At 39.8% G+C, this 72,089-nt stretch overlaps 2 protein-coding genes across 10 annotated transcripts in view; one reads left to right on the forward strand and one right to left on the reverse strand.

Annotated features, from left to right (window-relative positions):
- L3MBTL3 (L3MBTL histone methyl-lysine binding protein 3) overlaps window positions 1-6,669 on the forward strand; it is a 121,318-nt gene extending 114,649 nt beyond the window's left edge. For all 7 annotated transcript variants that reach the window (XM_025865368.2, XM_025865385.2, XM_025865390.2 and 4 more), the window contains one exon: window positions 4,846-6,669. In XM_025865368.2, the coding sequence (XP_025721153.1) occupies window positions 4,846-4,989 (144 nt within the window). In that variant the 3' untranslated portion in view covers window positions 4,990-6,669. The remainder of the gene's footprint in view (window positions 1-4,845) is intronic.
- A 2,148-nt stretch (window positions 6,670-8,817) lies between these two features.
- On the reverse strand, window positions 8,818-59,137 carry SAMD3 (sterile alpha motif domain containing 3). 3 transcript variants are annotated; one of them, XM_025865417.2, is made up of 11 exons: window positions 59,029-59,137; window positions 58,671-58,770; window positions 57,800-57,989; window positions 54,782-54,889; window positions 39,116-39,301; window positions 38,773-38,857; window positions 32,366-32,533; window positions 17,267-17,464; window positions 10,128-10,299; window positions 9,541-9,623; window positions 8,818-9,304 (listed from the first exon to the last, which is right to left on the reverse strand). In XM_025865417.2, the coding sequence occupies exons 2-11, from the start codon at window positions 58,747-58,749 to the stop codon at window positions 9,020-9,022; spliced, it is 1,554 nt and encodes a 517-aa protein (XP_025721202.1). In that variant the 5' UTR covers window positions 58,750-58,770; window positions 59,029-59,137; the 3' UTR covers window positions 8,818-9,019. The 3 variants fall into 3 exon arrangements, with proteins under 3 accessions (XP_025721202.1, XP_025721203.1, XP_025721208.1); XM_025865418.2 differs by lacking the exon at window positions 54,782-54,889; XM_025865423.2 differs by lacking the exon at window positions 17,267-17,464.
- Window positions 59,138-72,089: the final 12,952 nt, after the last annotated feature.

Raw genomic sequence — 72,089 nt, forward strand, 5'->3', positions numbered from 1 at the left:
GTGTGCCTGGGTGTCTCAGGGTTGAGTTGGTTGAGTATTCAACTCTTGATCTTAGCTCAGGTCTTGATTTCAGCTCAGGTCTTGATCTGGGGGTCATGGGTTCAGGCCCACCATGGAGCCTACTTAAACACACACACCACACATACCACACACACATACACACACACAGAAAACTTAATAGCATACATTTGTATAATTTATAGCACAGAGAGAAATAAGCAACATTTTATTTTTAATAATATGAAATGAGTTCCCTTTATTTTCAAATGTCATTTTAACAAGACTGAAATTAAATTCATTTAATGTTATAATAAATATTACTGTTATTGCTAAAATAACCCCTTAGATCTTATACCTATCTCAGTAGTGTTTGTAACAACTGATATTCATTACAGTCTGCAGTTGAGAGATTATTACGTTAGTTGTTTTCATCTGCCTGCCCAAAACTTCAATATAAGAGATGATTAATGTTATGACCCATATTGAGCATTAGAACAAAAAAGAAATTGGGTTTAACTACATAGAAGTAATGCTATTTGAGTACAGCAGGAGACTCTTCTCACTAGAGACCTTTCAAAATAAGCCCCTTGCCAGTCAGCTCCTCCACGTAGAGCAGTCAATTATCAGTTTTATCTTGGCTACCGGAAGGTAGAAAGAAGACCAAGTAATCTCAGAAGGCTTTCTCCACATCTGCTGTCTACGGTTATAAGTATATATGCCTTGTTTGCCTCTGTGTTTAACCTCAGCAGCTAAGAATAGCACACTTTCAATTAAGAGCCTTGCAAGAGTATCAGGACAGCTAAGAACCCAAGCACTGGGCATCAGTGTAGTTACACTAAGAGATATCATTATGCTTTGGATGGATGCCCATTAAGACATACAGGGATCTGATTTTCAACATCCTTTTTTTTCTGATTTATGGTCTTATTTCAAGAATGCTTTTTTCTTTTTTTTTAGTTGATCTTTTTTTTTGATTTGGTGGTTTTTAGTTGATCTTTAATTGACAGTTATTCAGATTTTGAGTTTCTTTCCTTAACGCCTAAATTCTAAGTGTCTTCGTGGACCACTGTCCATTACTTTTCAGTCCCTGAACAGATTTAGACACCTGCAGGGAGCTGTTGTTCTTCCTTTGAAAAAACAGGTAGTTACTACCTGTGAAAATGATAAAACATTTTTTAAAATAAATTTATAGTACATCCATTTTGTAAATCCTATTTTTGGTTCTGTTGATATCCAGACAACCTGTGTGGATTTGCTCTGTTACTTAAAGATTCAAGTTCAAATTCAAATATGATATTTCTTTGAATACATTTTCTCTTCATGGCATATTATCTCTGGAGACGTTCCTCAGGCACCAGTATCCTCAGTGTCCTTCTTGTGAGGAATGAGACACTGAGTGTTCACTGTCCACATGTATCATTCCCATATTCATTCATTCCTTTAGTCGTTCATCCTGTAATTTCTTGTGAAATTCATGTCTCACAAGGTTAGCAGGTGTTGGTTTTAAGGCCTAGAAGTAAACCCTAAATCTGACTAAAGTCTAGTAAGTGATCTCTAGGAGGCACAGTACAGGTGTTAGGATGGGCCGTTATTTGAACCATCCTTGACTTCACTTTATCTTATACACGCCACATCTAATCTGTTGAAAATCCTACTGGGTGTATTTTAAAAAACATGTAGGGATCCTGGCTGTTTCTCTACCTTCACCACCTCCACTCTGGTCTGAGCCACCATCATCTCCCACCCGGAGTGATGCTGTCACCTCCTAAGCAGTCTCCCTCCTTCTGCTTTTGCTCCTCTACAATCTGTTCCCAGCCTAGCCGGGGGGATTCTGCCAAAAATAAGTGCGATCATGTCACTCTTCCATTCCTAGACTTCCTGTAGTAAATCAGAGTAAAAGCAAAAATCCTCACAAGGGCCTGCAGTCTGATACCCATGACCTTGAGAGAGGTGAGAACCTCCTGAGCTCTGTCTCCTCCATCCCTGGCTTACACTGTTCCACATGCTGGCCTCCTTGCCATTCTCTGAATCATCCAGGCACATCCTGGCTCTTCCCTACGTGGAGTGTTCTTCCTCCAGACGTTCACACGGCGCGCTCCCTCTGCTCTGATGCTACCCTTCTCAATCATCCATCCCCCTCCCTGCTGCCCAGTCATCTCCCCACCCAGCTGTCTTCTTCGTAGCATGAATCATCTTTTAGAATGTGTTACTGTCACTTCATTACTAATTAATTTGCTTATCTCTTACATTTTTTGCTCACAGTCTATCTTCGACTACTAGAGTGTAAACTCAACAAGGAGTTTTGGTTTCTTTCCTTGCTTGTTTTTGCCTACATCTGTTTTATTCTCTGCTGGATGCCCAGCCCCAGGAAGAGTGTCTGGAATATAATAGATGTTTAAAAAGTTTTTGTTGAGTGAACATGCTCATACCTTTACCCTCTGAGGAAGACAGCCAAGCAGCATGTCACTGTGATTTGCAGAGTTAAAACACTGGGTAAAGAACCAGGGGTGCAAAGTAATAGTAATGAAATGGAAGGCCAGAACCCTGAGCTCCAAATCCTTCTTCAGAGTTTTGGGCCTTTGGCAAGATACTTCATCTCTGGAGTTAGACCAGTTTATATACATTACAAAAGCAAACAGAAAACAAGCCCAGTATTACATTGCAGTGATCACTGTTCTTAGAAAGTATTTTCTCAAATTAAGTTTACTTCCTTCCAGTCGAGGCGTGTAGATATAGTCACGCTTTGAAGTAGCCAGTGTGAAATATACTGGCCAGCACTGGCCTCGGGATGACTTTTTCTTTCCGGGGTAACCTTCAGAACATTCTACCAAAACTTCACATTCTCACCCCACTCCCAGCTTTCAGATTCCAGCCTTGCCGTTCTCGGACTGTTTCTTCTCATCAGTCATCTGTCATGTTAAATTCTTATGTAATCTCAGAAGGAGCCTCAGTAGGGCCCAAGGTCACAATAAACAGTTCTGTCTTTGTAATGAGCTCTTTGGGAACCAGTATGTTAGTTGATATTTTCATTAATGACTTAGAAGACTTCTGTCAGACCATTTATTCTACTAAGGTCTGCCTTGGTTGAGTGAAGTGTTAATAGATCTGCCTCTCTGCTTGGCCTTGCTTGATCAGAGGACTGTCATAGCACAAACAAGTGAGACCAGAGCAAATGTTCCCCGAAAAACAAGAACATTTCTCCTATCTGACACTGAACTTGTCTTCACTTGGAAATTTACACTGGAGTGTCTTTTCCTTCCTAGTTTATGACAGTGGGATGTTTCCTTACTGAAACTTAGGAAACTTTTGCAAATAATTATTACTCAAAGTTGTATAAGATGGCCCTAGTTCTTACAGATTAAAAGGGTTTTCAGGCTTGTTGTATTTTTAGAGAAAAGAGGGAAATCTTAAACAGCTATTAAACTATATCAGCCTTTATTTAGTAAACTGTTTATAGAATTTGGAGTGGTATTGATTTGCTAGGGCTGCCATGACAAAGAACCATAAACCAGTAGCTTAAACAGCAGATACGTATTGTCCTCCTAGTTCTGGAGTCTGGAAATCTAAAGAAGGCAAGAAGTCAAGGTGTTGGCAGGGTAGCTTCCTTCTGAGGATGGAGGAAAAGGATCTGTTCCAGACCTGCCCCCTTGGCTTATAGATGGTGTTCTATCTTTGTCTTCACATCATCTTCCCTCTATATGTGTCTGTCTCTGTGTCCACATTTCCTCTTGTTATCAGGACATCAGTCATCATGGATCACCCTACTCCAGTATGATCTCATCCTAACCAATTACTGCAGTAACCGTTTCCAAATAAGTCACATGCTGAGGTTATTGGGGGTTAGGACTTCAGTGTATGAATTTGGGACAGACACAATCAACTCAAAACAGTACATTGCTGTCAAAGTTTCTGATGTGCTCTGAGGCAGAGAGCAAACGTGTGTTTTACTGTTTTTTTTTTCTTTTTGTGTAAAATGGAAAAACTGAAAGAGAAACGAATTAATTTTTTTGAGGTGGTGGGATACCCCCAAACCTGAAAATTTTACAAAAAGACTATTCCTTTGTTCTGTCCACTAAACCAGACATCCATCTTCTTCAGAGCTGTATCTTTAAACCTCAAAGTTTTCTATTCTGTGGAAGCACAGAATTTTAATCTCAGAAGAGACCCAGAGAGAGGAAGGATGTTGCTCACAGTTACCCACCTAGTAGTAGTAGAACCAGCCTAGTCTGCCATTCTTCACACCATGTTTGCCACCTTCATCTAATGTGTTCCCATCTACACTGTTGATTGCCCTTGTTAGTTACTACTCTTTTTCTGTATATGAAGAGTAATTGTGGCCACTCTAAAAATGAATGCTATTTATTCACTAATAAAGTGAATGTTATTTATTCTTTTCATTGTGGAAAGCTAATTAAAAAAAATGTTAGAGTGCAGCTGACACGTCTGCCTGAATTCCTTTGTTTATATCCACAAACAGCTGTGTGCATATTCTCTCTCATTCGAAAACCTGCCATAATGGGAACTGTATCTAAGGCACCCCTGAGTTTTCCAAATTCTTCTTGACTCATTGCCTAAGTCAGAGTCATCATGGGGAGATATGGGCGTCTTCCATTTTCCTGCAGGCCGATTTTTCAGATGACTGAGTTTTTAGTTTGCTTCCAGTCCACATTTGGTTATTGTCGGTAAGAAAGGTTCATTAGTCGGGAATGTTCACACACATGAGCTCCATCTGTGCCATTCTCGTGGTGTTGTGCAGAAGACAGCTGATAACTCAGCTTCGGCTATTTGCCACACCACTACATCTGATTGATTCATAATCTTCTTTGTCTTTTCTTCCCATTTTAGCAAATTGATGGAGAAGCCTTTCTGCTTATGACCCAAACAGACATTGTTAAAATTATGAGCATTAAGTTGGGCCCTGCTCTCAAAATTTTCAATTCTATCCTGATGTTCAAAGCTGCAGAGAAGAACTCTCACAATGAACTTTGAAGGTGGTGAATTTTGAATACCATCAGCTTTCTGCTTTAAAGCTCATGTTTTATTCAAAGCACAAGGACAGTTATAACTCCTACGTGAGAAGTCTCCAAAACTCAAAAGAGCGATGCTATCAGATTATTTATATTCCTCAAGAGACAATATATACGAATCCTTATGAAAGTCCTTCGGCTTTTAACCAAGTACTGTCTAACAGCGGTCATCCTTTGGTTCTGTTCACTGAGCTAAATTTATCTTTGTACATCTTTTTGAGGCTGGGGGGTGGGGGGGGAAGGGGACTTCGTTAATTATTTATGGTAAAAGGGGGGGTCAGAGTAAGAACTTTTGGCATTTTGTAAACATTGTTGAATTCTCTTTCATGCACACAATTTCTTTTTCAGTACTTTCAGAAACCTTTTTATATAATCCAACTTCAACTGAAACCAAATTAGTCAAAACCTGGCTCAGATTTGCCAGTGGGACTGTTACCTGTATTGTTCATTCTGTGCCATATTTTGAATTGCAACATTATGCTAAGTATAACTTTGCAAGTCATGATATTGCCTAACTGCTTGTCATAATTTGTTGGGGCTGAACGGTGGTAAGAATTACCTTTCTTTCAATCAGTGTTTTTACTTTTGCACGCATTATGAAATGTTAAACAAATTACTTTTCACCAGCATCTTTACTATAATTACCAAAAACATGTATATAAATAATGGAATTGAAAAATAAAATATATAAATAAATTAGGTGATGTATTTGAATGGCATCAATCTTATACATTGTGGTGCCGTATGTATTTACAGGAGTCCAGTGGTATCAAAGGAATATGCAGTTCTGTTGGGGGGGGGATGTTTGTAAGGATCTTGAACTATTTATGAGATGATCTTGAGCTTCTCTCTAATTGCCAATGAAGTCACTGTGATGCTTTTCAGAGCTGAAGGGGTCGTTCTGTTGATGGAAACACTAATCCATAAAGAGCTCTGTCCCAGATCTTCTTCCTCCAGACCCAAAGATTTTCTTCGGGTCGGCTGAAGAGAGAGTATATGGATTTTACTGAAAAGGTAGGGTGTGAGGGGGCAATAGCAGTCAACACAAAGATTCTAAATGCTCACAGATCAAGGGGGCAGCTTCCCAAAGCAATTATTCAAGAACCTCCATTTTGGAAAGATTCCTTTCTCTGTAGAACGGTTCACCTAAGTTTTATAAATGTACAGATGCACTTTAAATGAAAGCCCTTGATTACCTAGAAACTGCTAGCACTAGTGTTTCTTTTCCAAGAATGCCTTTCCAACACAAAAGGTAATTATTTTATCAGCCTTTGGATGTAATGTCTACTTCTAGGATGGACCATTTGTTCGAGGGCTATTATAAGAGTAGGAAATAAGTTTGTAGCATGCTGTCTGAATTCTGGGGCAAGTTCCACCTCTCTCCTTAGTTGCCCTTATTTTTTCTGATGTAGGACTTCCTTTGATGTCCCCCATTGGGAGTCTGTTAGCAGACCTTTGCATTTGTCATAATTCAAAAGGGCCGTAGCATCTGCAATGTCCCTTTCATTTCTTGCATGAATCTGCTTAAATAAGTTTTTCGTTGTTGGGGTTTTTTTTTCTTTTATGTTCTGTTCAGAATTTGTACATTCAAGTTGCACTTGTTATATCTGACATGAATGAAATAAAATCTTAATTGCAGATACTTTTTTTACATATGTATGATTTTTTTTTTTAGAAAGCTTGTCAAACAGGCAAATGAGAGCAGGAACAATGTCAAAGGTTTGGGCATTACCTCGCTATGTAATGAATCTGCAGAATTCAAAATTGTCCAACTGTGTCCCAGGTGATGCGAAGAACAACAATAAATAAGTAAGTAAATAAGTAGAGACATTTTAAAAAAATTACATTGTGTAAGCCAAATGGGACCTGTCTGCAGGTTGGAATATAACCACAGGCTGCCATTTTGCAACTTCTAGATTCAGTAGACGCAGACTCCAAAGTAAATAGAGTTATGTTAGTCGACAGGAGTATTTACCAAGTGGCAGGGCCATGCTGGGCACTGGGGACAGATGCACCGTGGAAGAGATAATAAAGCTTAAGTGAATTTGCCCTCATGGTCACGTCTGCCATGTTTAGAGCCAAACCTCACTGCAAGGTTCCTGCAGCTCCACCCCAATCTCTTCCCCAGCCTATGGGAACAAAGAGAGGCTTTCATTGACCTTTAGCCACAGAGGCTGTGGACTTCCTAAGGAAAGGAATCTGTAAGAATTTGGTAAATTCATTTGGGAGAGGAAGAATAAGACAAATTGTGGAACTAAAAAAAATTGGGGTGGGGAAGTGAAAGTTTGTAAGGAACTAAAGGCACATTCTAGTGAAAGGGAAGAAACAGAAACCATGGAATTAGGGACTAGTTTAGCTGACATTGACATGTACTGAATTGGTACTCTGCCTGTCCATTCTCACCAAAACAGTTAGTATTGAATAGTCATTGTAGAGGTGGGCAGCTGATCGAAATTTCATTTTCTAGCTCACTAACTTAAGCATTTTAAAGAATAGTACTTATAGAGAAAAAGGCATTAGAATAAGTATTTCTAGAGATGTATGTCATACAAATATTTTTCAGTAATTCATAGGAACCACTTTCTTCTTAAACTTCAAAAAAATTAATATGATGAAGTTACCCCCAAAATCCTCCTGGCACTGTGATGGAAGTATTAGCACACTTAAGTCTCTTCAGTCTCTAAACCAATCTGTTCTGTCAAAACTGATAGGTTCTGTTGAAACTGTGATGATGATTATCAAGGAGTACCTCAAAACTAATGTTGTCAGGTATCCTTATTAAATACTTGAAAAGAGTGCACTGAGTCTTGTCAGACCCAAGAAGTCCTTATGTACCATCTTTAGGAACAGAACAAATGGAATTACAACATGGGACTCTGAGCTGGGTGGATGAGGAACCAGAACCTGGACTTCAGAGATAGGCAGGAGAACAAGTCTAGGAAGGGGCCAAGCCAAAAACTAGAAACTGGTGCCCAAAAAGCTCTGGGAGGAAAAAGCCAGGTCCACATTACAGACCGAACAAACCTGAGCAGCAGCTAGGGCACATGCCAACACCAGATGTCAAAGCCAGGGAAAAGTAGAAAATGGTGTGAGGAGACGAGAATGGGGCCATTACTGTATGCCAAGGGAGGGAAGCAGTGAAAGACTCCACAGGTCACAGATGACCAGAACCTGTACGAGCAAGATCAGCCAGCAGTGAGGAGACCTCAGGAATGAAGCAGCCTTTGTTCTCAACAAATAAGGTTGAAGGAAACCAAAATGCCTGGGACCAGGCAGATCAGCTGGGGGAAAGAGAACTGGGGAGTATGTGCATCTTCTTAAAATGTTCAAGACCAAAATGTTTCTAAGCCATATTCAGACCAACGAGGCAGCCCACAGTCCACAAATGTACAGCTCCTGGGCATTAAGTCTTACGAGGGTGGGTATATTGGGCCAAGTGTAAGGTGTGATACCCTAATCAAAGGATTTGAGTGTATCTGAAGTGTAAGGTCTTTCAAAAACTAAAGCACCCTTGAAATTGAAGCTTGGGGGGCGCCTGGGTGACACAGTCAGTTAAGCGCCCAACTCTTGGTTTCAGCTCAAGTCAGGATCGCAGGATGATGAGATCAAGTCCTGCACTGGGCTCCACGTTCAGCGCAGGGTCTGCTTGAGATTCTCTTTCCTTCTACCTCTGCCCCTCCCACGTGTGTACATGCTCTCTCTCTTCTCTCTCTCTCTCAAAATAAATGAATCTTTAAAAAAAAAAAGTGTAGCTTAGACCATTGAATTTCTTAGAACTCAAACAGCTCTTTAACATAGTATTTTATTACAGAATTTCACAATTTTCAGTATCTAAGCATAAAGATAGAAGGTACTGAAATTGATTTGCATCTTTGAGACAAGATGATTTTCTAATACCTACCTCTACTACAATGCTAAGTCAAAACAATTTTTTTAATAAAATTTTAGCTGTCCCAGAGATCATCAATTCTGATGCAATATTTGGCATGCTACTAAGTAACTGGGTGTTGAAATCCTACTTCCTTTAACTTTTCTTTCATAGAAGGAAAATAGGGACTGTGCATATCAAAAATCAGCGTCTCTAGGAAGTTGAGGGTTTGGGACAGTCTTCTTGGACACTCAACTCCAAATACATGGAAGGCAGCTATGAGAGCAGCCAAGGCCGTAACACAGTCGTCTACCCTTGTGAGCTTCTCTTTTTCTAAATACAAAGAAAATTCGCAGACATCAACGTTGAAAGGATTCTTGACTTCTAACACGGGTGTGGAAACTTGCACCTGAAACAATAGATAATAGAGTCACCACTCTGTGATGTGGATAATAGCCAAATAATATAAGCTGCCTCAATTTAATCGTGATATTACAGTAAATGAGCTTGGTGTAGTGCAGCATATTTGTAAATATGACAAAACCATTCTTCAAAAGAGACCACCACCCTGTTTTCAAATAAATTCTATGAAGATGTAATGTCAAACTCAATGTCAAAGCCAGTGGTCACTGACATACTGCATACCTTCTCATTCACAATGACAAAAAGGCTGGGATCATCCCCAAAAACATCTGGTAGGAGCAAACATGTGGCTGTCATCTTCATATCTGCCAAAACAAACATGCTTAAAGTCCAAGGAAAAATAAGATTTTGCCAACTATTAGCAAAAGCCAGTCTTAAAATGTGGGTTTTTTTTTTTTAAAACATTTGCATCTATAAAGAATAAACCAGTCTTCTTGTATCAGTGTTTCACAACCGTTTAACCAAACATTTGCCTTCTAATAAACATCCAGATCTCATGTTCTGCCCTCCAGGTCATGGCCAGGAGAAGATCAGAGTCCTGTACTCTCTGTCCATCAGCCAGGAAGATTTTAGCATGCTTTACCTTGTGATTTGTATTATGACATTAACAGGTAACTAGTTCCCTAAATATAATTTTACAGTATCAAGTGTACTTTTAATTCTATACCTCAGCTCGTCCTATTTGAGAACATTTTTTCATCCTGCATGTTGTTTCACTGAATTACTTATTTCCAATACAGAGCTTTTCTAATTATCCCGACTTACACAGATAACTAAGACCAGATTGCCCCACCCCCAGGTTTACTAACGTTTCAACATGTCTTCATTTGTGTGCTGTTTCATTTTTTCTTGCAATGCAATATTGATTGGATTATCCACCACTGAAAAAGAAGTCAGTATATTTTCTGAATAGGATTCCAGAATGTGCTTTGTTTTCTTATAAATATCTGTTCTCGTAAGAAGTTGGAATTCTCTGAACATCTAGGAAAAAGAAGAAAAAGACCGCAAGAAAAGCTAATGTATAAAATGTAAGGGAGTAAATAACTCTTTAGGATTATATTAAGCTTTGAATGCTAGATTGTTTGTTTATTTATTTATTCTGGTTTTTTTCCTATTTTTATCTATTTTTTATTATGTTAGTCACCATACAGTAGTACATCATTAGTTTTTGATGTAATACTCCATGATTCATTGTTTGTGTGTAACACCCAGTGTTCCATGCAGTACGTGCCCTCTTTAATACCCATCACCAGGCTAACCCATCCCCCAACCCCCTCCCTTCTGAAACCCTGTTTGTTTCCCAGAGTCCATAGTCCCTCATGGTTCATATCCCCCTCTGATTTTCCCCCCTTCATTTTTCCCTTCCTTCTCCTAATGTCCTCCATGCTGTTCCTTATGTTCCACAAATAAGTGAAACCATATGATAATTGACTTTCTCTGCTTGACTTATTTCACTTAGCATAATCCCCTCCAGTTCCATCCATGTCAATGCAAATGGTGGGTATTCATCGTTTCTGATGGCTGAGTAATAGTCCACTGTATATATGGACCACATCTTCTTTATCCACTCATCTGTTGAAGGGCATCTCGGCTCCTTCCACAGTTTGGCTATTGTGGACATTGCTACTATGAACATTGGGGTTCATGTGGCCCTTCTTTCCACTACGTCTGTATCTTTGGGGTAAATACCCAGGAGTGCAATTGCTGGGTCATAGGGTAGCTCTATTTTTAACTTTTTGAGGAACCTCCACACTGTTTTCCAAAGTGGCTGTACCAACTTGCATTCCCACCAGTAGTGTAAGAGTGTTCCCCTTTCTCCACATCCTCTTCAACATTTGTTGTTTCTTGCCTTGTCAATTTTTGCCATTCTAACTGGTGTAAGGTGGTATCTCAATGTGGTTTTGATTTAAATTTCTCTGAGGGCTAATCATGTTGAACATTTTTTCATGTGTTTGTTAGCCATTCATGGATCTTCTTTGGACAAGTGTCTGTTCATGTCTTCTGCCCATTTTTTGACTTGATTATTTGTTTTTTTGGGTGTTGAGTTTGAGAAGTTCTTTATAGATCTTGGATACCAGCCCTTTATCTGTAGTGTCATTTGGAAATACCTTCTCCCATTCCGTGGCTTGCCTCTTCATTTTGTTGACTGTTTCCTTTGCTGTGCCAAAGCTTTTTATCTTGACGAAGTCCCAAAAGTTCATTTTTGCTTTTGTTGACCTTGCCTTTGGAGACATGTCTTGAAAGAAGTTGCTGTGGCCAGTGTCAAAGAGGTTACTGCCTATGTTGTCCTCTAAGATTTTTGATGGATTCCTGTCTCACGTTGAGGTCTTTCATCCACTTAGAGTTTATCTTTGTGTATGGTGTAAGAGAATGGTTAAGTGTCATTCTTCTGTATATAGCTGTCCAATTTTCCCACCACCATTTATTGAAAAGACTGTCTTTTTTCCATTGCATATTTTTTCCTGCTTTGTTGAAGATTAGTTGACCAGAGAGTTGAGGGTCCATATATGGGCTCTCTATTCTGTTCCATTGATCTATGTGTCTGTTTTTGTGCCAGTAGCATGCTGTCTTGGTGATCACAGCTTTGTAATTAGCTTGAAATCAAGCAACGTGATGCCCCCAGCTTTGTTTTTCTTTTTCAACATTTCCTTGGTGATTCAGGGTCTTTTCTGGTTCCATACAAATTTTAGGATTGTTTGTTGCAGCACTTTGAAAAATGCCATTGGTATTTTGATCGAGATGGCGTTGAAAGTATAGATTGTTCTGGGCAGCATAGACATTTTAACAATGTTTATTCTTCTGATCCATGACCATGGAATGTTTTTCCATCTTTGTGTGTCTTCTTCAATTTCTTTCATAAGTGTTCTGTAGTTTCTAGAGTGTAGATCCGTTACCTCTTTGGTTAGGTTTATTCCAAGATATCTTATGATTTTTGGTGCAATTGTAAATGGAATTGATTCCTTAATTCCTCTTTCTACAGTTACATTGTTAGTGTATAGGAAAGCAACTGATTTCTGTGCACCGACTTTGTATCCTGCCACATTACTGAATAGCCGTATGACTTCTAGTAATTTGGGGGTGGAGTCTTCTGGGTTTTCCACATAAAGTATCATGAATGCTAGTTTAAAATATGTATGAGTAGCTTTAGTGGAGAAGTAAAGACTTAAAGACAGAGGAGGAAAAAAGAATGAAAGCCTGAAATGAATAGGATAAATAAGATAAATAATGGACATAGCAAACTTATATACCCATATAAATAAAACTTTGCATGCAGACTCAACTAAATGAGGGTTCCTATATATATATATATGCATGCATATTTTGGCTATTTGGTTACCAGCCAAGATTCTAGGACCTCGTATTTCTTTAGGCAATGTGCAACAAGGGGCAAAATAAGAAAACAGATTTTAGGAAGCAAACCTTTAAAAATACCTAACCATAGCATTCTAAAGGGAAAGAGGAGAGCTTTAGAGACAAAACTAAGTGGTGAGAAACAAAGGTAGGAGATCTGACTACAAAGTAAAAGCAAAACCAGTTTACGTGTATGGGAACCCCTTTACTCAAAACCACCTTTTCCTGCCACTGCCCAAGTTCTCCCCCTCTGTGAATTCCATCACCACTGCAGCCTCCCCACTTTTTTTTTAATTAAACATTTTTAAAATTTAAATTCAATTAATTAACACATAATGTATTACTGGTTTCAGGGGTACAGGTCTGTGATTCACAGTCTTATACCCAGTGCTCATTACATTACATGCCCTCCTTAATGTCCATCACCCAGTTACTCCATCCCCCCACCCTCCTCCCCTCCAGCAACCCTCAGTTTCCTATAATTAAGAGTCTCTTATGGTTTGTCTCCCTCTCTGTTTTCATCTTGTTTTATTTTTTCCTCTCTTCCCCAATGATCCTGTTTTGTTTCTTAAATTCCAAATATCAGTAAGATCATATAATTGTCTTTCACTGATTGACTTATTTTGCTTAGCATAATACCCTCTAGTTCCATCCATGTTGTTGCAAGTGGCAAGATTTCATTTTTTAATGGCTGCGTAATATTCCATTGTATGTATGTACCACATCTTCTTTATCCATTCATCCATCAGTGGACATCTGGGCTCTTTCCATAGTTTGGCTATTGTGGACATTACTGCTATAAACATTAGGGTGCAGGTGCCCCTTTCGATCACTACATTTGTATCTTTGGGGTAAATACCCAGTAGTACAGTTGCTGGATCATAGGCTAACTCTATTTTTAACTTTTTGAGGAACCTCCATACTGTTTTCCCAGAGTGGCTGCACTAGTTTGCATCCCCACCAACAGTGTAGGAGGGTTCCTCTTCCTCTACATCCTCGCCAACATCTGTTATTTCCTGACTTCTTCATTTTAGCCATTCTGACTAGTGTGAGGTGGTATTTCATTGTGGTTTTGATTTGTATTTCCCTGATGTCGAGTGATGTTGAACATTTTTTCATGTGTCTATTGGCCATTTGGATGACTTCTTTGGAAAAAGGTCTGTTCATGTCTTCTGCCCCTTTCTTGATTGGATTATTTGTTTTTTGGGTATTGAGTTTGATAAATTCTTTACAGATTTTGGATATTAGCCCTTTATCTGATATGTCATTTGAAAGATCTTTTCCCATTCTTTCGGTTGTCTTTTGGTTTTGTTGACTATTTCCTTTGCTGTGCAAAAGGAAGTTCCAATAGTTCATTTTTGCCTTTGTTTCCCTTGCCTTTCTCCCCACTTTTTTTTGACAGAGTGGCATTATAAGACAATTTATTATCACTCATACTGGTAGGAATCAAAGTAATCATCACTTTCCCTAAAACTCTGTAAAGAACAGTTGCATACTACCCACTGGGTCTCATCGTTTCTTGAACATTTTGGTAGATCATCAGTTGCCCAAAGATTAGGTCCAAAAGTAGTTATCAGAAAACTGGAACGCACATTCTCATAAAGGCATGGCAGCTTTCTTACTAGGCAACCTTCAGTGGACCACTAATCTAGGATCATGGGGAACATGGTAAGACCAGTGAATTCCATGTATCATCACTGTGGGGCATCTCAACAAAGAAATGGGATGGATATATATATGTGTGTGTATATCTGTATACACACACACCAAATTGAAATTCAATTTGAAAGTAACATTTACTGAAATGAAAACATCACTGAATAGGGAATTGCATATGGGAAATACAAAGAAAAATTTCATGAACTTGAAGATAGAGCAATAGAAGTTAATCTGAATAACAACAACAACAAAAAAAGACAATTAAGATTAGTAACCTGTGGGACAAAACCTGGAGTGTGGAGAGAGGAGCTTTTCTGTGGCTGATCATTCAGAATGGCTAGGAGTTTGGCTGTATGGGGTTTGGGGAAGGTGGCACAAATAAGTAAATACATTGAGGATAATGGGTGCCAGGTTTCTTGCTGGTAAAGAGAGTTGGAATGTATGGAAATGGGGTCAGTTAGAATAAGCCCTCTGGTTTGGGTTGGAATTGAAGGTATAAATGTGACCTCATGGTTTTTAATACTTATGCATGGATATATGAACAGATACAGATTGTGTGTGTGTATGTGTGTGTGTGTGCGCACACGCACACCTATACAAAGATATATCCTGGCTTTATTCTGTGAGAAATTGTAGAGTAATAACACCTCTGTAGCAATGAGCATACCTAGGGCTAAAATCTTAGTCTCTAAATATCGTTCTCATTTTCTGTTTAAAGAATGTGTTTTGAGGGGAGGAGGGTGATGAGTACAGGTGGTGATGAAGGATCCATGTAGACTCTTTGGTACAGTGTCCCAAACTGGCTCCTTCTTTTCTTCCACACCTGTGCCCACAAGCTCCCTAGGCTCATAGGGCTTCACAATGGTAGTAGCAATAAGTGGTGGGAGTAGTTTCGAGTAGGGGCAGCTGTCCTGCTATAGGGATTGGTTGTTAGCTGGGTGTTTGTAAGTAAGGTCGAGCTTGCTTTTATTTTGGGAAGCACAACAAGGGTTTTATAAATTGTAAATCCCAGCTGGCTGTACCAGGCTTAGTTACAGAGGTACTTCCTGAAGAAAGCTAAAACGTTCAATTCTTTTGTTTAAAATAGATAGACTACTTTAGTCAGTAAGTAGCACCGTCATTACAAAAACCATATCCCAATCCGTATTTTGGATATAAAGGGTGAAATGCCTTGGGGAATTGGACAAAAAGAGACTTAAGACAAAGCATGAGAGACACACTGTTAGGTCTAAAATCTGCTCTCCACCCCCCACTCAGACTTATTCTCATCTATGGTTCTTTGAAAGGCTGCTGAACCATAGCTTATCTATTTTAATCACTAAACCTGTGCAGGCTACACTCCCATGAAGACCCCTAAGGCTGCAACATCAGTGTCCAGACAGCCTTACCAACTGCTATGGACTGAATGTTTATGTCCCCCCAAAATTCATATGTTAAACCTAATGCTCAATGTGATGGTATTACAAAAGAGACCCCAAACAGCTACATTGCCCCTTCAGCCATGTGAAGTGACAGCTAGAGAGCACCATTCATGAACCAAAAAGCAGACTGTCATACCAAATCTGCCAGTGTCTTGATCTTGGACTTCCCCACCCCCAGAACCGTTGAGGAATAAATTTCTGTTGTTTATAAGCCACACAGTCTATGGTATTTTTGTTATAGCAGTCCAGACAAAGACACCAACCATTCACCAACTCATTCAGCATTCAAAAAAATCAACATTCCGTTTGTATTGCATGCACAATATTCTGCAAGGCCCTTGGAGAACTACTAACATGTTTAAAATATGCTCCTTACACTTACGGAGTTTATAGGCTATCAGTTTGACAAGGTTTTGCTTTAAAACAATATATTGTAGGTGTGTCAATTTGGCATACTCTTCTTCTAATAGCCAAAGCCTCCTGGCTATAGCTGTTCCTAGCAACCCAAATATGAAGAGAAAGCAACGAACAACTAAGGTAGTGTTGCTGAGAGATGAGTATATAAAATAATCCACGTGAAGCACTCAAAATATGCTTCCTACATAGTAAGCAGATGTTTGTTATAGACATGATTTTGAAAATGAAATATACAGGCAAGTTCTTTTTTCATTTGTTGGAGGAAGAATAACATGGAAAACTTTAAATTTTTAAAAATTTTTTTAAAGATTTTATTCATTTGAGACAGAGAGATACAGAAAGAGCATGAGCAGGAAGAGATGCAAAGGGAGTGGGAGAAGCAGGCTCCCTGCTGAGCCAGGAGCCCAATGTGGGGCTTGATCCCAGGACCATGGGATCATGACCTGAGTTGAAAGCAGATGTTTAACCACCTAAGCCACCCAGGCGCCCAACATGTAAAACTTTTTATTTTCAAAATAGTTGATTGCAAACACAGAATTCTTCCATGAAATGTGTTCTCAGGTAAAAACTTTGATGAATCTTTCATTATGTGCTACAACTAACATTACACTAAAATTGTAATAGGAACCCTTTAATGGCCACCTTAAGTAAACTAAATTGAAGGGTATTTGATTTACCTATTAAACTTCATATATTCCAAGACCACTTTATGAAGTAATTTGGGATCATAAAGGAAATAGATTTTGAGTAATGCCGCATACTAAGAGTTCCTTAGTAAACTATCTTGATTGTCTAAATGCATGCAAAGGGAAAATGTTTCATACTGTCAAAATACCCCTAAGTAGTGGTCCCCCCCAGCCTCCCCAATATGTTCAATGACAGGGAAATCTTTAAATCTGAAGGCAGGCAGTGCATGTTATTAGAATATGCTTCCAGAAATTCTTACCAAATGGTCCTAGTTGTAGCCTGTGGAGCCTCACACATCCTACTGAGATTCACACCCACCATTTGCTACCTAGTGCTGTTACACTCCAAAGGAAAAGAAAAAAAAATCAATTTGGACATTAAAATCAGAGAATATTATAAGCAAATAAAGATACCTGATAAGGGCACTTCAAGAAAGGAAACATTTTAAGAATGTCCTTCAGAGGTGTTCTGCCAATCAACTTTCTTCTTATTTCCAAAGTCTGACTCATCCTCTTATCAATTTCTTTCCAGTCCTTTTCTGTTTTCATATATTCTTGCTGGAACCAGATAATGTGTTCATCTGCCTCAGAATCTAAACAAACAGTTTCTTCCTGCAAAATATTTTTGAAATATCAATATGTTTCATTTTTCAAGTTGCAGTTTAATACTTCGTGAGAACTTGAATCACAGGCTGTTATTGCAGACTCTTAATGCACTCCTAAGGTGAGTGTTACCACGTGTGATTACACCTGGCCTTGACTGTGGTTAACAAATGGACAGTCTTTAACAAATCAGATAGTTCATTACTTACTATCATTACTTATAATCTGTTCTCTTGACAGATGCAAGAGTTACTTCAAATTCTACATACTCTGTTGGTGGAAACCTAGATTATCTAGAAGGTTCACACTTAACAGGAATGTTTTTTATTTCTACTCATTTAAATATTAAAAGAGATAAAGAGGGCGCCTGGGTGGTTCAGGTGGTTGGGCGTCTGCCTTCGGCTCGGGTTGTGGTCCCAGGGTCCTGGGATCGAGTCCCGCATCAGGCTCCCTGCTCCTTGGGAGCCTGCTTCTCCCTCTGCTTCTCTCTCTCTCTCTCTCTCATGAATAAATAAATAAAATCTTTAAAAAAAAGATTTAAAAGAGATAAAGAGGTTTTAAATTAAGGTTTTGTCATTTCTACTCTTTATATTTTTCCTTTTTAAATGCCTTTGTGTAGCTGCACTACTATGCCATAAAATCCAAATGCAAAATAATAACAGTGGGTATTTTGTGATACTAAATCATCAAACTGTCAATTATATTTACTATAAATTTGAGTACATTGGGTGGGGTTGGATGGCTAGGAAATATCTCACATACCCTTTCTAAAAAACCAAGACACTCAGTTTGAGGAGCAAAAAAAAAAGTTTCTAGAAAAATTTGTTGAGGGGCAGTCAGACAACAAAAAGAAATAAAAGGCATCCAAATCGGCAAAGAAGTCAAACTTTCACTACTGCAGATGACATGATACTCTATGCAGAAAATCTGAAAGACTCCACCAGAAATTTGCTAGAACTAATATATGAGTTCAGCAAAGTCACAGGATATAAAATCAACATAGAGAAATCTGTTGCATTTCTATATACCAATAATGAAGCAGCAGAAAAAGAAATCAGGGAATCAGTCCCATTTGCAGTTGCACCAAGAACAATAAGATACTAGGAATAAACATAATCAAAGAGGTAAAAGATCTGTACTCTGAAACCTTAGAACACTTATGAAGGAAATTGAAGAGCATACAAAGAAATGGAAAAACAGTCCACGATCATAGATTGGAAGAACAAACATTGTTAAACTGCCTATACTACCCAAAGCAATCTATACATTTAATGCAATCCTTATCAAAATACCACCAGCATTTTTCACAGAACTAGAACAAACAATCCTAAAATTTGTAAGAACAAACAATCCTGAAAAAGAAAACCAAAGCTGGAGGCATCATGATTCTGGATTTCAAGCTATATTACAAGGCTGTAGTCATCAAGACAGTATGGTATTGACACAAAAACAGACAAATAGATAAATGGGGCAGAATAGAAAACCCAGAAATGGACCCACAACTATATGGTCAACTAATTTTTAACAATGTGGGAAAGAATATCCAATGGAAAAAAGATGGTCCTTCAACAAATGGTATTGGGAAAACTGGACAGCAACATGCAGAAGAATGAAACTGGACCACTTTCTTACACCATACACAAAAGTAAATTCAAAATGGATGAAAGATCTAAATGTGAGAGAGGAAACTATCAAAATCCAAGAGGACAACATAGGCAGCAACCTCTTTGACCTATGCCATAGCAACTTCTTACTAGACACGTTGCCGGAGTCAAGGGAAACACAAGCAAAAATGAACTATTGGGACTTCATCAAGATTAAAAAAAATTTCTGTACAGTGAAGGAAACAATCAACAAAACTAAAAGGCAGCTTACACAATGGGAGAAGATACTTGCAAATGACATATCTGATAAAGGATTAGTATCCAAAATCTATAAAGAACTTACCAAACTCAACACCCAAAAAACAAATAACCCAGTTAAGAAATGGGCAGAAGACATGAATAGACACTTTTACAAAGAAGACATCCAGATGGCTAACAGACACATGAAAAGATGCTCAACATCACTCATCATAAAGGAAATACTTTTCATACTGAAATCTGATTTTTTTTTTAATTTTATTTTAGAGAACATGAGCAGAGGGAATGGCAGAGGGAGAGGCAGAGAGAGAAAGGGAGAGAAACAGACTCCCCGCTGAACTGGGAGCCCGATGCAGGGCTCGATCCCACAACCCCAAGATCATGACCTGAGCCAAAATCAAGAGTTGGATGCTCAACAGACGAGCCACCCAGGCACCCCTGAAATCTGAATTTTAGGGCCACTGTGATAGATTTAGACCCAAAAGAAATAGGTTTTGAGAATTTTGACATATTAACAGTTCTATAATTAACCTGGATTATCTAAATATGTGTAAATATCATATACTGCATTATCCAATTAAAGTTCTTTTAAATGACCACATTTGAAATAATGCAGAAAAAAATCTGTATAAAATTCAACATCCCTTTAAAATTAAAGAAAAAATCTTTCATCAAAATAAAAGGAGGAATTTCTGAAACTTATAAAGTTATCTACCAAAAACTTAGAGCTAACATTTTTAATGTTGAAATTTTAAAAGAATTTTTCTTAAAATGAGAAACAAGAAAATGATGCTCTGCTATACTCTTATTCAGCCTTTTACTAGAGATCCTAGCCAGAGTAGTAAGATAAGAAAGAGAAACAAAAGGAATGAAAATTGGAAAGACAGAAACTGTTCATAGATGATGATGTGATTTGATTATTTAAGAGAAAACTCAAAATGATGTACATATAATTTATTAGAGTTTGTGAGAGAGTTTTACAAAGCAACTGAATATAAGATAAATATACAAATTTGCTAACAAACAGAATATGTAATTTTTTACAGTTTCAACAAAAAGTGTAAAGCACCTGGGACTATAACTAATAAAAGATGTGTAAGACCTTTATGGAGAAAATTATAAAATTATTAGAAAATACTAACAAGACAAATTAATAGATAGACCTACCATGTTCTCTGTTAGAAAAACTCAGTATCGTAAGGAAGTCACCTTTCTCCAAATAGAGATATAGATTCAATAATATTTTTATCAAAATCTAAAATCTACCAAAACCCAAAAATTAATGTTTTAAGAAATCAACAAGCTGATTCTGAAATTCTCATGAAAGATTAAAAAGCCCAAGAATAACCAAGGCACTTTAAAAAATAACAGGTAGTGATGGAAACTGGAAACTATCAAGACATTTTACAACTATGTAGAGAAGGAAAGTTGATATTCATGCAGGGATAGATAACATTACTAGGGCAACACGGTAGAGCTTCTAGACACAGATCTCTGGAAAGAACAGAGATGATATCACAAATGCCTGGGAAAGAGGACTGTTTTATAAAAGGTACAGAAAACTGTCTATCCATATGGGAAAAAAAAGAAGAAAACAGATCTATACCACACACCTTATACAAAAGTAAGTTACATGTGGCTTAAGAACTTAAATGTTAAGGCAGAACTTTAAATTTTAAAAATGTATATAAATAATTCTTATCATTTCAAGGTAGGAAAGAAGTTCCTAAAAGTACTAATCATAAGAGAAATGATTAACAAATCTAACTACATTAAAATTACGAACTTTTGGTCAAAAGATTTCATTAAAAAAATTCAAAAGTTAAGGCACCAACTAGGAGAGATATTTACAATGATACAACTGGTGGAGTAGAATACAGAATATATAAAGAATTCTTATAAATAAATAAGAAAAAGGGCAACCTCAGAAAAATAGGTAAAAGACATGATGGCATTTTACAGTGAGGGAAACTTGAGTATTTCATAAGCATGAAAGATGATAAACCTCATAAATGATTAAAATGAAAATAGGAACAAGTAGCATTTTACTCCCAACCCATTGGTATTTTACTTGGGATGGGAGGGAGTTATCTTGATATCTGATCTAAATGGTATCTTACTTGGGGGTGTGACAGGAAGAAGTCTGATAAAAGGAGCTGTTCAGTGAGTTTAAATATCTATAACCACCAGGAGAACTGGCATTGTCTTATACAGGTGAATATTTGCATACCCATGGTACCAGCAATTCCACTTCTACGCGGATCTGCTTGGAAAAAGCTTGCACATTTACACCAAGCTAGACAAGAAGAACAATCACAGTGGCACAGCTCATAGAAACAAAACCTGGAAACCAGGCAAATGTCTGTCAATAGAAGAATATCCAAATAAACTGTGTTTTGCTGTCACAGTAGATTTTTAAGCCAATATAAAAATGAATGAACGACACAACTGAACTGAGCCTGGGTGAATCCCAGAGACAATATATTAAGTGAGAAAAAGGAAGTCATCGATGACATACTCTGTATCATTGCATAAGCTGCAAAAACAAGCAAAACTAAATAAGATACCTTGCACATGTGGCAAATTCATATCTTTCAAAAACAGGTGGATGAGAAACAAAGTTCAGAGTACAGGGCAGTGGTGTTAGAAAAGCAGGTGATGGGAGAGGAGAGAAAGATGGACGGACACGAAGGTATGGACTGTTCCGATTTTAAAGCTGAATGTTGGGCTCGCGGTGTTTATTTTGTCTCATAAATTATACATATGTACATTCTTTCATAAGTCTCAAATGTATATAATGAGAAGTTTTTTTAAAAAGGGAAAAATTCTAATTTTTAAAAAGGAAAGGGAAAATTTGTAATTATAAGCAGCTTTCATTTTATGTACTGTAGTGGGAGTTCTATAACTGGTAATATTGAGATTTGTAGACAAGTGTACACATAATGAACGCCTTCCCCTGACACCCCCACCCAATTCATAAAATGTCCCAGAAAGTAGAGTTTCTGGAAAGCTTCTACCTGATTGGACTAACATAATGTGAGAAGTTGTATCCTAGACTGAAGTACCATATTCAAAGGAATAGCGGGCTGCATCAGAATTTAGAATTCTCACCTTTTAATGATTCATGTACCATTAGAGCCAGAAGGAACTTAGACATTGTCTGGCCTGTGCTTCTCGCTTTCTGATGAGCAACCTGAGACTGTCAGAGGGGAAGTGACTTTCTCAAGCATGGAGATGGCCAGGTGCAGGGCTTCCTGTGTTAGTGTAGACTTCTCAAAAAGATGGGTGGCCTTGTTCCGACAGGCTGATTTCCTTAGCGGTACACGTGGACAAGAGGGAACCAGGGGAGGAGAGAGGTCTGAGTCTTACAAAACAGCAGTAGCAGCCCCAGGATGGGTGGCGGAGGAGGAACAGGGGTCTTGGGTTAGTCTGCACATTTACTGTGTGCTACTCTAGTCTCTATTCTGGACACATTACATGTATCATCCAATCTCAGAACAACTCCGTAAGGTGGTTTATTAGATGGAAAGAAGAAGGCATGAAGCAGGGAACACATCACACCTAGCCAGGGAATCCCAACGAGTGGACACATTGAAGGGAAATGTAGGAGTCATCTGTGGGATTTGTGACTTCAAAGGAATCAGAATAAATTAACCAGAACATTAACTTGAGTTGGATCCAAACTGGATAATGAGCTTATGCCACACCTCCTTTACCACACGAGTGCTGGTGACAGAGAGTGGGCCCTCAGCTCCAACACCACCATGACTTTGACCTACAGCCCCGAGGGCGGGGGTGGGTTGGGTAGAATAGCAGAGAGCACAGTTATCTAAGCCAACGGCTAGAACAGAAATAAGGACACTATTTCTAAGTTATATTTGGACAGAAAATTGAGACTGCTCTTGAAGTAGTAAGACACAGCATGGTTCAAAATGTAGTTGTAGCTTTTTTCCACACAGAGATGAATAAAAACTCACCTTGACTCTTATTATTGCTCTGCATCCTGCAATCTGAATAAGTTTACAAAGAAAGTGCCTTGTTGTGTAAATTTAATAATTCTTACATGTATATCCTTAAAAACCTACTTTAAAGGCACGATGGAAAGCTCCTGTACCTAAGATTTGGGGACTCTAGCTCTGAACATTATCAGCGGATAACTGGTCATGCTCCCTGTTAACTATGGTATTCCCGAGAGAGTGTCATCTCGCCTTCTAATGCCTATAAGGGTGTGTTTCTCTGAGTCATCCAGGATGGGGGCCACAGGAGGTGACCGAGCACTTGAAATGTGGCTAGTCCAAACTGAGATGTAGGCTCTGAAACACTGAATTTCAAAGACTTGCTGTACCCGCCCTCAAAAAAGGTAAAACATCTCATTAACAATTTTTCATAATGACTGCATGTCAAAATGATCATTTCGTGGATATACTGGGTTACATAAAATATACTAATATAATTCCTGGCTACTAGAGAATTTTAAATTATGCGGGTGGTCCATATTATATTTCTGCTGGGCAGTGCTATGTTAGGTGCTAGGGTTTTCTTCATATCAGATTCCAATCATCCCTGTTTTCAATTCCATTGTCATCACATTGACTGTGGAAATGATGTTTCTCAATGTAACTTGAAAAGTCTCTCTGCTTAGCGTTCAGTTGTGTGGCTCAGTCAGTCATCAGGGAAACGGCAGCCACTTTGCCCCATGCTTCCAAGTGCACAGCTGACGTAAAACTTCACAGTGTTAGTACATTTGCCACCTGCTGATGGCAGTAATTGCATTATATCCCGAATGCAATTAACTGTCAACATTTTTCTTCAACATTTGCTGTTCTGCTCAGTTTTGCACCATGGGAGAAACATCTGTGCAAAAGCCTATAAAAATGATTAGTATTTATTCAATAAATCATTATGTGTCAGGTGCAGTAAGAAGCAAACAGTAAATGCCATAAAAGAAATCCAAAGGAACCTATGAGATATTCTTAGCATTTGGCCCTCTCAGCAGTTTTTGCATAACTTTTGATTCCATTTCACTTCTAAGCGAAGGAAAGCTAACACACAAAACTACTTCATGACTTTCAAAGTTACAGAACAGAAATACCCAGTAAGGAGGAAAAGAAAATGTTTTAAGATAGAAATGAATCCTAAGTCTAGTGTTAGTAATTTAACACCTGGCAGTTTGTTGATTTATTTATTTACTTAGCAAATGTTTGGAGGATTTGGGGATGCAAGAACAGCCTGCAAGATTTATTAAATCCCTGCATCACTGTCCTGGACATCATGTGGGGTTAGTTGTTGTTTTTTAAAAAGCACAAGTTCTAATCTCTTGGAAGAAAAATGCCACCACATGTTTGATAGGCTATTTCACATCAGATTGGGCAAGATACTAGTTTTGCTTCCTCCATGTTTCAGACTCTGAGAAATGTCCTTAACTAAGGTCACAATGGAGATGATCTGCTCCATACTGAGGAACTAGAAAGAATCTCCAAATGGATTAGCTGAAAAAATGAAAACTAGGTTTTTTTGCATAAAGCAAAATAAAGTTTCCCTACGCTGTAGGCATTTTTATTGTCACATATGGTAATACTTTTCATAGATCCCCCAATCCAGATGCAGAACAGAGATACAGACTATGAAATCCCTGGGGTAAGGATGGCAGGATCAGCTAGATCCTCAAAAATGCCTCTGTCACTTCATGAAGCCAACACGAAGAGAATAACTGAGATGCGGATCCAAAGCCTGACAGACTGCACAGGGAGCCCCTGATATTACTCAGGATAGGCAAAATTATGCTGCTGTACCTGACGACCCCCAAACGTTACAGCAAAAAATGTCTATTTGTTGCTCATGTGATGTGTCCATCTTGGGGCCCAGGTCCTCATCCTCCTCAACCAGGGACCTGGCTCTACCACCTGGAATGTTGTTAGGCAACACGGATAAAGAAAGGGGCGGGGGGAACTGGGGCATTGCACACTGGATCATCCATGCACATGTCACTTCTCACATTTTTTGGTTAAAGTCAGTCTCATGGCCGCCTCTAACTTCAAGGTAGTGGAGAACTAACAATCCTATTGATTGTCTGGAGGAGACAAGATGGTTAAATTGGTGAGGAGCTACAATGTTCACAGTCCTCTACCTCTGAGTTTCTTGTAATGTGAGAACAAAGCTCTCCTTATAATTTAGACCAGTTTTAGACAGGGCTCTCTGTTAGCTGCAGCCAAAACCATTTAACTGAGATATCAGAACACCCAATTCTCAAACCAGAGAACAATGAACAAAATGAATTCTTTTTTTTTTAAAGATTTTATTTATTTATTTGACAGAGAGAGGGCACAAGCAGGGGGAGCGGCAAGCAGAGACAAAGGGAGAAGCAGGCTTCCCACTGAGCAGGGAGCCTGATGCGGGGTTCGATCCCAGGACCCCGGAATCATGACCTGAGCTGAAGGCAGAGGCTTAACTGACTGAGCCACCCAGGCGCCCCTGAACAAAATGAATTCTATATTCAGCAAAACACCTTTCAAATATGAAAGAGAAATTTAATATGTTCCCAAATAAATAAAAACTGAGAGAATCGGTCACTAGTAGATAAACAGAGGGACATTAGACTGTGACTCAAATCCACATGACAAAATAGAGCCCTATGTCATTACATAGGTAAATCTAAAAGACAGTATAAATGTATTTTCTGTTTGTAACTCTTTTCTTCCATCTTATTTTAAAGACAGTTGCACGAAGCAGTAATTATAAATCTGTGTTGATGGGCATACAATATATAAAATGTGATTTATGTGACAATAACAGCACCAAAGGGGAGAGGGATAGAGTTATATAGGGACAAAGATTTTGTATGCTATTGTAATTAAATTGATATTAATCCAAACTAGACTATTAAAAATTAAGATGTTAGTTCCAGTTCTCAAGGCAACCACTAAGGAAATAACTGAAAATGTGTATATACTAAAAGAAACAATAAGGGAAATTGAATTAGTACACAGAAAATATCTACTTAGCACGAAAGAAGGCTGTAATTAAAGAATAAACTAACAAAAACCATATGATCAATAAAAAACAAATAGCAAAATAGGAGACATAAATTCTGTCTTATAAATAATTATATTTAATAATTGGCAGAATAGATTGCAAAAATTATCCAACAATATGCTGTCTACTGGAGACACTTTAGATTCAGACCCAAACTGTTTAAAGGTAAAAAAGATGGGCAAAGATACAACATGCAAACAGAAACCAAAAGAGCGATAGAATGGCTATACTAATACCAGACTAAATAAACTTTAAGACAAAAATTGTTCCTAGAGACAAAGGAAAATATTTTATAATGGGAAAAAAGCCAATCCATCAGGAAGCTATAACAATATAAACTTATATACACCTAACAACAGAGTCCCAAAACTCATGTGGCAGAAACTGTCAGAATTAAAGGGAGAAAGAGACTATTCAATAATAATAGTAGTTGGGAGACTTGAATACCCCACTTTCAATAACGAACAGAACCACTAAGCAGATGATAATTAAGGAACTAGAAAACTAGAACAGCTGCTATTCCTGGAGAAGACAAAACGGATTGTAGGGACTCAGAACTAGATATAACAAATACATCATAAAATGAAGACCCCTGAGAAGATGATATTAAAGGCAGTTGTGGAGAAACCTTTATAGAATTAAGTTGTTTATTAAAAAAAAAGAAGTCATTTACTGAAAACTCTTAAAAAGAAACTAAACATAGGACAAATTAACTGACAAAGATAAAATAATCTATGCACTTAAAGATCCTATTAAAAGCCTCTCAACTGAGAGAACCTCATTGCAATTAGAAGAAAAAAATTAGAGAAGCAAAAGCTCCTGTAGAAACTTCAGAGTCCTTTCTATACTGCTTCAAGAATAAATTTTCACCAAATATCCAATTTAGAGTTAATCTACCTCATAAAGACAGAGAAGAATCTTTTCAAGGTAAATGAAAAGAGCAGCCATAAATGTAAAGAACTGGACAGCTGAAAAAGTCAAGCCAAATTTTTTTCAGATGATTTTGAAAGGAGCATTGGCTTCTTATCAAAGTGGCTTATATCCCATGAGCAAAAAGTTTATATTAGGCTGAGGGCTCTGCTGGCTGAAAGAAACCTCAGTAACTTAAGAAAATGCATGCATTAATCAAAAATATGATAAAGAAGAATTTAAGCATTTCAAAAGTATATTTACATCCTGATGTTTCAAGTGGGGCATTTGGCAGATGCTCAAGAGGACCACCTAGGAATCCTCTGGTGAAGAGATTTCCAAGTAAGGATGAGCATCAGGCTGTGATCGTGTAAGGATCCAGGCCCAGGGCCTCATGTAGACCAGATGCCACCACCACCTCCATCCCAGGAAGACAGAAGCAGGATTCCTCCAGCAGGGTATCCCCATCATGTCACAGAAGGCTTTCCACAGGAGTAACACATAGCTTATCCTGATGCTCCTTGTGTTGACAGGTGCCAGAACCTTCTTTTGGTCCGACCCTCCCACTTGAATGTGGCATCCCTAGCCTAAGCTCCAGTTCTCCTGTGAGTCCCAGGGGCTGATTCCTGAGAGAAGGATCTCCCATCCTTCCCCTTATTCTGAAAAATGAGGATGAATCTCCCCAGAAATTGCTTTACTGAGGAACTCTCCTGACCCTGCACATCTTCCACAGGCAACAAAAAATGTCTGTACCCTAAGCACTAATATGATACTAAGCAATAAACACTAAGTCATCAAATGTCATGTGGCAGTAGCATAAAAACAGAATGATAGCCTAGTGGGATAAAGAGACAGTGCCCAGAACACACCCACGGCCATTTGGGAACTTAATATACAATAAGTGTCACCATAAACCAATGAGAAAAGGATGGATTGTTTAGGAACTGATGTTGAGAAAGTGGCTCACTCTGTGGCGATCCCTACTTAATAGCATATAAAAGACGGACTCCAGATGACTTAAAGATCTAAACATGAAAGTGAAGACAATATATTTAATAGAACAAAGAGTAGGAGAATATCTTTGTGACTTAGGGCACGGGGAGGACTGCTTCTTACAAATTAACAAAAAAAAAGATGCCAACTCATTAAAAAATGGGCAATGGATCTAAAGAGGTAGCTTTGTAAAAGAAGAAACTCAAGAGGCTAACAAACATGTGAAGAGATGCTCAGACTCATTAGTTATCCAGGGAAATGCAAACCACAACAAGAATGACATTACACTTGCTACCTAATAGACTTGGCAAAATGTAGAAAGCTGGGTAATGCCAAGGGTTGGCAAGAATACAGGAAGATGCATGACTGTGGGAACGAGACAGAGTCATCTGGAGAATAATTGGTCAGGTTTAAGTAAATGCACACCCTCTGCCCCATCAGCTCCATTTCTGGGTATACAACCCAAAGAAGTAACACATAGGTAGGTCCAGAAGCAGACATGGATGATGGCATTCTCTACGATTCAATTCCTAGTGGGGAGGAACAGGGCTTGGGGCAAGGAGTACTTTATAATTCATTGCAATCATGGACTAGAAATATGCTAATATGAATGAGTCTTAAAGAGTGTCAGTGAAAAAAGTAACACAGGAATGAAGTATAGAATACCATTTATAGTAAGTCATATATATATAAACCCAAAATGATAGTACACATTTTAGAACACTTACAGATTAAAAGATACATATAGAACACATTGGAATGGTGGCTCAAGGGCAGAGGTGAGAGACGAGCAGACAGGGATGAGAACAAAATGACATGAAGAACAATGACAGCCCTCACATGGGACAATGACCATGACAGGCCATGAATTATGGAGTCGGACTCACTCAACTTTAACACCTGAGATTTTTCACCAAAAAAAAAAAAAACCAAAACAAACAAAAAAAAATACAAAGTAAAATTCCATTACACTGCTATGCAGTTCTATACAATTCCTATAAGCTTTTAAAACCAGTATCTTCATTTAAACAGGATAATGTCAGCAACTTATGACGTAACTCAGTTAAGTCTACTGTTTTAAGAATCTAATTATACCTCTGTTTCTAAATATAAGGCAAAGTATAGTCAAAGACTGTTAAGCAAAGGAAATAGATTTATCGGTTCACAGGGCTGCAAATTGCTTAGACCTGAAACTGAAAGTCAGATGCATACGAGCTATAGCACAGCTGATGGCACTGGGCTTCATGACACAGCAGTGACATGAGGTCATAAGGTTGGAAAAAGATTTTTAAACATTGCAAAATGCCCAGTATTTTGGAGGCTTGATCTAGAAACAAAGTCTGGGATTCTGACAATGATAGTCATCCATGAAACATGTTGGTAAGTCTTTTTAGCGACAGAATATGAGGAACCTGCGTAGAGTTAAGACTCACAGGTGGATGCTTTGACGCTGCGGATGCTTTGGGTTTCATAGTGTAGGTTAAGCAGCGCTAAACTGGCGCGGAGACTGGGATAGGAGGAAAGTTAGGGACAAAAAGTCCGTGGCCCATACTGAGACCCACACAAATTCTGCTGCCTCGGTTATCTGCAGAAGCCCATGTGACAGAGCTCAGAAAAACACCTTCCTTCACTGAGACATCTACCTTCAGTTCTTTGGTAAATTCCTCCCAACCATCAAAAGAGAAACAACAGAAATGAAACAAAACAAATGAAAATCTCTTCCCCTCTCTTACTCCTTCCTAAAATCCTCCTCTAGTTCATCCAAACCCACTTCCCTGCCTTTGAGGAAATAGCATGACTCCTGACTTCTAGCCTCCATCAGCGTTTTCTATCTCTGCTGCACATGAAATAACTTTTCTGCATTATGGAAATATTGTGCCCAGCCAAGAAAGTTTAAAAGATGTGAAAGTTACCAAAGTGTCTTAATCCAAAATGTCTTCAATTTTCAGAAATCTTAAAGATACTGAAAAGGAGCTATCAAAAGTTCAAAACAGAGATGGGAAGTAATTTAGGCAATTCATTTGAAGTATCCAATTCCCATGAGATAAGTATATTCAATGGATTTGTCTTTCCATTCTTCTTAGGGTTTTACCATTCGCCTTGTCGCCATCCAGGGTACAAAATAGAGAGACACATTGTTTCTGTAATATTCTAGTGTAAAATATTCCCCATTCTTCAAAGCTTTTGGCTCTAGAGAACACTAGGTCACATACAGAGATGTTACAGTCTCTGAAAGAATCAGCAATCTGTGGCTCCATTTGTAAGGAGGAGAAAAGTTTTAAATCTTCACTGATTAGATTTGTTTGCCAGGAAAAAACACTGTCTCTTCAGTGGTCACTCTATAATCTCTTTTTGCCCCAGCTGGCAAGAAGGTCAAAACTAAATTCTAGTGTAACTTAACTCATCTCAGACTCTGGTACATTGAATTTTCTGTGTTTTTTGGGGTGGGGGGAGAAAGGGGATGTGTTTTCATAGCAAAAGTCCCTGCATGGATCCTAGCAGGATTCATCTGAGTGTTCAGGCTTGTCTGGGAGCCTGGGGGCGGGGGGGAGAGTAGAAGGGAAGAGCAATGAAGGGTGTCATTACATGAAGAACTGAGGCGGTGTTGAGAAAGAACTGGAAGACGTGTAAATATTGGTTCAGTGATGATGTGTCAACAAAAAGGAGAAGCTGCCTTCAGCCTGTGTGATCTCTGACCTCCCCGCCCGAACATACCTTTGAGTTCTAGGGCTAGGGACAATTGCTAATCTTCTGATTTTACCATTCATTCATTCCAGTAAATTTTGGTGAGTCATGCATCAAAGAAAAAGAAGGAAAACTGAATTTGCAAAACTATTTATAAAGGAACTCCATTTTTATTACAAGGAAAATCAAATTTTTTGAGAAAACCAATTTATGTATGACATAATTATGTTCCCTTACAAAGTGACTTTTTAAGAATATAAAAGATAATTAAAATAAATCTAGTTCTATCTTATCATGATTTTAGTTTATAACTGGAATATTGCCAAGTTTCTAGAAAGTTACACCACTAAATTATTACCTTTCTTCTGTCTTCTGGTCAAAGAGTAGGCATAAAATTATATTCTCTTAACTGGCCTATGACTTGAAAATCTCATTGAAAATTATAATAAGATATTTAAAATATACACCTTCATCTAATTTTTTTTATGTTGTGGGGATGAATGATTTGCAAAATATGTTTAAAAAAATCTTCCTATCCCCTGGAGCTTATTACTAAGAAAATTGAGACGACCAACTAGGTTGCTGTATTACTATCAAATAAATATACCAGCTAAAAAAGAAAATGGAATATTCACACCAAGTACATTCACTAACATAAATATGTTGTTTGTGGTGAAGAGTTAGGATTACATGTTCATGTTGGACTGGGGTGGAGACAGAATTGGCAGTCATGGGATTGGACTTCTTTTATACTTGGTAGTTTGGACATCCTTCCTAAAGAGTTCATTTACTTTATTAGCAGGGGACTTTTTTGGCTTTGACCATATCTGGGGGCTCTGAGGTAGTTAAAGGATATTTATAGGATCTCAGTAATTAGGACCTGCATGCACATTACTTACAGCAAACCCACTGCTGAGGGGTTAATCTCTTGGCGCTGTCTGGCCCTTAGGCCTGAAAGTCCGTACAGCCACCCATGGGTTGGTACGGGATGTCTTCTGGGCAATGAAAGGGCAGGATGGGGTTTGTATCCATGCTTCCCTGAAACCTTGAGGATAGAGGCTACCCTACAATATGATTTCTAGAAACTGTCTGCAGCAATAAGAACAGCAAGAACATAAGATGTATTTTATGATGAGAGGAAGAGACATTTTTCAAAGACCCAGAACAAAAGGGTGTTTCCAGGTTTTTCAAAGGTTATGAAAGAATAAACCTGAGATGATGATAACAGACACTCTGCTCAAACTGTTTTAGGAAGCCCTCTTTTGGAAATATTATCATTCATATTATTAGCCAAGCAAAACAGATTTCCCTACCTCCAATTTTCAAAAAGAATATCTGATTCTGTTTTAGTGATTTTAGATGCTATTACTTATTATCCTTTAATCAATCAATCAACAAATTATCAGAACATCTAAGTATCCAATCTTACTTTTATCTGGACAATTTTAACCTCATCAAAGCTTATACTGGTAAGAGATTTCTTCGTCTGGCCTCTTCGGTGTCCAAATTTACACTTATTTCTCATCACTTGTTCATCATCTTCTATGGGTCTCCGAACATATTTAAAGCGATCTTTGAGAGCTCGTTTCCATAAAAACTGCATAAGTTAACAGAACAGGACAGTTAATCTTCAAGGAGATTAGAATAATCCCATATAAACACTAAAATCTTCATCACTCTTGGGCTTGAAGTTATTTTCACATCACAGTAATAGGAATAATAGAACTATCCTTCCACTTACCTTCACAAGGGTCTTATGATACTGCTATAAAAAATATAATCCTGAAATCATAACTAAGGAAACAGAGTCAGAAAAATAAAAATAGTTCCCCAATGCCACCTAGTTATTGAGTGAATATAATGGCTCTTTAATCTGGATTTTCTAATTCCCCAAACTGGATGTTTTCTACCATACTTTGCTGTCTCCACAACACATTCCACTTTTCCACTGGGTTCTAGGGAAGAACTGATACTGTCTTATGCATATGTGGATTGACGCATTTTCTTAGAAACAATTTTTCTGTCATCCCTTGAAATTCACTTTGGTGAATACTATTGGCATTCATTCCCCAAATATTTGTAGAGCATCTACTGTTTCAGACGCAAAGACCAGGGTCCTGCCCTGGGAGGGAGCTGGGGCACAGGAAGACCCCATCTAGCAGAAGGAGGAGTAATTTCAGTTCAGAAAGAAAAATGTTATAACAGGGGAAGAGACAGGTTAGGAGACCACAGAAGCCTTCCTGTAGGAGGTACATCTAAGCTGAGGTTTAGGTGTTAGGGTTAGAAAACTACATGAGGGGGGCCAATGGAGACGGCACTGGGAAATGCCAGGTGGGTGGGGGTGGTTAGAAGTTCCAGATGAAGCAGTCTGTGCCACGGAGCATAGGGATAGCCCGTGCCCCTTGGAGAGCTGCCAAGAGCTGTGCATGGCTGGAACACAGAGTTTAAGATGGGCCAGAAGAGAATGGGCCAGAAACTAAGACAGGAGAGAGAAGCCCCAGCCCAATCCTGAAAGGCATGGTTGCCCCATAAGGGAGCTTCTCTGCAATCCAGAACGAGATCTTTTCAAACCCTTGTCTGTGGACAGGCTACATCAGCATCTCACAGGGAACATTCATCCTTGGTCCTTCCTCTAAAGCAGTGGTTCTCAAATTTTAACCTGAATCACAATTCCTGGAGGACCTGTTAAAACACAGGTTGCTGGGCCTGTCTTTCAGATTCTCTGGTTGGGAAGGTCAGGGATAGGGCTGAGAATCTGCATTTCTTACAGGTTCCCAGGTGACCCTGATACTGCTGGCCCAGACCCTCGGGATTCTGATTCGGTTGGTCTGAGCCGAGCCCAGATGTCTGTATTTTTCAAGGCTTTATAGATAATCCAGCCAAAGAGCCAAGCTAGGAAGTCCTCCTAGGCCATGTTGAGAGAGGACAGCGGTTGATCAGATCTGGGCTCTGGAAGAATCTGTCTGCCATGTGGAGCATTTGGGAAATCAAAGACATGGGCGACAGCTGAGGGACACAACTGGGCTTTCTCAACAAACCAACATTGTCTTCCTCTGCTGGGCCTTTGGTTTTGGCCTGGAAAGCTCTATCCCCTCCTCCTTCACTCTGCTGCTATCTAGTTACCTCTTGCTCTGCCTTCAGATCTCAGTCAGCTCATGTCCCCTGGTTAGCAGCTCTCAGCTTTCCTTGTCTGTTATTTACCACACTGGGAGTTTACCTTCATCTGTATGATGTTTTTCTGCTTCTGTGCTTTTCTATTCTGTTCTTTTCATTCTTCCTCTCTTCATTCTCCCCCATTTGCTTACTTGCTTCCTTACTTCACTCCATTCCCTCTTTATTTCCTTTCCTTTCACTAGGCTGTAAGCACAAGACGACAGGCTCATGTCTGCTTTGCCCACCAAGCCCAGCACAGTGCCTGATGCATCTGAGAAACTATAAATACTGAATGCCTTGTATCCGTCCTCTGTGACGTAGAGGGACCCAGGTGTCAAAGCAACAAACTAGAAGCAAGACTCTGAGTCTTGGCCTTGCTTGGTAAGGACCTCACTTCATGAGGAGTAGGCCAACACTTTTTTTTTTAATTTAATTTTATTATGTTAGTCACCATACATTACATCATTAGTTTTTGATGTAGTGATCCACGATTCATTGTTTTCGTATAACACCCAGTGCTCCATGCAGAACGTGCCCTCCTTAATACCCATCACCGGGCTAACCCATCCCCCCACCCTCCTCCCCTCTAGAACCCTCAGTTTGTTTCTCAGAGTCCGTGGTCTCTCATGGTTCATTGTCTCTCCCTCCGATTCCCCCCCTTCATTTTTCCCTTCCTTCTCCTAATGTCCTCCATGCTGTTCCTTGTGTTCCACAAATAAGTGAAACCATATGATCACTGACTTTCTCTGCTTGACTTTTTTCACTTAGCATAATCTCCTCCAGTCCCATCCATGTCAATGCAAATGGTGGGTATTCTCCACACTGTTTTCCAAAGTGGCTGTACCACCTTGCATTCCCACCAACAGTGTAAGAGGGTTCCCCTTTCTCCACAACCTCTCCAACATTTGTTGTTTCTTGCCCTGTCCGTTTTTGCCATTCTAACTGGTGTAAGGTGGTATCTCAATGTGGTTTTGATTTGAATTTCCCTGATGGCTAAGGATGATGAACATTTTTTCATGTGTCTGAAAAAATGTTCATCATCATGTGCCCAACACTTCTTAAAACCTGAGCCTCAAGGCTGCTTCTCAGCCCCTCCACTTCCTTGTCATGCCATGTGCTTGAAGAGGCCCAAGACTTGGGGTGACTTTGGGCACCTCTTCTAAGCTCTATTTCCTCATGGGCAAATGGGAATGCCACTGAGATCACATCAGTACCATGTCTGGCAGTTAGATTCTGCCATTCCTTCTTCCCTGGCTTAAGTCTCTAGAAGAGTTATTCCCTACCCTTCAGAAGAAGGATCTATGTTGGGAGGACCCAGGGTCTAGGCCTAGTGTGTCTTAGCCAAGAAATCAGCAAGTAACTCTTCAGTCTTAGTTTCTTCAGCTATAAAATGGAACAACAAACTCAGTCCTGTCAACTGCCCTGGGGTTTTGGAAGACCGACATGATTGCTACTCACAGAAGTGATTTGTAAATGAGAGTGCTGTTCATAAAACCTTCCACGGCCCCGCAGAGGACTGCTGTGGGCTGAGGTTGGCGGACAACTTCAACTCTGATGATGAGTATGTATGAGTCAGAGACGCTCCCTCACCTCCCACAGCCTTGCGGGTTTGCCCTCAGCCGCTGCTGTTTTACAACAGCACACAAAGAATGGACGGCTTACATTTTTCTTAGCCCTAAAATATGAATGAATGCAAATACATTTTTCCCTCATGTTTCCTACAGCTCTGAAGTCCTTCTAAACCTGCTGATCTGGTGGGAAAGATTACAGCCATCAACTACTAGGACATTTTTTAATTGCTAGTGTCTTTTTCCCAGCCTCTCCCTGCTCTCCTTTTAACTGTCTGATAGGAACATAGAAAAGACAAATCGGAGAGTATTTACTGAGCATCTGGGACATGCCTGGCACCGTGAGTTCCTTACATAGATGCCTCAGTAGAAAATACCCCTGTCACTGAAATATCATCCTCCCTGGGCATGCTTTTCCACCTGGGGGCGGGGGAGGGGCCGGGCAGTGCGGCAGAAGGCAGAAAGAGCTACATGGATAGGGCTCTCCTTCGACCCCTCTGAAATAGAAAATAGCCCTGAAATTACGGACCCTTGATCTGATACGGGAAGCAGTCCATGGCATCACCAGCAGGTCTTTTCTCCACATTTTAAACCCAGATATAATCCTTAGGAAACATTCAGACAAACCCAGAATATGAACCATCTTACATGGCAAATGGACTAGACTTGTCCAAAAAATAAATATCAGGGAAAAAACGGGGGAGGGGCCAGAGAGACTCTCCGAGACAAAAAGAAATTGAAGAGACATAGTCAAATGCAATTTGACTTTATAGCAAAAACATTTTTGGAATAATTGGAGAAATGGGAATATGGGTTATATATGTCTTTATGCAGTTACTGCATATGAAATTATGCAATTATTGCTCATTTTCTTAGGTATAAAAATGGTATTGTGCTTATAGAGGACATCAGCCTTATCCTTACAAGATATCTGCTGAGGTATTTAGGAATGGCATCTGAAACCTATTTTTTGTTTCCAAATGCTCAGCCAAAACAAAGAGATCAATATGAGCCAGGAAAACTAATTGTGACAAAATATTAATACCTAGTGAATCAGTGATTCTTAAGTATCAGGATTTTTCCCTCTTCCCAGAATGCGCGTGGCAATGTTTGGAGACATGGTGGTTGTTCTCATGCTTTGGGTGAGTGGGTAGGGGCTACTCACACCTCGGGAGTGCCAGGAATGCTGCTAACTATCCTACAATGTGGATGCAGCCGCCACCCCAAAGACTCATCCAGCCTAAATTCTAAGTACTGCCAAGATGGAGAAACCTTGATTGAGGTAAAGGATATATGGGTGGTCATTGCAGCATTCTTTCAATTTCTGTGTAGACATGAAAATTTTCAAAATAAGTCGAGAATAAAATTAGCCCTAAAAATGACGAAGAAAGAGCTTGATCGTTCATAAAACCTGCTGATGTGTGTGTGTGCTCTCTCTCTCTCTCTCTCTCACACACACACACACACACACACGTGCATGTGCATATGAATATTCTCTACTATGCACCAGAGTTTTCCCTCCCATTGTATGTGTAAAACATGGGCCATAACATGCTAAGCCATTTTTCAGGTTTCTTTCAGTTAGCCATCTTTCATTAATGCCACTGGGGATAGAAGTGGGTAAAATGCACACAAGATCAAAGTAAGCATTATTCATTACTTTCTATTTGTCTCACTTTCATAACCATGAAACTAAAGGTCAAAATGTAATTGGATAAATATGTATTTGCTTATATGTATGCAAAGGTTCTCGAGAAGGAATCTCTAATAACATTAGTTACTTCTGGGGAGGAAGATTAGGTAGCTGGGGACAGAGGTGGGAGGGAGACTTTTCCATTTATATCTTATTGTAGCTTTAGAATTTTGAACTTTGTGAATATATAATTTATTCAAACAGCAAATTTAAATTCTTTTTTAAAATACAACTATGTACACAGTAACAATGATTAGTTGGCAGATAATACATCTTGAGTGTAGAAGGCATTTTTAGATTCAATTTTGTCAGGCATATCAGTGTGTTTATCAATGTTGGGACTCTAGGTTTGTTTATTTTTGTAGTTTTTAAACGTTTTTTATATAGTGTGGGTTTTTTTTTTTTAGAGAAAATGTGGTTTATTTTACAGTATACTTTTTATATGCAGCAGCATATTTTAGGAATGATGTCAGGCTATAAGCAAAAATACCTAAATTCCATTCTGGGCTTCAGTAGCTACTAGTTCCAGACACAGAATACAATTCCTTTCGTGAGTCTGGGTGGTAAATAAGAATATATATATGGCCCTCTCCCACTCAGAAAATTCTGATTCTACCCACACAGAAAATACAGAAAGAAAATGGAAGGAAGGAAAGAAGGAGGGAAGGCAAGCAACACTCCAGCGATGGTAGCACTGGCACAGGTGCGGTCCCGTCCTCCTTCTGGGTAGTACATCTCCCTAAAGACCCTGCCTGCAGAGTCAACAGGACACACAGGCTTCCAAACTGCTTTGAGGGAGAGACAGAAAGACGATGACAGACAGACAAAGAAGACAAAGGAAGGAGATGGGGAAGGGATGGATAGGTGGGTCGCAGGGGATTTTTAGGTCAGTGGAAAGACTCTGTAAGATACAATAATGATGGATACCTGTCATTATACATTTGTTCAAACCCATAGAATGTACAGCCACAAGCATGAATCCTAATGTAAACTATGGACTTTGGGACTTTGGGTGATAATGATGTGTTGATATAGGTTCACCCATTGTAGCAAATGTCCCACTATGGTGTGGGATATTCATAATGGGGGAGGCTACGCATGTGGGGGCAGGGGGCACATGAGAGATCTCTGTACCTTCCTCTCAATCTTGCGGAGAGAGGAAAAAGGAGGAGGAGTGGAGAGAGAGAGAGACCAAAGCTAAGAAAAAAACAGGAACTGACAGAATGAGATAGAGCTAACGGAACAGAATCAGAGAGACCAGACAGAGACAAGGAGTCCAAGAAGACAGCGAAAGAGAAACAGACATAGATGGATAGAGAGAGACTGAGAGAAGGGGAATGGGGCATAAGATTACTGGACAATACAATGCTATTATTTTAAGATGGGTTGGAATGAATGGTATGGCGCCATGTGGTCACTTACGAAGCCACAGCCGTCCTCGTCCAGGAAAGGGTGGGCTTGCAGCAAGGCGTTGACCACATCATTGTACTGCTGGGTGCTGGGATACCTGGTAAGTGCAACAAGGAGGACATTTTTCACTTCAAGCAGCAGCCCACATTCTTTCCTATAAGTTGAGTCCAAATTATACTCACTGTTCTTCAGATCCTCCTATATAACAATGTAGATATTCAAATATTGGGCAATGTTGGGCGTATCACCAATACGTCATCCAAAATCTGAAGCACATTGGTTCCACATGAGTTCTACTCTACTCTGCAAACAGACCCTCTCCCAAAGCAGCAAGTCCGCCCTGTTATTTACTCACAGTGAGCCTTCCAGATACTTAGTCATGTCGGCCTGGAGAAACTCAATGATCCTTATCCTCATGCTGTGATCGGGACACTTCTGTTCTGCTAACATGCATTTGACATCATAGGGAAACTCTGGTAAAACATAGGACTTAGTCCATTGCAATGCTTTATTCCTTGCTAGAACATGTTTCACATTCCTTCTGTTAAATAAAAACACACAGATAGTGAAATTCTATTTCAAATAGAAGCAACTTGTGAATTCTCTACATCTGAGAACTTACAATATAAACCACTTTCCTGAGGGCTAAATATGGAATTCATCAATCCATCTTGCATCCATTCATCTATCTGCAAATGTTTGAGGGCTGATAAGGTATCTCTGTTTTCTTTCACTTTGCACACACATAAATATTTGTAGTTCTGGAAAACATGTCTTAATAAAATTGACTGTGGAATAAAGCCTAAAGTTGGAAAGAAGATTGATTCATACATCTTGAAGAGGTAATATGTAATGCATAGCTCAAAACTGAACAAGATATCCAACTAAGAGAAAGTTGCAATCAGCCAAGCAAATGAGGCATACAATTAAAGTCTCTGCACCTGATTAAGAAAATTCTTCTAACTGATTTACTCTGTTACTGTTTATAGTGAAATACAAGAGCCACTTAATTTAGTTGGTCTTTGGCCATTTCAATAAGGTAAAGTGAGTTTCTAAATTAAAAGTACATATCAGATACTTACATTCAGATGAAGTTTCTAAAAAAGACTAGAGAAAACTGTAGCCACAGAAAGCAAATCAAGCTGATCAGTGTTTGCCTGGGGCTGGAGATCAGTGCAGGGACTGACTGCAAAGGGGTGCAAGCGAGTTATTCAGGGGGATGGAAGCATCCCAAAATGGACTGTGATGGTGGTTGTGCACCTGTATAAATTGGCTAAAATTAGCTGAGCTGTCTATTTTAAATAGATGAATTTTATGTTATCTAAATGATACCACAATAAAGCTATTTATAGAATTAAATATCAGAACCACTTGTAAACCTTGAAGTTAGTAACCGATCATGAAGTGTGTAAAAAGAAGAATCTCTAGTAAAATTTCCTAAAAAGTTACCAGAGACAATCGACTTGCCTTGGAATGGAAGCAGAGTAGAGCCGAACCAAGTAGAAGACAAAGAACAGAAGGATTTCCTAAATTAGCCTAAGTAGGTCTATTTTCTGGCACACCCATGGAATCCTTCATTGTCCAAACAAAATTCTGATGAGTTTTGAAAGGCCAGGCTTCCTTTGGAATTTGAGGTCATATATTATAAGAGCGCATGTGGCATAATGAAACATAGGGACTAAAGAAAAGAAGAGAAAGCACTCTCCTCTCTTTTCATGATAAGCTCCCTCTTTTGTTCCCCCTTTGGCAGTCCTATATCAGTGGGGAAAATATGTCCTGGCTAGAGGAAGCACACAGATAATACAATGCTTGATCCAATGCAGCAACAGGCAATTCCCAGATGAAATTTGTGCTTCAGCCCAAACTACTTCCCCTATGTTTCTCTCATTTCATTCAATCTTTCAGCCAATAGTTACTGGGGGTCTACCGTATGCCAATTCGTCTTCTACAAACCCGATTTCCTTTCCTATTGCATTAACTTGTTTGTTTCACCAGTGATCTATCCTTTACTCACTCAGACCAAGGGTATAAAGTAAGGCAGGTTTTGTTTGCTGTATTTTGTGCTTTCCCAATGTTTTTAAAAGGTGCTATAACTGTGCAGGTGTTAAATTGGTTTCAGAACATTTTATCTCCTTTTCCCCAGAAGTTTCTAGTGGCTAAATTAGCTGCATGACACCTTTAGGCTTTTGAGATTGTTATCTCTTATTTAGTACTGCATCAATGGGTAACTTCAGTATTTCCATGCCATCAGATAGGGCTTTGTACAGTTTTTACCTTCTTGTTCTATAGATTTTCCTATATGTCACTTCTCCTCAAAATAAGGGTAGGACTCTTATTTTAGGAGCATTATTTTTTGTCAAACTCCCTAAATGTAGCTAGACACATACCAAGCTCTATCAAAGCTAGATATTCCACCTTCCCTTTAACAGCATCATCAGGCAAAATCAGAGGCATCAGATTTTTTTCTTTGCATTAAAGCAATTTAAGAAGGTATTCTGGAAGTGAGGAGAATACAAGTTATGCTAACTAATACAAGTCCAAACAAATATTACACAAGTAAAGGGACTCATCAGAAATTAAAAATACACTCTAATTTGGAAGCAGATAACTGCACGCACAATCATTTACCATCCATAAAATGGTATTGGCTTTGGATCAAAAAAAAAAATCTTTACTGTGAGGTTAAGATTATTCATCTTATCTTTAGTGAGGTACAGTTGAGCAGAACACCAATAGAAGTCACCCTATAGCAAGTGCAGGGAGCAAAAAGCAATCCCAAACTGAGAGGACACTAATATTTCTGTTCCCACCTCAGGGCCAATGCTTTTCAACAAAATACCACAAAACAACAAAATGCTGATCCAATGGCTCTCAGTCTTGGGTATCCAATAAAATCAACTGGAAAGCTTTTAAGACAATATTAATGGCTAGGATTGATCCCAGTCTAACTGAATCAAAGTCTATGGAACTAAATACTCAGTTTATATGTAGAGTTTATATATGTAATATAAAAACTTATAATAAAGTTGATACATCTACTAAATGACATAGTCATTATTGCATATGCACTAATTTAAAATTTTTTCATGAGGTTCTCATGAAAAAGCTCATTGATTCTGAAACGTCTAACATTTTTTAGTTTTCTTATATTTATTTTTTTAATTTTTAAAAAGTTTTTAATTTAAATTCAATTTAATTAACATATACTGCATTATTAGTTCAGAGGTAGAATTTAGGGATTCATCAATTGTGTACAACACCCATTGCTCACTACTCCAATTAGAGTGAAAAATCATTGAATTTTGCAGACAGTAGGGAGCTCACCTTGGGTAAGGAAGATGGCTCTATTAAGAACAGGTCAGGTTTTACACAACTCACAGGAATTGTGTAAGACTGTTGAATCACAGACCTGTACCTCTGAAACAAATAATACATTATATGTTAAAAAAAAGAAGAAGATAGTAGGAAGGGAAAAATAAAGGGGGGGAATCAGAAGGGGAGATGAACCATGAGAGACTACAGACTCTGAGAAACAAACTGAGGGTTCTAGAGGGGAGGGGGTCGGGGGATGGGTTAGCCTGGTGATGGGTATTAAAGAGGGCACGTACTGAATGGAGCACTGGGTGTTTTACGCAAACAATGAATCATGCAACACTACATCAAAAACTAATGATGTAATGTATGGTGATTAACATAACATAATAAAATAAAAAAAGATATAACATAAAAAAAAAGAACAGGTCAGGTTGAGCTCTAGCTCTCTAAGGAAAGATTTCAATGCACACAAGACAGAGGTTGAGCCTTGGCAGTGAACAGAAGACACATATGTGTTACACAGGAGCAGGGACCATTTCTTTTATCTCCAGCATAGATAATTTTGCTTTAGTAGAGTTCGTGCACAATGACTGATGAAAGGATGAACGTGGTCAGCTGAAAGGAGCGGTTATCTGCGAATGGCTGAATTCAATTTGTTCTCAACATTCAGTGGCTCCTCACTGCATTTGCTAGCCGGTTATCCAACTCACCATCTAGGCTCCAAATATGTCCTTCATGTCACTCCCGTCTTGCCTTTCCTTAATCTCTTGCACATTAATATCTTCCCAATGACTTCGTAAGACTGCCTCCTCAAAAGTCAATAACAGTTTCCTAATTTACAAATCCAGGGCCTTTTAACACTGGCCTTTTTCAAGACCTTTCTGACCACACATAGCACAATTGACCACTTTTGCACAGCCCCCTTTTCTTTCTCATTTTCCTACACACTATTTTACTTGCCTCCTTTCTTTCTATCCCAGAACTCATTTGTTTTATTTGCACACTTATTCATCCTTTATCTTCTACGAGAGTTTGCACATGGCTTGGTCTTTGCCCTCTTAATCCTCAGTTTTGATCTACGCTTTCTTCCTCATACAGCTCATTCATCCCCCAGGGCCTCAACTCTACATGTGGAAGCTACATGTGGAAGGTTTATAAATCATCAGTAATCTTCTCTTTGCTATGCCTCAGCCTCCACCTCCAGCAATTTGTATATTATTCATTTCATACTCAACACATCTAAAATAATGTATAATCTTTTGAAGCCCCAATCCCCAATGAGGCTATAGTAGGAGATAGGACCTTCATAAAAATAATTAAGGTAAAGTGAGCCCCCTGATATATAGAATTTGTGTCCTTATAAGAAGAGGCCTCAGAGAGCACACTCTCTTTCTCCATCATATTGGCCATTTGCAAGCCAGGAAGAAAGCTCTCAACAGAAACCAAATTGGCTGGCACTTTGATCTTGGACTTTCCAGCCTCCAGAATGTAAGAAATAAACTTGTTGTTTAAACACCCAATCTATTTTATTATGGCAGCTGAGCTGACTGACACACCATTCCAATTTCCATGTGTCTTTCATTGTATCTCTTTCATTGTATCTCTTTAGCAACTCAGACTTAATACTTAAATGTCTTAATTCTTCAGATCTGGGTGTCATGAAAATTCTTCTATATCTTATCTCTTATATTTGCCTGCTTCTCTCCATTGTTCAGTTACTACATTTATCCAAGCATTCATCACTCAAATGTGGACCACTTTGCTAGTTGACTAGCAGAGTTCTGCTTTTGGAATGGCTTAATTTGCTCACACTGGACAAACTATCCTATGAATGATAACTATTAGCACTGGACAAAATACAAAAATAAACAAATAAGCCAACAAAAATTATCGGAAAACACCAGAAAGTAGAAAAAAAGCAGGCAGATTCTGAAAAGAATCTACACTTGCAAGAAAAGGAAGACGGAAGGAGTTTCCTTTTTATGACTTGTGGTCTGAAGGCAGGTCTCAGGCAGTGCTGCTCAAAACTCTACTAAAAACCTGCAGTCTTTCTGGACTACTGAATTAGTGGACAGAGTTTGGCAACCTTCTCTCCAGAAAGAGGAAGAGAATCCTCAAAAGGAGATAGCTAATAAGAGGGAACTATGAATTCTGTGTATAAACTGTCCAAATCTTTGGCTGATCTAGAACTATGCATGTTCATAGCCCAACTAAGAACAAGAAAACTAAACTTGAATTTGAGCTGATCCCCAAGACAGTTTTCAGTTTGAGTCCAACCAATTTTGTTGCTTTGCTAAAACAAACTAACCAACAATCAACACTCTTCTCGTGAATAGTACAGAATCAAGAGTCTCCACATTGTGACATTCACGATGTCTAAGATACAATCCAAAATTATATAATATAAACAAACAAAAACCCCAGAAAAGTGTGACCCTTTCTCAAGAGTAAAAACAATCAATAGAGTCTGATGCTGAGATGATCTAGATGTCTGTGAGGACTTTAAGACCACTAATATAACAATGTTCAGTGACTTAAAGGAAAATATGCTAGAGTGATTAAAATAATAGGACATCACAAAATTTGAAATTAAACAATATACTAGATAGGATTAACAGTAGAATTGACATTATATAGAGAAGAGTCAGTGAGCTTGAAGGCAGAGCAACAGAAATAATCCAATCTAAAAAATAAGGAGAAAAGAGATTGAAAAACAATATGGTAATAGAGCATTTTTTAAATTCCGTGTTCTTGTGTTTTATCCCCATAGTCATAAAACCTTCTCCTCTTGATCTTCTGTCTCATTTCACTTAAACACTGATATCATCATGTCAGTACAGCAGCCAGCTGGAACTGGTTAATGGCTTCCAGTTTACTCCTTGACCCAAGACATAGCCCAGGGACCCAGTATACTAAACCAATCTTGCTTGACATAGTAACCATGCTTAAGAGAAAGAAGCAACTCAGGTTCTAGGCCCATGGCTCCTGGTCTAATTGAATGACCATAGCAAACTATGCCAACTCAGACCTGGCCATCTGAGGTCTAGACGTGTTAAAAAAGCTGTTAACGATGCTATTCAAAAGCAACATCTCTCTGCAGCTTGCCAGGCTCCCAGGTTCCTACAGAGAAGCTCTTCCTAGCACCCAGTTGCCCTGTCATGATAAGAAAATGGATGCCCAGGAGGAATATCCATAAGAAAATTATCTCCAGAGAGAAGACAAACAAGATATTCAAACCTAAAATAGAGCTGGAAAAGAATCATATCACATGGAGAGTGGGCTATTGCTGGCCTCCTACATTTGTCCTAATCATATAACAAATTTTGCCCTAATATGATGAACCCTTGGACTATCACTTCAACTCTTGTCTTTTGAAGCAGTTTATTCTGAAGGACCACTCAACAGGTTATCTGTCTGTGACTGACAACTGTCACAGTGACTGGAGACTATAGAGAAGGTCAGCTGTCTCTGGGCTTATGTGATCTGATAACTGGACAGCATGTATGAGCCACATGCAGTCCAAATACCCAAGAATCCAGCATTTGGGCGGACTATTCCCTGTCTGTAAAAGAATTAAAAATACCTCAGGTACTGAAAGATTGCTGGGATTAGACAGAAGCCAATGTGGAAATTTCACTGCAAATCTAAAAGTCCCATAGTTTAAAGACCAAGTGTATGGAAAAGCTGAAACTTTGTCTTCAACACCTGACCATGCTGGATGTTTTGCCTTTTGTGATTCACCATGCAAACTTCACCCTTTTCCCAATTGTTATAGGCATGATACTCTTCCTGTTTCCTTATAGTGTAACCCATACTTTTGAGTGACATGGGTGATTCAGGATTCTTCTGTCCCTAGCAAGCAGGTATTAAGCATTGAACACAGTAGACAGGCCATCGGGGACCCAGTGTACTATGTTCATCTCTTTGACCAATAGCATCTTCAGTATCTGGTCTCCCTGAGAATAGAGTTACTATTGCCTATTTCTAAGGGAAGGTCTGAACCAGGCTCGTCCTTGAATTATCAGCCCTTTGGGTTCCTGGAACTCTCCAAGGAGAGGAAAATAAGCATGATTTACTAATATATTTGAATGTAAAAGTGTATGTTTGGAAGGAAACACCTAGAACTATTCCGTGCAATAAAACCCCATTTAGAGCTATTGATTGTTGGCAGTTATTTTATCCCCCTGAAAGCAGATTCTCCCCTTGCTTCAGGGAGAATATAAACTCTTGAACCTCCAGACCAGAAAGCTTCAGTGTTTTTTTATGAATTAAAACATATTAAGAGTCCAAAACTATTGCTTCCAGTTTAGTGATCTGGTCTTCAAGGAAATTTTCTCATTCTCCCCTTTGTACATCTCCACAAATAAAACAGGTGATAGGGTTCTTAGAATCTGTGAACAAAAATAAAATTCATGGTGTATAACTTCTGAACATCCCAAATTTGAATTCATCATCATCATAATTAGGATCATCCGTACTATGGTCCGATTTTGTGCTATCCTATCATCAGCTACTCTCCAATGTGAATGCTCAGATCCAGCCAAAAATCATGCCTTCTGTATCTCCAGAACACACTACACATGTGTCAGCCATTCTCTCTCTCTCTCACCCAGCAAGCCTTAAGTTTCCCTTCATTCTCCTGGGCTCATCTTAAGCTCTCTCTTCAGGTGGACTCTCCTCCACTCTTCTGGCTTTCAGGTGGTCTTCCTTGTCTGCACCCCCCACATGGCCTAGTCCAGTGTTGGCCCCATGGGTTTCAAACTAAGTCTTGCCTCCTTATCTGCTCTGATTTCCCTGTGAATTTGTGGAGTGGAACAGTTTGTAACAAAAATGTTGTAAAAGATTTAGGAACATTTGAGAGAGATCTAAAATATTCAATGTAACATTCTATGACAGATAAAGGCGGTCTTCTGTTCCATACACTTGTGTGTTCACACATAAAATTGATATCTTTCCAAAAGGAGAGTTCCGTTACATTAAAAACTGCCCACCTATCTCAAAGGAACCATTGGCTAGAAAGGCATCAAGCCAATGTGCCAGCAAAAAGAAGGGCCACATAAGTCCTTATGTTTTGAGATACGAAAACCAGTGGGACCCAAATCCTAGAGAGGCAGATCTGGGATTGGAGCCAAGTCCTCTGTAGACACAAAAGGTATATAAGAATTAGACTGTAGCTGTGGAGAATTACCGAATGATCAAACACACTCCTCCCCGCAAAAAAACCTCCCATAGGAGTTTATCTAGTGTCTCACCCGCCTTGAGCTGCATCCCGTGAGGCTGCTCTCCAGAACCAGGGGCAGAGTTTGCATCACTCTCATCTGAATCCTGGTTGACTTTTGGAGCCACAGTCATTTCATGAATCCCCCCTGCTTTTTTAAACTTCAGAGCCCAAATGGCACCTTTCTCCAAGGGCACCTGCTTAGAGATCACTTGCTACCTTCAGGAACCTTGATGTTTTTTTAATCTTATAAAATAGTATGGCTTTCTGGTTCTCCAGGAAGAAGAACAAGGGACAAATGGGGGCACTTTTCTGTGAAGAATGTCCATTCTGGCTACAGGACTTGGTCTTCATATCTGAAGTACCACCAGGGGTAGTCTTCCCACCATTGGTAAGGAAAGTGATGACAAATACTATGTTCTCCAGGGACTGGACTGAAAGGTTGTGTCCTACCAGCCACTTTCTTTTGAGATCTTATTTTCATTTTATTCTTCTCCACACCCAAGCTCACAGACTTCATACACTGACAATGTTATCTATTGGCATGCCCAGCTTTACATGTTCAACTCCAAAGCTGAATAGCATGTGACCACAGCATCATCTAAAGGCTGAGATGTTTTGGGAACGTAGAAGAGGAAGGAAGCTATTGAAGGCTTAGACATCTGTTTAAAGAACTTGCTGTCATCTTAGCCTAGAAAAGGAAAAGATGTTATATGTCTCTTCAAAAGAGTGATCACACTTTACCTAACTACAAATGACACAGAAACGTTGCTCTGTGTTACGTACCAGTGCTCTGGCGATCGCCTGCTTTCCTTGAGCTCAGCAAGACTGATAAGAAAACAAGGCGAGCAAGAGGTCTGGAAAAGCTGAGTGAGGAGATACATGGAAAAGCTCAGTGAAGAGAATGAACAAGGTGAGGTACCGCCTCTGGAGACAGTGAACAATGTCCAAGACGCGCCTGGACCGTGAAGGAAACGTGCTCTTCTCTTGCTGGAACTGACAGTCCCCACCACTAATTCAGAAAATGTTTGCTCCACATTCTCAGCATTTTGATGTTTGCTTTTAATTTATGTTTTATAGCTGCGGGCTTTCACATCTGCCATTTAAACTGTCAGACTTCCAGAGGAATTTAGTTTCTGAAGTGCATGTGTGAACACATAATCAGACATAAAACGGGGGTAGAGATGTGAATGGCATCAGGCATGTGCTGTGGCACAGACAGACAGACTCCTCTCAAATTCTCCCTGTCTTTGGCTGCCAGTGTGAGATTCAGAGACCCAGCAGCCTTTGGGGCTCTGACTAATCACAAAAAGAAGCCTAAAATAAATAAATATTTTATGTCTTCCCATTGCTCAATTCCTCTTGTTACTGACACACTTACAAAAATCCAGAAACTTCTAGCCTTTCATGACAGTCACAAGAACTCATAGATAGGTCTCATTCTCATTATGTACTAGAATTGTGAGTGGAACTTTATAAAATACTGATGGACAGGGGGCACCTAAGTGGCTCAGCAGGTTGGGCATCCAACTCTTGGTTTTTGCTCAGGTCATGATCTCTTGGTTGAGCCCTGGGTCGGGCTCCGTGCTCAGTGGGGAGTCTGCCTGAAGATGCTCTCCCTCTGCTCCTCTCTCTCTCTCTCACAAATAAAAACATAAATAAAAAAAAACTGATGCACAGGCCCACAGGTCCCACCCTGTCTTAGTTTGAGCTGCTGTAACAAATTACACTGGGTAGCTGAAACAACAAACATTGATTTCTCACAGCTCTGGGGGCTGGCAGTCTGAGATCCAGGTGCCTGCACAGCTGGGTTCTGGGTAAGCACCCTCTTCCTGGTTTGCAGAAGCCTGTTCTCCGGTTGTGTCCTCACATGGTGGAGGGAGAAGCAGCAAGTTCTCTGGCCTCTTCTTACAAGGGCACCAATCCCAACCATGAGGGCTCCACCCTCATGACCTAATTACCTCCCAATGCCCCCCTTCCAAATACCATCACGTTGGGATTAGAGTTTCAACATATGAAGTGTGGAGGGACACAGACAGTCTATTGTACATCGCCAGAAACCCTTACTGGCCTCGTGCCTTGCTCCTCAAGGGTAGCCCTAGCTTTGGCATTCCCTGGGAACTTGTTAGACATGCTTAATCTCAGGCCCCACCCCTGACCTATGAAATCAGAACCTGCATTTTAACAAGACTCCCAGGTGATCTTCAAGTACAGAAGAGCTTGAGAAGCACTGGTCTAGGGCACTTGTATCTTTTAAATCCTGACGGTGAACCTGAGGTACAATTGCTCCACTCATGCTCATAGCACAGAGCCTCCTTACCTCTTACCACCTCCCATAACTCCATTTTCTCCACCTCTACCTGTCACTTTCCCAAAATACTTCACAGAATCCCTGATACCGTTTCAGGTATTTGTACGTCGGCACGGGCTCTTTGTCTCGCTGTGGATGTCTTTTTCCTTTACTGCCCTGTCTTCCTTTAGCTGAATTTCTAATCATCTTTGAAAATCCTCACTCAGTTTTTGTGAAGTATCCCCCCAGAGGCTTTCTCCATCCTGGCTTCTTTGAAAGTCTTACTTCTTTCCCTCCTGTACTGTGTCTGTCCCCTGAGCCTTCCTGCTTCTCTCTCTCTTTCCCATACGGCAGTTGTCAGCTGACATGCCAGTCGTGTCTACGAGACGCGGAGGTCCCCTGGGCAAGGACTAAAGCGCCCCCCACCCACCTCCCCCAGAGGCTGAATCACACCGAGCTCATGGTGTGTGTATTCAGGAGCTTTTGCACTGAACAAAAAGGGGGAGAACAGTTTAGAATTCAAACTTACTTTAGAGCTCTGAAGACTGCATATTAGATTTAATGGGAATGCGTAAGAGTCAGAGAAACATTTATCAAGTGTCTCAGCCCAATTTCCCCTGATTCTGCAGTTCCTGATTGTCCGGGCCCACAGATAACCTCCCCTGAAGGAAATTTCAGTTCTAGCTTAGTGAGCCAGTATTCCTCATTTCATCTGGGTCTGTGCTCAAGCGTCACCTCGTCGAAGTCAAAAGACTTCCCTGAAAATACCGTCTGAAATAGAACCCTCCTGAATGCTCACACGCACGCACGCACGCACACGCACACACACACACACACACACACACACACGGTGCCACTCACTCTCTATCCCACCTCCTTTTTTCTTTGCATTAATGATCTTTATAACACTTAAATATGTTATAATGGAGTGTCACATTTATTTGCTATTTTTCTCCCCCTTTGGAAGGGGGGGGCAGGAGGTTTGGTCAGCTTCGTTTGCTACTATATCCTCAGTGCTGACATCAGGGCCTGGCCCAGAATCAGCATTCTGTAAACATTTATGTCTGAAAGGAATGAATGCACCCTGGCTTGGGTAAGAAATCTTTAAGTCAGTATTTCCTGGGGTGTGTTTTGTAATGTTAATAGATTTTATTTTATTTTATTTTATTTTATTTTATTTTATTTTTCTAAAGATTTATTTATTTGACAGAGAGAAACACAGGGAGAGAGGGAACACAAGCAGGGGGAGAGGGAGAGGGAGAAGCAGGCTTCCCGCGGAGCAGGGAGCCTGATGCAGGGCTCGATCCCAGGACCCTGGGACCATGACTGAGCCGAAGGCAGACGCTTAACGACTGAGCCACCCAGGTGCCCCTGTTAATATATTTTACACAGAGAAAGAATTCGGGTTTGAACAAAGTCACATGGGTTTTCTCACTGTAGGACTCCTCATAGCATTTACCGCGTTTGTGTACGCTGGGAAATCTCCGATTAAGGACTAGAGTTACAATGTAACACTTCCAAAGCTCAGATCCTTTACGTATAGATATTCTAGACACCTTGTCGGGGGAGATGGTGGGCTCCTGCATTTCCCTCTGAGGGATTCTTGCTCCACTGACCTGTGACAATTTATCACGTGTATTGTCTTTGGTGCATTTCACTGAACTGCCCCGTTACGTGCTGGATAAGATGCGCAGACGACCCCGATGCCCCTCATCTGGCTGCGTGTGTGATCATGCCGATGAACAACACATCAAGTGGGGACCCACTGACGGTTGCCTTACTGAGCACAGGCAGAAAAGTGAGATCATTCTGCATCTCCAAGGAAATGTAGACCAATGACACAAATCATTAAAATAATTTCTAAATATGCATGAAACCATGACTAATTTATAATTATGCCCAAAGGGAGAAGCAAAACATCTGCACACATATACCTAAAGTTTAAGCAAAGTGTTTCTAAGTAGCATTTAGGAAACCTCTACCTCTTTGATTTCATGCTTTATTAAGCACTAAAAGGGAAGCAAATGGTGTAAATGAAAAACAAGGGACCGCACTGCAAAAAAAAAAAAAAAAAATCTCTTTCCAAAGGGTCACCAACGCATGTTGAAGATGGGTGCTCATAATCAGGGAAGGGCATTTAAGCAATTCAGTCAAGAGCATGGTATCACCTATCCCCAAAGACACCTGCAGTGTGTCACAGTACCCTAGTGTTTCCCTGGTTCACAAAATTCATCCACTGGGACACACATATCTCTACTAGAGACTTTTCAAGGGCCAAGATCAGGTGATCAGCTTGCCTCTAGAGCCTTCTTTTTCTTCTTGTTTGCAAATAATCTAGGTGGAAAGCACACAGTCTTTTTAGGGACCATAGAAAAAAATATCACAAGAATAATGACAGCCACCTTGTATGGTGTGCTAATGGGTGCCACGCACTTGAAAGTGCCGTCCCATTTGGGCGTCAAGAACTGCATATGCAGGCGGGTCTTCCCATCCTGTGTTGTGCAGAGACCACCTGGCAAGCAAACGGAGGAGTCAAGATTCCAGAGCAGGTGTGTGCAGCCGAAGTGGACACTTGTTCCACGATCTCTCCCCATCTCTTGAGAGCAGATGGCTTCATGAAAGCCTTGTAGCCAAACACCATAAGGTTTCTAGCCTGTCCCGAATGAGTGACATATTAACTCTGGAGTTTAACCCTGTTGCAAAGTCAGCATACTTAACACGAATTGTATCAAGGGATCTAAAAAGAAATTGATGCTATTCAAATATTTATCCCACCCCATGGAGATATATTCAGTCTTTAATTGGATGACGCATCCTCAGTTCAATTTAAAAATTCCTCCTTAGACTCTGTGTGCCAAGGACTGTGAGGACGGTGCCAGTGCCGTGTTTACAATGACAAAAAGGGCGTGGTTTTGCCCAGGTGTTTTCCAGCTAATGAGGGAATAAAGACGTTAAAGTGATCAATTCCATTGCCTCCTTTTAAAAGTAAGGCAGGACTTAAAAAAAAAAAAAAAAAAGTAAGGCAGGAGATATATAGAGGATACTACAAATAGAAGAAGGGCTCTTTGCTGGGCCTGGAGTAATAAAATGGAGGGGCTTGTAAAAGAGAGCTTTTGAGCTGAATCTTCAAGGATGAGCAGGCAGGGAAGGAAGGGGACAACACAGACACAAAAGCTTTGCAACAGGCCCTGCATCGACACCTGCTGAAGGAATAGCACCTGAGACAGAAGGGCAGGAGGAAGGACAAAGGGATGCAGGCTGGCTCCAGTGAGTTTAAATCACACAGCTGGACGACAGAGCCGCTGTCTGAGACAGGATGTGGGAAAGGAATCTTCTGTCTGCCCCCCTGACCCCACCCAGGCATGGCTCTGGATAAAGGGCAGGACCAGAGTGAAAATATTTAAAATAGGTGCATTGTCTTTAATCTGCCTCTGCCCACAACACAGCTGGTTGCCCAAGAGGGGACATGTGATCCATGCTGGACCCCTCAGTTTCTCCTCCTCAGATACCCAACAAAGCAACACTGGAAGACTGAGTCGGTTGGCTGGGGTGACCTGAGCTGTTTGCAGGGAGAATTTCCTTTGGAGTCAGTGCTACGGCAAGGTAGTCATATGTCAGCCAGTCTGAACAGCGCAGGGCAACCACGAGTAGTAGGATAAATCCATCCTCACAGGGAGAAGCAAGAGAAGGAGGCCGACAAGGAAAGCAGGAGAGAGACGGAGACGGCCATCACATGGCTCCATAAGGGGAGGGACAGCTTCCTCCGTGCCCAGGGAACTTGCCGGCTTTGCTGTGGCATGCTGTGAAATGTTTTTCTTACAACAGACTCCCCTTGTCTTATGTTAGTTTGAGTGGATTTGTGTCTCTTGCACCCAAGTGTATACTAAGGCAGGGGACATGAGGTCACTTTTTGGACACATTTAACTCTGAGGTGCTTGTGGATAGAGATGGGCAGCAGGTGGTCAGAGAGATTAGGAGAGACTTAATGATTACAGAGAAAGATATGGGAGTATCGACTCTGGTTTCCAAACCCTCCTATTTCTCTCCATTTCCAGGCCAGTTCTGTGTTTTTCTCCCCCTTGCCAAGTGCTATGAAGGATGAGAAATACCACAAGGAACAGAGGTGTTCCTTTGACCAGCCATATGAAAAAAAAATGGCAATAATCATCCTTCCCTGCAGGTATCAGAGAACCGTTATGAGGATGAAATGTCATCAAAAGGCTTAGAAAAGAGAGGGGTGTCTGGGTGGCTCAGTCAGTGAAGCTTCCAACTCTTGATTTTGGCTCAGGTCATGATCTCAGCATCGTGAGATCGAGCCCCGCATCGGGCTCTGCACTCAGCATGGGGTCTGCTTAAGATTCTCTCTCCCTCTGCCCCTACCCGCCCCCCGCAACCCCCACTAGGGCTCTCTCTCTCTTTAAAAAAAAAAAAAGAAGAAGACTTAGAAAAGAGAAAAGACCTACAGAACCCATAGAAGGCAGAACCCATATAAAGCACCCCGGCCCCCACTTGACTATTGCCTGATTATTCTGCTATGCGAGTTGACGCCTCTCCTTTCAATGACAGTACATGTAACAAAAAGCATTTGTTGGTGGGTGACTGAAAACCACAGGCATCACGACTGATGCACGAACCACACAGGCCAGGTGGCCGGGAAATGCCGTATAGGCTGCCATGACTCTGTACCACATCTTTGCCACAATTGCCCTCAGGACTTTGTCTGACTTTCATATTCCTGGATCTAGTTCTCTAGGTTTATAGTTGCCCTTTGTTCCAATGTAGCCCATATATGGAAATACTATACCATGTAAATTCCAGTGTAGAAAGACAAGGAAATGTTTACCAAAGCGGTGTCTCCATCAGGAACAGTCAAGTTAAGACAACCACAACTACAAAATTCACAACAAAACTGAAGACTCCACCAAAGGCATACTCTATGGGACATTATTCACTGAATAAATAAACATGTACTTGGAAGGTGCTCAATATCATCTCAACATTTCACTTTTCCAATATAAGGATCACAAGTTTTCATCTTCATCTTTTACCAAATCTCTTCATCACTTGATAAAAGATTCCCTTCCAGCAAAACAAAAGGTTCCCACTTTAGAAATGCATTTAAACACATGAAATCTCATAAAAAATAAAGACAAATATTATCATTTGGCTTTACAACGTTTAGAAGTTAGCAACCCCACCTCTGTTTCAGTACTCTTTGGTCAATTAGTCCATTATCAAGGTTTTTGGCTGCATAGAAAGACGGTGTCTGCTTCCCACGGTTGGCAGGACTAGGGGACTCTTCATCCCTGTCACCAAGAAAGAAGAGTTGTGTTAGGAGCTATTCAACAGGAGCCACAACTGTTGAATCTCATGGCAGCTCTGAGGGTAGAAGACAGCCCATAGTGACACCATAATCTGTGTCTACCTTCCAGCTCCACGTTAAGGTTATGACTAAGAGAACTGAAACAAAAAGGACACTCTGGAGTCAAAACTCACACAGTGGTTCATATATGCCAGGAGGTAGACTGATGCCTGTTCTCAATACAGTTTGCACCAGTCGGTCATATTGTAAGTGGTGGTATGGCAATCCTTTCCTCTTTGAGATGGTGGTGAGAATAGAATGCATCTTTATTGGTTAATATCCCTATTCCGCCAAAAAAACAAAGTGATTAAATCTACATCAGATTCCTTCTCCACTCCCTGCCATTTTGGGGGGACTTTTATTATCTGTGGAATCTAATACCCTTGGAACCAGAGTCCACTAACTCCCTCACTTTACGAGTCGTACAACTGAAGCCCAGAAGGATAAGCAAGCTGCCCCCAGCCTCAGGCTCCTCAGTAGCAGCGCCAGGAGTTGAGCTCACCCTTCTGACTTTCTGTCCTGTGATTTCTCTACCAGCTCCAACAAGAACAACCACCAAAAAGCAACTGCAAATACTCCTACCTATTACATATTTCTGTGATTTGCTTAAGTCCGAATAGGATGCCAAATATTCTGTCCAGATGTGGCCTACAAATACTTTTCAAAATAACATACTAGGCAACCATTAGCCTTTAAAAGAAATCTGCATTCAAGTTGAAACCCATCTGCAATCTCTGATCTAGAATGCCATTATCGACGCTTTAGAAGGAGTCTTAAGCACCATTTAGTCTACCTAATTCATTTTGCAGTTGAAACTAAAAAAAGCCAAGCAAAACTCCAAGGTTAGATGAGTAGCTATCATCAGAACAGAGGTTTGAAATCAAGTGTTTTGATACCTAGCTTCAGGGTTCTTACTACTACACCCAGTTTCCCATCTCTAGTAAGCACTTCTTGAAAGGGTCTAATTAAATAACATATTCTCATGACTCTTTCCATTATCATGACTCCCATGCGACAATATATTTGTCACATGACAATATATTTGACAATAAGCAAATATAGGCAATAAGCACTTAAACCAAGTCTAACCAATAACCCCACCTGCAACTGTGGCTTTGTACCAGATTAATTTAACCAATACTTAAAGTGAATAAGCTACTTACTGGGTAGAGTGAAAAGCCCCCACTCATAAATCCCTGGACTACCAATGTTCCAAGTCTTGGCTACACTTGCAAATGGCTTTCTTAACCAGGTTAACAAAGTTTAATATTTAACATGAGACTGCTCTGAAGGAGGAAAGATTTTCTCAAAGATTATGATACAACCAACATCAGTGTGAATTAACATGAAGTTAGGTAATGTATTACTTTTCGCAAACTACAGATGAAGCAACAGGAATGTCAACATTTAACATAATCAATCCAAGGCAGTGGTAGAACCAGGAATGAAGCCCAGATTTCCTGGCAGTCCAGCTAGTTCTCATTTACTGGAGAACATTGTAAACTGATCTGCAGTGGAAACAAGGCTGTCTGCTTTCTTCCAAGCTGTGCCTCAGGCAATATCAAGATTCCAGTCAACTGAAGGGAACTTCCAACTCAGAAGTCCAACTCATCCAAGAATGCTGGGAAATTACTTCGAGCGCGATTTGAGGTTCACACCCACCCTTTGCTGAAAAGGAGTAAAAGCATGCAATGGGAACTTCATCAAAAGTCACATATTGAAGAGTGTGATTTTACATAGATATGTCAAAACAATGTTTAGGAGAAATCCTTCAAATAAATCAGATGGCAGAATCTTCAGGCCAACCATGGACCACTCCTTCAAGACCACCTGTCCCCCTCCATGTTCCAAATATCCAAATATTCTAGGAATTAAATTATTTAGGCCAAGTCTCTCTAACATTGTATTGCTTATCAAAGAGCAAGACAGCCATATATATTATCACAGGCTTAATCTGAAAGACTAAAGACATAGAATGGATTTTATCAAACATCATAATCCTACTTTAAAAAATTAATGAAAAATCGGTGTGCAGCAATTATTTAACCCTAGAAACTTGGCAAAAAGTCTCAAATATGGAAAAACCAAGTCAGAATGCTTGAAATGATCCCTGGGGCATACATTTGTAAAGTGACCATTTTAATTTTGTAATTCCTGCTATCACTCCTTTTCATTGCAGAAGTGAGTGATAAAAAAAAAAAAAAGACAACAAAACCATCCCTAAACCTCAAAGGCACCACAAATTTTTCTACATGATTTTTGTGGGATGTGATCATAGCATTCAGTAAGAATACCCCTGGGAAATTAGAAAACTCATTGTGGCAAGAGTCTTTAGCAAATTATACTGCAAAAGCCTCTAGAGGAGAATATAAATTAGTTACTACAAGAAATTCTTGGCAAATAAATAAATAAATAAATAAATAAATAAATAAACAAACAAACAAACAAACAAACAGTTTGGGGGAAAAGCAAAGGAGCAGTAAAAGATGCCTTTCCTAAAACCTGATTTTAAAAAGACCCAAGCTGCAGGAGGCAATTTGCACTTGTGTTCTATGCACACTCAACCACTCGCTACAGAGCTTTCTATATAGGAACTCCCAATTCATAGGACTTCCCTAACAACTGGAGTCAATGTTCAAAAAGCAATGCATTTAAAAAAAAAAAGAAAGAAAGATGTAGATTGGTTCATAAAACTTTGGAAAAGTGTCCTTAATGAAGAGACTAGAAATACTGTGCATATAATTTGCCGAAAATGGTCACAGTTTTCAAAGAGTCTTAACCCCCACATGTCATGCTATAGTCCTCATCAAGAAAGCACAGCATCAAAACTAAGGCCATTCAGGAACAGACTTACTCTGGGTCTGCTCCTGCTTGAGCATGAGGGGCTGTTTCTCTAGGGCTTCCAAGGGACCCCAGTCTTTGACTCTCCTGCTTATATTTTTTAATTAAATCCATCAGAACAGCCTGGTGCCCAATTTTCTTTACCAGTTGCTGAACCATCCGATCATTAAGTGCTAGAAGAGCGGCCCCACTTACTTCTTCCTCTGGGAAAAAGAAAAAAAAAAAGATGTCTCCACATGTTTGCCCGGTAAAGCACCACACACACAGCACTCTGAACAGGCAAAGTCATTTCTGGGGTTGAAAGGATCATCTAAACTTGTCCTCTTAAGTTATAAAATTATCTCTCTTTTTGACAAAGAAAGAACACCCGTGACACCACATCATTCCCAACCAGCTCCTAAGAAAGTATCCGAACAGGGAGTCACAGTGAAACATTTGCTTCCCCGGGGGGGCCTCCCCCCTCCGATTATTCTCTGTAAGAGGCGTTGTTTTTATAAGAAAAAAAAAAGTTTCTCAGAAAATCATTTTCTTAAGAGTACCTCCCAGGCAATATCCAATACTTGTAAATCCAACAATGATCAGAACACAGGCTGCATTCTTTAAGGACAAAAGCGGTATCAAATGCAAATAGCCAAGATGTATTTTGAGTAGCTCTTACTATTTTGCTTTATTTGAGTTCTTTTTCGAATATTACATCCTCCTCTGGATGTTAGGTCAAACGCAAACTCTGCCACAGTCCGTAAAGAAAGGGAAGTTTCCCAAGGCAGCAACTCCGCACCCACATTCGCATGCATTAGGCAACAAGAGTAATTAATTATCAGTAACAGAGGACATTCAATATCTAGGCTGCTCTGTTAATATTTTTCAAAGTGTAAACAACTCACCTTGAAACCTATGAACTAGCTCTCCTAAGTTTTTCTCCACCAACCAACTGCAGACCTGATCAACTGACCAGGTTTCCATGGCTGTGTCTTGTAAATACACCTGTAGAATAAAAGGTCAAAGAAGGATTCTTCAGTTTTTCTTTCTGATTGTTGTTCTTTTATTTTTATTTTTTCCCAGTCAGCTCTCTAATCTCAGCTCCTCCCTTTGCCAGACTCTTTGAGACTCTCAATACAAAGCTTCTTTAAGATTACTCTTTCCCGAATACACATCTAAAAGTTGCTAATAAAACAAATACTCTTTTAAAAAATGAGACCGGTTTGAACCTATTTCCTAGTCTCATTTCTCGAATTTCTTCACCTTCTACTTTTTTTCCACAGGCATCCCTGAGCTTTACTAACAGACCGCCAAAGCCGTACAATGGTACCCAATCCTGTACCATTAACACCCAGGTCTCTTCACAAAGAAAAGAAAGGTGTGAAATTCACCACTACTAGGCTCATCAGGAAGTGGTTGACATTTACAAAAGGGGTGGGCAGGGGAGGAAGGGAGGAAGGATCAAATAAAAGCCTGACAGAGATTCTTAGTAAACCAAGACTGTTTAACCCCTTGTAGAGCCCAGCTAGGAAAGAGCTTCTCAGGCTTCTGATTACTTTGGTTTAACAAGAGGAGGAAGTAGGAGCCAGATTTCTCAGGAGAATCTGAATGTTTCTTTCCTTCCTTCCATTAATACTCTTGTATATTCTATTCAGTACTAGAACTTTATCAAACAGCATTATGGTTGGTAAGATAACAAGGAAAAAGAAGCACGTTGATTGAGAACTTTAAAAAAATTTAGCTGGGCAAATTCAAAATAGGAAAAGAATGAAATATGTTAATGATCGTTAAGTGAAGGATGTGTATATAAAGTTTGCAAGATACGTTCTTTAACTATTCAGTTATTTTTACATGCCGCTATTCTGCAACTGCTTAGAAAACTTTAACAATTATGTCAATTTCAGGGACCCTTGCTGGTTCAATTGGTTAAGCATCTGCCTTCAGCTCAGGTCATGATCCCAGGGTCCTAGGATGGAGTCCCCCATCAGTCCCCCATCGAGTCCCCCATCGAGTCCCCCATGGGGCTCCTTGCTCAGCAGGGATCCTGCTTCTCCCTCTGCCTGCCACTCCCCCTGCTTGTGCACTCGTGCATTCTCTCTCTCTCTGACAAATAAATAAATATCTTTAAAAAAAAGTGTATCAATTTCAGTAATTTTTAAAATTTCTCTTAGCAGCTCATTCCCTATTTTTTGTTTATAATTCAATCCAAATTACTTTAAATGGACCAGGGAGGAACTGAAAAAACTTAAAACATTTTCACCTTTCAGCATACTTTCTATTTCATATTTTAATCTAAATGATGCAGAATTTACTTGTACATCGAGACACTGACTCTTCTATAAAGACCACACAAAGCTACTCTTAGAGAAATGGAACCATAAGGAAAGATACAAATATTTATTAGATTGTGTATTTAAATTTTATTGCTAGAAGTTCTCAAAATTAATATTATTGTATTTTTCATTTTTGTGGATTTGAGTCCGTTAGAATTTCCAACATCACAGTTAGCAGGGCAGGGAGGGAAAACATGTTTACCTTTTTCATACTGCAACAATCTGAAAAGATAATGGTCTTCAAAACTCATTTCCTAGAAAACAAGTCCATTTCAAAGTAATAAGCTACATTCTCATATGCATTCACAAACACCAAGCTGCCAAACTGAAAACAAGGGTTAAGTATAGAAGAACGTCTTGCTGAATTACAGCAGTAGATTTAATTTGCTAAGACAACAGTAGCCACAGAACTCCTCCCTTAGGCTAAGCTGCAATAGCACGGTGTGAAAAGTCATTATTTGCGAGACTCTGGTGTAAATTAAAAAATCACACCTTCCTGTCACACTTCTGGCTTCCTTGTGAAGAGTAAAGCTTTTAAAAAATAATAGAAAAGAAAAGAAAAAAAACCCCACAATTCGCTAAACTCCAAGATTAAAAGGTATGCAGAGCAGAAGATACCGCCCCTGTGGCCATCAATGGATAAAAGGAAATTTGAAAATAAAATAAGTGCTTGGAAACCTCATATTTTTAAATTCCCAGATATTTACCTAATTCTACTTCCAGGAAAAACAAAACAGTTATAACTTCATACATACATACATAATCAGATTAAAGAAGTGTAGTTTTTGACCATTCGGTTTTCTGAATATTTAAGAAAATAAAATAATATCACTTCCGAGACAATGTAACAACTTTAAGTAACAACTTTGCATCTTCTCACATAAATAATGGATATATTATTTATGACCTTATACCTCATAGAGAACAGAAGATATGTCAAATGAGAAAATATGTATCCAGCAGCCTTACTGTGTACCCAGCAGTTTCAGAAACATGTGAAGCAATTTTGAAATGTGAGGCCAAGTATGATCACTAAATATTTTATGGCACGATAATAAAGGGAGAATAACATCAGAACATTATGTGTGAATACCATAGCCAAAGCATTTTCACTATTCGATTAGATTGTACTTTAATAAATTTGTAGTAAATACTAAAGGATCACATCTAATTAAAGCCAGGAAGAGATAAGACTTCAGTTAAAGCAGCCTAATGGTAAGTTTTATTTAATAAACTTGTTAAAGCTCCAAAGGAAGATAGTATCAGCTGCCATGAATGTGGTTTATAATCTTCAAGGATGTTGTGGCATATAACAACATCAACCACAAATAAGCACTTTTAAAGAAAATATGAAAACATTTTTTCACTTTTCTTGCTGTTTGCATTTTTCTTTTTCTTTTCCCAGGGTCTCAAAGCTGAGGCAACAAAAAGATTTTTTTAAAAGCTTTGCTGGTGACATTAAGTCCTCTCCTGGATCAACGCCTCATGCTGACCTGCCAAAGGACGTCTCTTACCATGGCTGTACTTGAAGGAAGATGCCATTTAGCAAAAAATCAGATCCTGTTAGTGAAAAAGAAGGAAGGGGGGAGGTACAAAAAAATAGGTATATGGCAGTCACATGGAGCCAAGTCGAGGCAATTCCGTCGGGAGCAGCCTTGCTACGGCAGGAAACAATGATGTCATTGTATTCCAATGAAGCGAATCATCTCCTCCACTTTGGGCCATCATTCATTCCAAACAACACCAGACCAGAAAGTATGAAAACTGGAATAGTCAACTGGAATACCTTACCCACCTTTGTCATCAAAATGTTTACTGCCTAGAGCTCCGAGCTAGGTGAATGGTGATAAACAAGTTAGAAACCTTACCAAGAACATAAGACGTGGGGCGCCTGGGTGGCTCAGTCATTGAGAGTCTGCCTTCGGCTCAGGTCATGATCCCAGATCCTGGGGTCGAGTCCCACACCAGGCTCCCTGCTCAGCGGGAAGCCTGACTTCTCCCTCTCCCACTCCCCCTGCTTGTGTTCCCTCTCTCGCTGTGTCTCTCTCTGTCAAATAAATAAATAAATAAAATCTTTAAAAAAAAAAAAGAACATAAGACGTGTCCATAAACTGAATATAATATGGAGTCAATTATGATAGGTGCTGTAAAAAGCACTCAGGGCTGGATTATCCCACTCTCCTGGAAATGGATTGAATGGATCTTAACTTGGAATCTGAACAAAAAATACAGTTCAGAACAGTGAACGTAAAAACCCAGCAATAAACAAGTCATGTTTGCGGACCTGTAGGTGGACGAGATTTCTGGAGTGGCAAGAGCAGACAGATCTGAAAGATCATTAGAGAGCTGGGAATCCTGAGTTCCCAGCTTACAGATACACATAAACTTGGGGAAGTCATTGACTTGGTCACTTAATCCATGCTTCAGAAGGATTATTTACACAGCCGAGTCAGATAAATTACAGGAAAGGGTGTTCTTTCTTGAAGTAAATTGTGTATGACAATGAAGGGTTTAGCTTTTACTAAACATTCCTACATGCACCAATTTTCCTTCATTTTAGGAAGACAGATGTTTATATTAATCTCTCAAAAAATTATGGAAATAAGGGCACCTGGATGGCACAGTTGGTTAAGCACCCCACTCTTGGTTTCGGCTCATGTCATGATCTCAGGGTGGTAAGATCGAGCCCCACCTCAGCTCTGCACTCAACACAGAGTCTGCTTGGGATTCTCTCTGCCCCTCCCTCTTGTGCGCTCTCTGAAATAAATAAATAAATCTTTTTAAAAAAATTATGGAAATAAAACTTTTAATTTTTTTCATAAATCACTGTCAAAAACAGAATGAGATCTACAAAGATAGCTGACACCAAGCAAATGAAACACACCAGCAGGGGTTCTCAATAGACATTAAGCTGAATCATATCAAATTGCCATTTTTTTTGTACCTACAAGAGTCTCAGATCAGTAATTTCTTATGGTTGAACTTACTGACTAAAATCTTGATCTTCTGAAAACTACTAAGTCTTTCTGGGTTCCTTGTGTCCAGCAAAACTTACTAGAGGTATCTGTAATTCACACCACCCCCAAGAAATCTGAGGAAGAGAAGTGGGGAACACAGTTAAGAGTAACTTAAATTTTATATATTTACATTGTAAAGAAACTAAAGAGCAATTTATCCAGGAGGTTAATCAAACCAGTGAAAAAATAGGGTCAGTGTCCCAGGACTTTGGGGACTTTTGAGTCACCAACACCCAGGTCTTTTTGCCTTTGAGTCAAACTTATGGTTCATCCTCGCTTCTGCCTAGTTGACTGTCAAAGCTAATGGGTCAGCAACACAGACTGCAATCCTCGGGGTTCTTGCCAGAGAATACTGTGAGCTATGCTGTTAACTTTTATCAAAAGCTGAATGTGTAACTGAGAAGTCTTGATAGTCTGAAGCTGTCAATTCTTTCAGAATTAATCTATGAATTCCAATTACTCTTCAAACACTGTTTTATGTTTTTACTTAACTATGATACTTGTGTTCATCAGGAAGGACAAATGGGCAAAAGGAGACAGAAATTCTTGGCAAAGGATTTGCTTTCCCAGATGTTCAGAAGTCCTATAAAATTATAATAAATGTAAAAGCATGGTACTGGGCCAAAAGAGGACAGATCATTGAAACAGAATAGAAATCTGGAAGTATTAAAAAGACGTTGATTCAAATTGGTAGAGAGAGAAGGGATTATTCAACCAATTTTGTTGGGACACGACCTATCACATCACCTATAAACTGAATTCCTCAGATGAGTTAAATAATTAAATATGAAAATTAAATAAAAAAGAATTAAAATAATCTAAAATAAGATTGTAAAATAAAAATAAAAGATTGATAGATTTTACTACTAAAAGAGAAAAATATTTATGTATACACATATAGTTATAAGGAATATAATGTTTTGTATGGAAGTGTTGAATCGCTAAATTGTACACCTGAAACTAGTATTACACTGTATGTTAACTAACTGGAATTTAAATAAAAACTTTTAAAAAAAGTTAAATACACCAATAAAAAATAGGAATGGGCAATTCATGAACAAGATTTTAAATCTGTTCAACATTCTTTGTAATGAAAATGATTAAATGCCATTTTCATTTACTCTATTGAAAAAGGTGAAAATTAAAAAAAAAAGATTAGCAAGAATGCGAGGTCTAACTTTCTCTTACATATTGCTAAGGGAAGTATAAATTGCTACAACATCTTCTGTTGTATTATTCCCATTTCATAGATGAAAATGCTGAAATTCATAGATGTAATTCACGTAAAGTCCATAGTTTGTAAGGGAAAGAGTAGCTTTGAATCCCAATCTCTCCAACTTCAAGGGCTACTAAGATAAGTGAAAAATCATCAAAAAAACTCCTACATTTTGAACCCAACATAACATTTCTAAGAATTTACCCTAAGGACATTACCAGAGAAGAGCACAAAAATGGGCAGCCTAGCAATAGCTAGAAATTGGACAGATTAAGTTTCCAGAAATAGGAATTGACTTCTGAATTATGGTAACATATTTAAAATGGAATATTATGCAGTAATTAAAGATAGCAATAAAGAGAAAGTCATGAAATATCATTAAGTCAAAATAAGTTTATAATATGCTTCAGTGTTGTAGGAAGTATGAAATAAAACTAGAACTACATATAGGGGTCGCACAGACTGGGAAAACAGGCACCAAAAGGGAAAAGTCGTTTCCTTGGTTTGGCGAAATTAATGCATCTTGTTTTCTATTTTGTTACTCTCAGACTTTTTCATTGAGAAAATTTTGAGAGTAACAAATTAGAAAAATTTCATTTTCAGGGAAGTTAGGGTTTTAAAGATAAAAGATAAAAAGTGATATTTATGGATCATTGCTGGAGAAGCGTCAATCCACCAATTCTATACCAGAAGATCAAAAGAGGGAGCACTATGCCAGATCCAGCCATGGAAGTGGTTTTAATTATTGTATTTTAAAAATGGAAGATTTCATTAAAAAATCCAGAATCTTGGGGCGCCTGGGTGGCTCTGTGGGTTAAGCGTCTGCCTTCAGTTTAGGTCATGGTCCCAGGGTCCCAGGATCGAGTACTGCATTGGGCTCCCTGATCACCAGGAGCCTGCTTCTCCCTTTCCTCCCTGCTCGTGCTCTCTCTCTCTCTCTCTCTCTCTCTATGAAATAAATAAATAAAATCTTTAAAAAAATGTTCAGAATCTTGATTTCTTTTAAAAAATTGTAAGTTTTGGAAATGCTGGGATTTCACTTTTGAACAGCAACAGACAGAGCAGTGACTGTGTCCTTGAAAGAAGAGCAAGACGCCCTCTAAGGTGCACTGCAAGGTATTGGAAGCAGGAAGCCATGTTGAAACGGGCTGGATTTCAGAGAGCTAATGTTCATCAGCTCTTAAAGGAAGGTCTTGAGAAGAGTGATAAACACCCATGTAAGTATATATGTAAGTACATGTGCACAATAATATATCTTCGAATATATTTAATTCCTTATTAACTTTTTTTAACTCCTAGAAGAAATTATACTGATCAGAAAACCATTTGCCATAGCAACGTTAAGGCAGAGATGGTAACACATACATTAGAATGTAGGTGTTGATTCGAGGATTCAAAGTTTTGTGTCTAAGAAAGCCCTTCTGTGTTAGGGCTTTTGTTTTCTTGGAGTAAGTAGCTAGAAGTAAAATGCATGAACCTTTATTGAGCACAGACACTGGCTTAATGTGATGTTTATTACATAGCTCAATGTGCATGGGATAGTGCAGGTGAGAATTGCTTGTTCTGTAGTTCTGAATGGTGGCAAGAACTTGTGTTATTGAAATATTGCAGTTTAGTAAACAGTTCTTGGGAGCCACTCATCTGTTAGAGCATGTGACAGCTGATTATTGCAACTTCCTATAAGGCTCTGCTCGTGAGTCAAGCTGGGCTCTGCTCATCTGTGATACTGAGCATCAGTGGGACTTTGGGGCTCCCTTCTCTAAAGAAAGGACACAAGGTGATGGATCTTTTTTTTTAAGATTTTATTTATTTGACACACACACACACAGAGGACACAGGCAGGGGGAGTGGCAGGCAGAGGGAGAAGCAGGCTCCACGCTGAGCAGGGAGCCCGGTGCCGGACTCCATCCAGGACCCCGGGATTATGACTTGAGCCGAAGGCAGAGGCTTAACCGACCGAGCCACCCAGGCGCCCAGCTGGATCTTCTTAATTCTTTTTAATACAGTGGGACTCACACCACAGACGGGATGGGCAGGGATGAAAAAGGCACAGGACCCTATAGTTCTCCTACAAAACTGGTACTGGATGAGTGACAAATGCTCATGCTTCTGTCCGCCCTGGATTTTTCTGAAGACAGGCAGCAATGTTCAAACTTTTCATTCACACAAAGCTAAAACTAGTCTTTTTTAAAAATTGGCCCCCAAAATAAAAGTGGTACCAATTGGTAGACTGTAGTCTAATGTTAAGTCGAAGTGTGTGTACCTGAATGTGTGTGTGTGTGTGTGTGTGTCTGTATGAGATAGAAAGAGAATGAATGAGAGAAAGACAGACGGAAGGACCAAACAAGTGAACAAGTGAGCATGGGGAAAACAGTAAAGAGCAGAGGAAAAGGTCATCATGAATGATAACAAATAAGTGGTAAGATAATCATACTGGAAAAATAAGGACGTAGGGGTTGTAATAAAATACATTTTCTTTTTTTAGATTGTATCATGGTGAACAAATTTCTAAAAAATCTCTACAATTGGGAGGTCTGGGTGTCTCAGTCAGTTAAGCGTCTGCCTTCAGCTCAGGTCATGATCCTGGGATCGAGCCCCATGCTGGGCTCCCTGCTCAGGGGGGAGTTTGCCTCTTCCTCTCCTCTGCCGCTCATGCTCTCTCTCTCACTCTCTATCTCAAATAAATAAATAAATAAAATCTTTTTAAAAATCCTATAAAAAATATAAATAAGTAAAAAAAAATTCTACAATTAAAAAAATATCTCATTTTAAACAATGGTCTTTCACCATTGTTTAATCCCATTTGGGGACAAATGTGGCATACCAGGGTAAAAGTTTAAGAGTAGTCTAGAGGAAGAGAAATAAATTTGGTTCAGAAATTAGGTCTCCCCAAAGGCTTAAAATATAACAAAAAATTCAGTATTTCCATAACCAGGCCTAAAACTAACTTGTCATTTAAAATGTCTTGGCTCTCAGAACACAGCTTGAGAAGTGCAGGTGCGGGCTTCCCGGCGCCGTGCTGAGGAAAGAGGCCTGAGGGAGCGAGGCCGGCAGCCCGCCCCTCTCCCAGTCCTGGCTTTATCGTCTACCAATCACGTTACCCTTTCTCTCCCATTGCCCTAGTCATCTTTCTGGTTATCCATGTCAGATTGTTCTCTTCCTGGTACCGTTTTCCATCCATTGTTGCAGAAGTCTCTGCAGGAACACGGGGGCATCAGCATTCCCGGGACAGGGTGTTCGTGAAGTCTGTCGGCTGGAGGGACCCAATGTGCAGCCGGGGCGGGGCGGGGGGGTGCCAGGGAGTTGCTCTGGTCGAGGGCTGCTGCTGATTCCCTCCTTCTCTCTCTGCTGAATTCAGGACTCAGAATTTTATCCTAAAAGATGTATTTCCCAACTGATCTGAGTCAACCAGAGGTGCTTCATGAACATATGGATCCCAACGCCTTTCCCCAGAAGGTTCTATTTCAGGTGGCTTGGGTGAGCCCCTGCAATAAGTATTTTGAATTATTTCCAATGATTCTTCTGATTAGCTAAGTTTAAGAAGCAATTGAAATATTCATGATGGAGGTGCCTGGGTGGCTCGGTCCATTAAGTGTCTGCCTTCAGCTCAGGTCATGATCCCAGGGTCCTGGGATCAAGTCCGGCACTGGGCTCCCCGCTCAGTGGAGAGCCTGCTTCTCCCTCTGCCCCTCCCCTCATGCTCTCTCTCTCTCTCTCTCTCTCTCTCTCTCTCACTCTATCTCAAATAAATAAATAAAATCTTTAAAAAAATATTCATGATGATTTGTTTCCAATCCGTGTGGCCCAACAGCTCAAAGTTTGCAACTCATCCTAAAATGTCATTACGTCTAAATTATACTCAAGAATTTTCTTAGCACTTTATAAAAATAATATGTACATGTCACTGAAATCAATGTAGTAATATTGTATTTATGATGATTTTTCATAAAACTGAGAATGTGAGGTAAATGTAGCACCCTGATATTTTTTGATATTTTTTGATATTTTTAACATTATAAAATATATATAAAATAAAATTTACCATTTTAACCCCTTCTGTGTGTGCAACTCAGGGGCATTAAGTACATTCACATTGTTGTGCAACCATCACTACTACCCAGACCTTTCTTATCATTCCAAACTGAAACTCTATACCCATTAAACACTAACTCCCCTGGGAGCCTGGGTGGCTCAGAGGGTTGAGTGTCTGCCTTCGGCTCAGGTCATGATCCCAGGGTCCTGGGATCGAGTTCCGCATCGGGCTCCCTGCTCCTTGGGAGCCTGCTTCTCCCTCTGCTTCTCTCTCTCTCTCCCTCTGTCTCTTATGAATAAATAAATTAAAAAAACAAAACAAAACAAAACACTAACTCCCCTCTCCCTCCCCCAGCCCCTGATAACCACCATTCTGCTTTCTGTCTCTATGAATTGGACTAGTCTAGGTATCTCATATACGTGGAATTATATAATATTTGTCCTTGTGTGACTGGCTTTTTTCACTTAACATAATGTTATGTCAATGTTATAACATGTGTCAGAATTTCCTTCCTTTTTAAGGCTGAATGATATTCCTTTGTATGTTTCTATCACATTTTGTTTACCCATCCACGTGTTGATGGACATTTGGGTTGTTCCCACCTTTTGGCTATTGTGAATAATGCTGATATGAACATGAGTGTACAGATCTGTTCAGGTCCATGCTTTAATAAGCTGATTTTCATGATCATAAAGATAGAGGAATCATTCAACATACTCTGATTTCCTGTTACATCATTAGTAGCCATGGAGACTTTTTTCTTTAAAGATTTATTTATTTATTTGAGAGAGAAAGAAACAGAGAGAGGGAGAGAGCATGCGAGAGAGAAGGAGGGGGAGGGGCAGACAAAATCTCAAGTAGGCTCCCCACTAAGCAGGGAGCCCGATGCGGGATGCAGGGCTCGATCTCATGACCCTGAGATCATAATTAAGTTGAAATCAAGAGTCGGATGCTTAACCAACTGAGCCACCTGGGTGTCCCTAGCGATGGAGATCTTACCAGGATCTTGCAGATCTGGCAAAAATCCTCTCCTTTCCTAGAGGGGAAAAGAGAGTTTCAGAAATGCCAAGTGACTTGCCCAAGGACACACAGCTAAGTGAGTGAGGATGCACTTTTTATCGGGCTCAGTAAAGCAAGAAAAATGAATTGTATTGGCTACCAGCCTATAGACTGGAAGCCCTTGCATGATGACAACAGTCTTTTCATCTTTATATTCCCCATGCTGAGCACTAACAACACATACCAGGACCTCGAAGGTCATTGAGCAATATTTCATTTCATAGGCACATGTACAATTACTGTGTGAATATGCTTTGAAGGGAATGATACACAGGTTGTACCTACAGGGGCAGATGCCTCTTTCAATCCAGACTTGTCCAACTCCGTGCGTGAGCACACTGGTTGCCTGCCCTCCACTGACAGATGGTAAGGGCTGGATCTCTCTCTTTGCCGTACTAGAACCTTTTCCCAGTGTACAGAGGCTTTAAGCAGTTTTATTTACTTAGTCCATCCTGTACACACACACACACACACACACACACACACACACACACACATACACATTTCTCTGCATGCTATGATGTGAAGAGTTTGAGAAGCAAAGGGCCAGGTTAGCAGAATGGAGCTTGGGGGAACTAGGAGGGATGGAGACAGCAGTGGTCGAGTGGTTACCTCTGGCTGCATATTAATCTCCTGGGACGTGGGGGAGGGGGGACGAAAATAATAAACTTGTGCCCAGCTTCCAAGTTAGTGCAATTAAACAAGAATTTCTGGAAGGTGGATCACAGGCATCAGTATATTTTAAGGCTCCCCCTGGTGATTCCAATGTGCATCAGGGCTGAGAAGCAATGGTGTAACGTGAGGCAGACAGAACAGACCTCCAGAAACAAGGAAAGACTGCCATGGAAGCACCTCCTTGTTGAGGTTCCTCTTGGCTGTATGCAATCCACTCAAGGGAGGTTCTCCTGGAGGGCTGCCCGTGGGAGGTGTGAGCAAAGAATACTCGGCAGATGTATTTTTAGGTGTGTCTGAGATCATTCCTCCTACTATCACCCCTTACCTAAGTGGGCTCTGGGCTCATTGCCACTGGGGAGAAATAGCAGAAATGAGTATGGTGTTGCTGGTTATTATAAACAAAAGTCTGAGCTCCAAGGTACTCTGTGGGCTTAGAGAGAGTATCCTGGTAAAACAAAGAGAAGAGGACCTTTTCAGGCTGGAGAGAGAGTCTGAGCCTTCTCAGCACCGCCGGGGGACAGCCACCCCTGAGACAGCGATGCCATGCTGTGAGCTGCACAGATGTGACCTTGGGAGGCCCGGGTCAAGTTTCCTGTGCCCAAGCATGGCCCAGATGTGGTAGTGAGCCTCTGGACCCAAGGACTGCATCAACAGGGGCAGTGGATTATTATCATTATTTATTTATTTATTTATTTATTTATTTATTTATTTATTTATTTTAGAGAAAGAGAGCACAAATGGGAGGGGCAGAAGGAGAGGGAGAGGGAGAAACTCAAGCAGACACTACACTGAATGCAGAGCCCGATGCAGGCCTCAATCCCACAACCCTGAGGTCACAACCTGAGCCGAAACCACGAGTTGGACGCTCAACTGACTGAGCCACCCAGGCGCCCTAGGACAGTGGATGTTTTGATGGAAAACTGTGTGTCCAATAACCAAATGCCAGATGCCACCACTCAGCCACCCTCCACCCTTACTGCTTTAGCAGTGCCCATGTCCTGGAATCCATGACAGAACCCTAGGGAGTAAGAGTAGGGGAAATCCAGGAAGAACTGAGGGTGCTTCTCTTTCTCCTTACTTTGGTGCAACAGGGACTCAGAGCCTGATATTTCATTGCTATGAAATAATGACAAATTGATAATCTACGCTACTGACTTATTGGACCCAGATTTATACCTGTCTGCCGACACTTTTTAAAAAATTAAGTCAATCATAGCTATTAAGAGAAACCCGGGGTGGTACAACCTGGGTTAGGTGCACCACAGCATCATGTTGTGGTTCTGCTGTGACATTGATCACATAGAAATGAAATTGATCATAAACCTGTGCTTTCTCCACTCTAACTTCTCTGAGACTAAGGACCACATCTTATTCAACTTTGTCGTTCTAACACTTAGTACTATGCCTGGAGCACAGCAAACCCTCTGAAATGATGAGTAAATGAAGAGCTCCTTATGACTAAATTCATAGCTAGTAAGCTGCATAGCTGGTAAACTGCAGAGCTCTTTATGATAAATGAATTGCATGGCTAGAGGAGGAGAGGTTCAAAGCCAAAGTGCCAGCAAACCTCACCACAGTGACAATGTTAATCGTTATCAAACAGATTTACTGTAGACTCTGAAATGTAGGCGAGTTTCATAGTTGGAGAAATTATTTTTCTCTACTCATAATTCATTAGACAAATATTTGCTTATACAAATACTACCATGTTTTACAATAAGTTGTGATTGTATTTAAGAAATGAAGTTTAAAATAAAGAAGGACTTGATGGTATTATATTCTTGTTCACACAGGATAAGCTATGATGCAGAACAGTGTTGATTAAATTGTTTAAGAAAAGAATGCATATTTATTTCCACCAAGTTCCCGGAAGAGATCCCAAGAACCTAAATGCTGAAGCTATTACTGTGAGCCCATCAGGAGAATGGTATTAAGTGGAAAGTCTTTGCACTTAGAACATTTTGGTCACAATCCAGAGGACTTTCTGGTGG

The sequence above is a fragment of the Callorhinus ursinus genome, unplaced genomic scaffold (assembly GCF_003265705.2).
Source record: "Callorhinus ursinus isolate GAN/ISIS: 27379988/994484 unplaced genomic scaffold, GSC_fseal_2.0 scaffold6, whole genome shotgun sequence".
NCBI classification, from domain to species: domain Eukaryota; kingdom Metazoa; phylum Chordata; class Mammalia; order Carnivora; family Otariidae; genus Callorhinus; species Callorhinus ursinus.

Bases quoted from the DNA above. Each gene is read 5' to 3' on its own strand.
- SAMD3 (XM_025865417.2), bottom strand. From the start codon at position 58,749: ATGGAAACCTGGTCAGTTGATCAGGTCTGCAGTTGGTTGGTGGAGAAA. The intron at 54,890-57,799 runs GTAAGTCTGTTC...TCTTGGTGACAG, and splicing joins CAAGCAGGAGCAGACCCAGA to GGATGAAGAGTCCCCTAGTC. The intron at 9,624-10,127 runs GTTAGTAAACCT...TTGTTTTGGCAG, and splicing joins AAATGAAGACATGTTGAAAC to ATATGAAGATGACAGCCACA.